Here is a 69,649-nt window from a genome sequence, read left to right as displayed (position 1 = left end):
AGGGCAGGCCCATTTCTGAGAGGCTGGAGTCTGCCTGGTGGCCTGTAATTCTCCACCCACCCTGGAGAAGCTGTCAGTCCCAGGCTCTGGGTAACAAGGAAAGCAGCCCAGCCCTGACCCGCTTTCTCTCCCGCTGTGTGCCAGCAGCTTCTGGGCCTCTAGCACGTCCAGTCAGCCACTGGCTCCAGGCTGCAGAAAAAGAAATCGGTCCGGTCTTGATTCCCAGAGGACCAGACTGGAGGCAAGGATGTTCTGGGATGAGCTTGTTAGCAGAGAAATTTAATTACATCCCTCTCACCAGACGAAAGGTTCTGTGTTTCCACAATGCCTCCCTCTTGAGCTCTCCAGTGTTGGTTACGAGCAGGTCTCGAAGTGTCAAGGTGCAAGTGTGGAGAACAGGAAGATGGTGCAGGCCCAGGGGATTTCAGAGTTCCCCCAGGAGGAGAATCGTCTATGTGCTTCCTTCTGCCCTGCTTCATTCACTGTTGCTGGAAATTCCTCAGACTTCGGACTGAGCCAAATCTGGGTTTGCATGGCAGCAAATGCATTCGTTCACTAAACACTTATTGAGACCTACTGGGAACCAGGACTCAGGTAAAGAAGTATAGAGATAAAAATCACAGCCTGTGATTTTAAAGACCCCTTTCTAGGGAGACAGACACATATGCAATTACAATATCGCTTGGTAAGGGCTGTGATAGGCATATCCACGAACCCAAAAGACACTTACTCCTTGGAAGAAAAGTTATGACCAACCTAGATAGTATATTCAAAAGCAGAGACATTACTTTGCCAACTAAGGTCCGTCTAGTCAAGGCTATGGTTTTTCCTGTGGTCATGTATGGATGTAAGAGTTGGACTGTGAAGAAGGCTGAGCACCAAAGAATTGATGCTTTTGAACTGTGGTGTTGGAGAAGACTCTTGAGAGTCCCTTGGACTGCAAGGAGATCCAACCAGTCCATTCTGAAGAAGATCAGCCCTGGGATTTCTTTGGAAGGAATGATGCTAAAGCTGAAGCTCCAGTACTTTGGCCACCTCATGTGAAGAGTTGACTCATTGGAAAAGACTCTGATGCTGGGAGGGACTGGGGGCAGGAGGAGAAGGGGACGACCGAGGATGAGATGGCTGGATGGCATCATGGACTCGATGGACGTGAATCTGAGTGAACTCCAGGAGATGGTGATGGACAGGGAGGCCTGGCGTGCCGTGATTCATGGGGTCGCAAAGAGTCGGACACGACTGAGCGACTGAACTGAACTGAACTGATGTAAGAGGGACACCTAAAGTCTACTAAATGAGACCAAGTGGGACCAGCTTTATGGGAGTTTGAGAAGGTAATGAATGAATGAGATGATCTGTATAAATGAGATCTCTGTATATGAGATGATCTGCTTCCCCGTCATGGATCACAGTGGTGTCATGGAAAAGGGGCTTTTGTAACTCAATGAAGCTGTGAGGATGCTGTGCAGGGCTACCCAAGACAGATGGGTCACAGTGACAAAATGTGGTCCACCTGAGGAGGGAATAGCGAAACACTCTCGTATTCTTGTGTGAGAACCCCGTGCAAAGTATGAAAAGGCCAAAATATATGACACCGAAAGGTGAGCCCCCCAGGTTGGAAGGTGTCCAATATGCTACTGGGGAAAAGTGGAGAGCAATTGTTAACACTAATAGCTCCAGAAAGAATGAAGTGGCTGGGCCAAAGCAGAAATGACACCCAGCTGTGGATGTGTCTGGTGGGAAAGTGAAGTTCAATGCTGTAAAGAGCAATATTCCATAAAAGCCTGGAATGTTAGGTCCGTGAATCAAGGTAAATTGGATGCAGTCAAGCAGGAGATGGTGAGTGAACACTGACATCTTAGGAATCAGTGAACTAAAGTGGATGGGAATGGGTGAATTTAATTCAGATGACCATTACATCTACTACTGTGGGCAAGAATCCCTTGGAAGAAATGCAGTAGCCCTCATAGTCAACGAAAGAGTAAAAAATGCAGTATTTGGGAGCAATCTCAAAAACAACAGAATGACCTCAGTTTGTTTACAAGATCGCTCATTCATTACAGTAATCCAAGTTTAGGCCTAAACCACTAATGCTGAATAAATTGACTTTGACCAGTTCTTTGAAGACCTACAAGATCTTCTAGAACTAACATCAAAAATAGATGTCTTTTTCATCACAGGAGATTGGAATGCAAAAGTAGGAAGTCAAGAGATACCTGGAGTAACAGGCAAGTTTGACCTTGGAGTACACAATGAAGCAGGGCAAAGACTAACAGTTTTGTCAAGAGAATACACTGGTCAAAGCAAACACCGTTTTCCAACAACACAAGAGGTGACTTTACACATGGGCATCACCAAACGGTCAATACCAAAGTCAGATTGGTTATGTTCTTTGCAGCCAAAGAAGGAGAAGCTCTATACAGTCAGCAAAAACAGGACGAGGAGCTGACTGTGACTCAGAACACAAACTCCTTATTGCAAATTTCAGGCTTAAATAGAATAAAATAAGAAAACCACTAGCCCATTCAGTTATGACCTAAATTGGATCCCTTAGGATTATATAGTGGAGGTGATGAATAGATTCAAGGGATTAGATCTGTAGACAGAGAGCCTGAAGAACTATGAACAGAGGTTTGTAACACTGTACAGAAGACAGTGACCAAAACCATCCAGAAGGAAAACAAATACAAAAAGGCAAAGTGGTTGTCTGCGGAGGCCTTCCAAATAGCTGAGAAAAGAAGAGACGTGAAAAGCAAGGGAGAGAAGGAAAGATATACCCACCTGAATGCAGAGTTCCAGAGAATAGTAAGGAGAGAAAAGAAGGCCTTCTTCAATGAGCAATGCCAAGAAATAGAGGAGGACAACAGAATGGAAAAGACTAGAGATCTCTTCAAGAAAATTGGAGATATCAAGAGAACAGTTCATGCAAAGACGGGCATAAAAAAGGACAGAAACGGTGAGGACCTAATAGAAGCAGAAGAGATTAAGAAACAGTGGCAAGAATAAACAGAACTATACAAAAAAGTCTTTATGACCCAGATAACCACCATGGTGTGGTTACCCACTTAGAGCCAGACATCCTGGAGTGTGAAGTCAAGTGGGCCTTAGGAAGTATCACTATGAACAAAGTTAGTGGAGGTGATTGAATTTCAGCTGAGCTATTTCAGATCCGAAAAACTGATGCTGTTAAAGTGCTACACGCAATATGTCAGCAAATTTGGAAAACTCAGCAGTGTCCATAGGGCTGGAAAAGGTCAGTTTTCATTCCCATCCCAAAGAAGGACAATGCCAAAGAATGATCAAGCTACCATACAATTGTGCTCATTTCACATGCTAGCAAGGTCATGCTTAAAATCCTTCAAGCTAGGCTTTAGCAGTGTGTGAACCAAGAACTTCCAGATGTACAAGCTGGGTTTAGAAAAGGCAGAGAAACCAGAGATCAAATTGCCAACATTCGTTGCATCATAGAGAAATCAAGGAAATTTCAGAAAAGCATCTGAAATTGACTGCCTCATTGACTATGTTAAAGCCTTTGACTGTGTGGATCACAGCAAACTGTGGAAAATTCTTAAAGAGATGGGAATATCAGACCATCTTCACTTGTCTCCCGAGAAATCTGTATGCAGATCAAGAAATAACTGGACATAGAACAACAGACTTGATCAAAATTGGGAAAGAAGTATGACCAGGCTATACACTGTGACCCTGCTTATTTAACTTAAATGCAGAGTTGCGTTCGGTTCAGTTGCTCAGCCATGTCCGACTCTTTGATACCCCATGAACCGCAGCACACCAGGCCTACCTGTCCATCACCAACTCCCAGAGCTTGCCCAAACTTATGTCCATCGAGTTGGTGATATCATCCAAGCATCTCATCCAATGTCTTCCCCTTCTCCACCGGCATTCAATCTTTCCCAGCATCAGGGTCTTTTCCAATGAGTCAGTTCTTTGCATCAGGTGGCCAAAGTATTGGAGCTTCAGCTTCAGCATCAGTCCTTCCAAAGAATATTCAGGGTTGATTTCATTTCGGATTGACTGGTTTGATCTCCTGGCAGTCCAAGGGGCTCTCAAGAGTCTTCTCCAGCACCACAGTTTGAAAGCATCAATTTTTTGGTGCTCAGCGTTCTTTATGGTCCAACTCTCACATGCATACGTGACTACTGAAAAAACCATAGCTTCGACTCTACAGACCTTTGTCAGCAAAGTAATGTCTCTGCTTTTTAATGTACTCTCTAGGTTTGTCATCTAGGTTTGTCAGATTGAAGGCTAGAGGAGAAGGGGATGACAGAGGATGAGATGGTTGGATGGTATCACCGACTCGATGGATGTGAATCTGAGTAAGCTCCAAGAGTTGGTGATGGACAGGGAGGCCTGGGGTGCTGCAGTCCAGGGGCTCACAGAGTCAGACATGGCTGAGCAACTGAACTGAACTGAACTGAGGTTGGTCATAGCTTTTCTTCCAAGGACCAAACGTCTTTTAATTTCATGCCTGCAGTCACCATCCACAGTGATTTTGGAGCCCGAGAAAATAAAGTCTTTCACCGTTTTCAGTGTTTCCCCATCTATTTGCCATGAAGTGATAGGACTGGCTGTCATGATCTGATCTTAGTTTTTTGAATGTACATCATGCAAAATGCTGGACTGGATGAATCACAGCTGTAATCAAGATTGCCAGGAGAAATAACAACCTAGATATGCAGATGATACCACTCTAAGAGCCTTTTGATGAGTGTAAAAGAGGAGAGTGAAAAAACTGGCTTGAAACTCAACATTAAAACCAAGATCAGGGCATCCAGTCCCATCACTTCATGGCAAATAGATGGGCGGAAAAGTGGAAACAGTGACAGATTTTATTTTCTTGGGCTCCAAAATCACCGTGGATGGTGACCGCAGCCATGAAATTAAAAGACACTTGCTCCTTGGAGGAAAAACTACGACAAACCTAGACAGCGTATTAAAAAGCAAGAGACATTACTTTGCCGACAAAGATCTGTCTAGTCAAAGCTATGGTTTCTCCAGTAGTCACATATGCATGTGAGAGTTGGACCATAAAGAAGGCCGAGCACCAAAGAAGTGATGCTTTCAAACTGTGGTGCTGGAATAGACTCTTGAGAGCCCCTTGGACTGCAAGGAGATCAAACCAGTCAATCCGAAAGGAAATCAACCCTGAATATTCATTGGAAGGACTGATGGTGAAGCTCCAATAGTTTGGCCATGTGTTGCAAAGAGCCAACTCATTGGAAAAGACCCTGATGTTGGGAAAGATTGAAGGCAAAAAGAGAAGGGGGTGGCAGAGGGTGAAATGGTTAGATAGCTTCACCAACTCAATGGACATGTATTTGAGCAACTTCCGGGAGACAGTGAAAGATGTGCTGTGGTCCATGGGGTTGCACAGAGTCAGACACAACTCAGAACTGAACAACAACAACAACATAAAGTGCGTAACACAGTGTCTGGGATGTAATTACCATCTATATATTTTAGTTGCTATTATTCCTGAGTTGTATGACCTTGCAAAAGCTCTTTAACTCTCCTCTTTGGTTTTCACATATGTAAGAGGGAATTCAAAAATCTATTCAACTGTGAGCAGATAGAGGGCTTGTCCTCTTGACTTGGACCTCCCAGCTGCTAAGCAGTGCCTGGTATACAGATGCTGGTTTCTCATTTCTCTTCCTTCCCTTGCTTTTTCTTCTGCTAGCCCCACTTAGAAGTGGAAGCTACTTTTTTTCTTTCAGTTCAGAGTCCATTTTGCTTTAAACTTCACCTTCCAAAATAGGTCTGATTTTAAGTTCAGCCTTCTTTCCACTAAACTCTAGTTGCCATGACATATTTTTAATCTAACAATGACACAGAGATTTTTGCCTAACAAATTAGCAATGCATTAAAAAACAACCCAGCGGAGGCAGGAATACAGCAAAATGGACATATTTATTCACTGCTGGAATAATGTTTAAAATAATATATAAATTCTAAAATCTTTTAGGATAACTGACAATATATATCAAAAACATAAATATGTTTAAGCTGTTCTTTTCCCCAGTAATTCTCGATTTTGACCATCAAACCCAAAGTAATAATCATAAATACAGACACACAAAAGCTAGTTGCACAAACACACTTGTTGCTGCATTACTGTTGGGGAAAGACGGTATGATTAATCCTAAGAGGATAGTTAAATTATGATAGAGCCATCTACCCAAACTTGTGCAATTATGAGGGTCGAAGAGCAGTCAGATTCACAGAGGCTGAGAGTAGAATGGCAGTTACTAGGAGCTGTGTGGGGGAGGGAGGAAGTAGTTGTTAAATGGGTGTAGAGTTTTAATTTGGGAAGATGGAAAAAAAAATCTGGAGATGAATGGTGTTGATGACTCAACAATGTGAGTATACTCATTGCTACTGAACTTTAAAATGGTTAAACAGTCAGTCTTAAATTACGTATCCCTGACACAGGGCTTCCCTGGTGGCTCAGATGGTAAAGAACCTACCTGGAATGCTGGAGACCTGGGTTCAGTCTCTGGGCTGGGAAGATTCCCTGGAGAAGGGAATGGCAGCCCACTCCAGTATTCTTGCCTGGAGAATTCCAAGGAGAGAGGAGCCTGGCAGGCTACAGTCCACAGGGTCACAAAATGCTGGACTCCACTGAGTGACTAACAGTTTCACTTTCACATACCTTACACAATTAAAAAAAAAAAGTGCATCAAAGAAAACTAAAAAGATTAAAAATTCTCTTTCCTAAAATCCAATTAAACAGAATTTGTTTGGAGTTTGGAGCATGAGATGGTGAATGAGAACAAGGAGGATACTCGTTCATTCCCTCGTTCATTCGCATCATGAAACACACGCCTTTGCACGAGGAACTGTGCTCCAGCGGGATGCAGAGTGGACAAACACGACAGACCTGGATGCCGACCTCTTTTCCTCCTCAGTAATGATCGGAACTAGGGGAACTGCAGCTCCAGGGGAACCAGTTAACCTGTTGGAGATCACATCAACTGTGATGTCTTGTGTGCCCTGATTTTGCTTGTTCGGGCTGGAGAGGTGGCTAGTCCCAGGTGGACGACGTGGACATGGCCATTTCTAATGAACTCCTCTGTATTGTCCCATCTCCAAGAAAACTCTGCCTCTGGAAGACAGCAGCTTCCAGCTCACTTAGCTTCAGGCTTCTGAGAGAATGAAGAGCCAAGCAGGTACTGGGTTGGCCAAAAATTTCATTTGGATTTTTCTGAAACATCCTATGGAACAACTTGAATAAAGTTTCTGGCCAACCTGTAACTCCAGAGGGCTTCTGGGTGAGTGTATGGCCCCACAGCAATGAGGAGGGCACAGCCTGTTTTCATGACTTAGCCAGAGTCGGGGAGCAGGGACGTGGGCGTCCTCTCCCATAGGCCTGGTTCATGCTTACCAATGCTGCTGCAAAATGTATTGAAACACATCCAAGCTCTGGAACAGGGTTAGAAACAATAAAAGTACAGGTGAGTAGTGCTAAATATCATAATTGGGAGGGACAGTGAGTTTGATAAGTGTCTGCTATGTGTCAGACGGGCTTCCCTGGTGGCCCAAATGGTAAAGAATCTGCCTGCAATTCAGGAGACCTAGATTCAATCCCTGGTAGGGAAGATCCTCTGGAGAAGGGCATGGCAACCCACTCCAGTATTCTGAACTGGAGAATCCCATGGACGGAGGAGCCTGGCGGGCTACAGTCCCTGTGGTTGCACAGTCAGACGTGACTGAGCGACTAAGCACAGCACAGCACATGTGTCAGACACAAGGGTTACAGGCTATACAGAAAAGGAGTTCAGGGCACAGAGAGTAAAGCTGCGCCACCCGGTTCAAGGGGCTTTCCTGATGACTCAGCTGGTAAAGAATCCGCCTGCAGTGCAGGAGACCTGGGTTTGATGCCTGGGTCGGGAAGATCCCCTGGAGAAGGGAAAGGCTACCCACTCCAGTATTTTGGCCTGGAGACTTCTGTGGACTGTATAGCCCATGGGGTCGCAAAGAGTCAGACACAGCTGAGTGACTTTCCCTTTCACTTTCACCTAGTTCACGTCCTGGATGTGCCTCTTCAGGCTGTCACCTTAGGCAAATCATCTAACCAGCTCTGTGATTCACTTTCCTCATCTGCAAAGTGAGAACAGTAAGAACATTTACTTCGTGTGTTGATATGACAACTGGGCTACCAGGTGGCTCTGTGGTAAAGAATCTGCCTGCCAGGCAGGAATCGCAGGTTCGATCCCTGGGTTGGGAAGATCCCCTGGAGGAAGAAATGGCAACCCACCCTTGCCTGGGAAATCTCACGGATGGAGAGGAGCCTGGCGGGCTGTGGTCCCCGGGGTCACAAACAGTTGGACACAACTTAGCGATTGAACCACCACTCCTGATGATTAAATGAGTTTATATTGCAAAATGCTTAAAGTAGTGTGTGGTACATGGTACGGACTATTCAAGCTTCTATTAAATGAGATTCAGTAAGTTATCAGCCCATGGAGCTCACAAAGTGAGAACGTCCTGAAGCCTGAACAGATTCACACCTGCGAGAGTACGGCCTCTGAGTACGGAGCTCCTCCTCCTCCCATTCGGGCAAGGAACTTCCCTGCAGACCCGTGAGTGAGGCTGTGTTGGGGCTGCAGATCCCACGGAGGCTGGGAGCAGGGTCAGGCCGGGCTGCCTGCTTTGACAGCCAGCCTGCTTCTCCCGACGGGCTCCAGGCACAGGCGTGCCAGCAGCAGGCAGACGCAGATTGAGATGGAGTCAGATTAATATCATCGCTGTATGACCAGCCCTACTCATTCCAAGCTTTCCCTAAATGGTGATAATTATACTTAATAGAGGCTCAGCTGCCAGTGGTTATTGACTTTCCGTGCTGCAACATTTTAATCAGGGATCTGTGTCTATTGTTGTAACACAAGCCTCTGAGGACCCCAGGACAGAGGCCGAGCTGGGCATCGGGACCTTGTCAGGCACCCAGACAGGGTCCCTGGGGCTCCGGAGACATACAGAGCGCTTGACCCAGAAACACCCTGCCTCGGCCTGGAGTCTGGAAAGTGGGCTCCAGTCACAGATGCTGGACTCACGTTCCAGTTTGGGGCCCTGATCAGGGTGCTTTCTCTCCCCTGCCTCCCTCCTTGGCCATCCCGTTTCCCCAGCCACACCTCTCCCAAAGGGTGGTGGGGGTGGACTCAACAGTGTTTGTGTGTCTGCAGAGCCGGGCAGAGGCTGTGGGTGGGGTGGGTGTGGCCACGACAGCTTGGCCGCCTCCCAGAGTCAGGGGTGCGCGTCTTTTGTGTCGCCACTGCGTGTCAGGCGTAGTGCTGGGAGTTTTGCCCATGTGATTCCCTCTAACCTCGCATCGGCCTCTTCAATGGCACGTTACACCCACATTATTTATAGAGGAAACTAAAGCTCAGAGAATTAGGGTGGCTTGGGAAAGGTCACTCAGCTAGAAGAGGCAGGCCTGGGATTGGACTCAGGTCTTGGATCTGTGGGTGAGAAAGACTCCATTTCAGAGATGGGTGGTGGCAGAATCTTCTAGATCTCTGCTGATGTCGGTCCTGCACAGCCCAGCCCTGTTTTGTGCAGGCACTGAGGATGCTCAGTGAGCTTTAGGGACATCGTGTACTTGAGCCCAGGAGAGTGAAACCTATACCATGGGAGGCCACCAGCCTGGGCAACAGCGCTGAGCTGCGGGAAGAGCCCCTGTGGCCACAGCCCTGGGCTTCAGCTCTGACTTCTGCTGTGCCTTCCAGGTCCCTGCCTCCACTGGTGTGCTGACGGGAAGGCCACGCTGGCGGGCCGAAGCCCGTGCCCATCACTGCCTTGGGAGCCCTGTGGTCCCAGGGTCCCTTGCAGGCTGGCACCTGGCACCGTTCCATCAGCCAGGATGCCATTGTCTCTCCTGCTGAATTTGGGCAAACTGGCGCTGCTCTGTGAAGCTCTTGCAGCAAGTGCAGGGGAGTAGAGCGGCCCATAAAAGTCAAGTGAAAATCCAACAAATTAAAAAATATTAAACATAGGTTTCCTACTTCCACAAACAAATGGACGTGTAATGTGAACATTCTTCAGTTCTGCTGAAAATGTTAAGTGGCTCAGGCGTTGGCAGTTACAGAGGATTGCAGGTCTTTGGTTGACGCTGGTGAGGTCCTTCTGGGGGACCATCCACTGGCGTCCTTGTGGTAGAGGTGCCAAGAAGACAGTGTCACAGACTCTCTGCTGCTGACTGCCTGTACTGGAAGCATCACGGTGACAGGGCTATGCTCTAGTGAACCTTCTGACCCGCAGGCCCCCTGCTTTCAGAGAGGCAGGATGGGCAGGCAGCGTGAGCTCCTCCAGGGGCGCCCCTCCCACCGACGCGGTGTGTGGGAGCGCCCCAGTTCTCCTCGCCATCTCCTGGACTTCCCTCTCCCTGTCTCCTCTGAGTGGCCTCAGGGCCTCGTGCGGAGGCTGGCAGCGCTGTCACCTCTCAGGTCGCACTGGCAGAGCTGCAGGCAGGGCTCCTGTGCGTCCAGCGGGACCGCGCCTGTCCCTGGGACTGTGGCTCCCACTCCAGCGGGGCGGCCCCAGCCCCAGCCAGCATTCCCAGCTCCAGACCCTTGCCACTGGAGCCAGTGCCTCTCTGTTGGTGGTGTGTGCCTCTTTCTCTGCCATTCTCCGTACCCCCATATTTCCGAGATGCACGCGGACACCCTGTGCCCAGCTTGCTACCCGAGGGATCTCCGGTGCTGACTGTCCCCAGCCCCCAGGCCCCAGTCTGTGTGCTGCTCAGTCACCTGCCCTTCAGGCCCAGCGATCACCACCCCCCCGGCTCACCAGGATTCACCCTGCTCTTGCCCGGTGACCTTCACCAGCCCCTGAGCTCCTAGTTGCAGCTGCCCAATATGCTCCCGGTGAAAGGGTGTCCCTCCCTAGGAGGCTGCAGCTTAGGGGAGAGGAGGAGTAGGGCTGTAACCCTGTTAGCTGCATGTCATGTAGCAAACACATCACCCTTATGAGCCTTAGATTTTTCTTACCTGTAAAATGGAGATACAGCTGACTGAAGGTATGAATCAGACAGTGGGCATACATTGCCTCCATCAACATCTGGCACAGAGAGGGAGTTCATCAGTCTTAGCTTCCAATTTCCCTTTCCTCCTTTTAGCTAATTTGTGTCCTTCCCGCATCGGGTCAGGGCAGGAATGTGATAGGCCTGGTGGTCAGTCAGCACCTGGGAGGCTCGGGCAGCTGCAGCTGCGCTCACCTTGGCCTCATCTCTGTTACCCGAGCCTTCAGGCCCCAGTTCCCGCTTCCCACCCCCAAGATGCAGTGTCTTTGGATCCATACAGCCTCTGCGGTCCCTGATGTACCCCGAGACTTGGAGAATGAGTCATGGCAGTTGATAGCATGGAAATGAGAGAAGCCAGCATTATGATCTCAGTATGATAATGAGCATCATGGAGCTTGGAGATGAGTCAGAGGCCGGCTGCCCCATCCTTGCCCTCACCAGTAGGGACTCTGACACAGGGGCCCTCACCGGGGGGGCCTCTGACACAAATGGTCTCTGTTAACCGGCCCCTACCCCGACCTGCTGCTCCTGGGCTGTTCCTGTGGCGCCAGGGAGAGACATGGAGGTTTCTTGGGAAGGGAGGCTTTCAGGAAAAGGGGAGTCTGGGATCCAGGCTCCTGGAATTGTCCTGCAGTCTCTCAGAGGCCCCAAAGTAGCCCCATGTCTTGGTCACTATGACTGCTTGTTGGGCCCTAAAGGGAGCTGAAAGAGGGAGGATTTAGAGCCCATCATATTTCTTTTAAAAAACAGTAACAATCACTTCTGTTTGTCAAGCTCTATGTGACAAATAATGGTAAGCATTATGTGTGTATGCTATTTAAGTTAACCCTCATAACAACCCCAGGAAGGAGTGGTAGTCCCACTTTACAGATGAAAAACGTGAAGTGCAAGAGAAACAGCCTGTGGTAGAACTAAGATTCAAACTCAGATTCGTCTCTAAGTTAACCAGACTGGGCCTTGTTCTGGGGCTGTGGTCAACCCATCTTTTATCCCTATTTCCTGCTGGTGGGGAGAGCAGGGGCTAAATATGCACTTGTGGGGCTGCAGCAGGAAAGACGTGGCGTGTGCACCGAAGCGGGGTTGCATGAGACCAGGGAGAGTGGGTGAGACACCCTGAAGGGACCGCCGTCTGGAGACCTGGAGAGAGCAGCGGCTGCGTGCGGGCGGCTGCGGGCGGCTGCGGGCGGCTGCGGGCGGCTGCGGGCGGCTGCGGGCGGCTGCGGGCGGCTGCGGGCGGCTGCGGGCGGCTGCGGGCGGCTGCGGGCGGCTGCGGGCGGCTGCGGGCGGCTGCGGGCGGCTGCGGGCGGCTGCGGGCTGCACAGTCGTCCGCCGCCAGTCCCGAGCTGGTCCCCCTGGAGCCTGACATCCCGGCGCCTAGCAGGCGCAGACTTAGAAATCAGCCTGCCAGGCACAGAGCTCAGAGTGGGCAGAGCAGTGGGGAGGGCAGGACGTGGGGCGGAAGGGCAAATGGAGGCTAGTCACGGCAGGCTGCTTCTGGAACTTTCTGGGAGACGGGCACTGCCTGACGCTCTCGGAGCCTGGCAGAGTCGGGCTGGGGAAGTCCACTATCTGGCCTGCGTCTAGGGCAGTGGCTTCTACCTGTGGTACGAGAGCCACAGGGGAAGGCGCTGGGGCCCAGGGGATGCTCCAGGTTTGAACAGGGGCCTCCCTGGAGGGAGCCAAGCAGCGATGGGGAGGAGCCCTGGAGAAGATGCACCTCGGAAGAGGGGAGCGGAAGAGAGGAGCGGAAGCGAGGCACTGGCGAAGGCCAGCTTTCCCTTCATGCTTCTTACCTTTAGAGGCACACGCTCGGCGCCAGTGGCCTTTTATTTTTTCTATAGCTGTGCTGTGCAGTGTGAAAGGCCTGTCCCTGCCACGCAGAGGTGGTACTAAACACCTGTCTCTGTGGGAATGAGGAGGGGCGTGGCAGTTCATACACCGCCTCCTCCATGCAGGCCTCCAGTTGAGCTCCGCCCGTGGCACACTCCCTGAGCTTCCTTTCACATCTTATGCTGTTAGCACTACTGCCTCGGCTATGGCCTCCAGGGTAAACGCCCCAGGACAGGCTCATGTTTGATCTGCCAACATAACCCTACTCCTAGAAGTCAGGGAAGTACCAGGCATGGGCAAACATTAGAGATGCTCTAATGTTAGAGGTTAGAGAGGCTCTGTAACTCCTGCTGCCCTGTGCTCACCTCTAGAAAAGAGAGACCGATAACGCAGTCATCTTTTGTCTGTTGGGCCGGTGAGACCACTGATGCCAGCTGCCCAGCCCCAGGCCCTGCCCCTGTACCCAGGATCCTCTCACATTAGCTGCCCGCAAGGGTGGCCCCCACTGCCTTCTGTTTGTGTGATTCCCACCCCCCACCCCCTTATCCAGCAGCTGTTGGGGAGTGAGAGGGCAGGCGTAACCTGCCAGCATTCTTACTGATCTGGGTGCACATGGGAGGGATGGAGTACAGCCCAGAGGCCTGGACAAGTGGAAGGCAAGGGCTGGAGGAGAGTAGGCTGAGGCCCTGCTCATCACATCTATGGCCTGTGGAGCCTGCCGGGCAGCTTAAAAGGCTGGTTCGGCTCCCAGAGAGATTGGCTGCAATCCTGCTGTACCTTGGGCCCTGGGATGGAGTCCTGATTGGACTGAGTCCTAGGAGAGGCGCGTTTCCCTCTACTAGCTGCTGGCCCCAGCATCTCCTTGTGCCTAGAGGAGTGAGGCTGAACGGGAGTTGAATCTCTGCCAGGAGAGACTGGGCCAGGGCCCGTTTCTTGGGCACTGGGGCACTGGGGCACCGGGGCAGGGACCAGCCTTGACTGCTGGGCGAGCCACTCCACAGCCAAGAGCCTTCCAAGCCCGTGACCTCGAAGGGAACAGATGAGCCTTGGTACTCTTGATTTTTCTCCTTGCCCTGTCAGCTGACCCCAGGCTATCTGCATCATTTGTGTCATAGGACTTAGGACTTGATGGGCGAGGCAGGCGGGTGACTGGGTGCATCTGAGGGAAGGGCCTAGCTCCCCACCACTGCCATCCAGCCCGAGTGTCTCTCTCGTTTCGCAGTTGCTCGGCCATATTTCTCTCCGTGCCCCACTGGTCTCAGCGGCCCCGAGCAGCTTTTGCCTCCTCATCCATCATCCTGACTGCAGGGCACCAGAGTACATCTCCCAGGGAAACCTGCCTGCCCTAGGCCTCTGAGGAGAGAGCCTCCACTGTCAGAGAAGAGAGTGATTTCCAAAGGGGTCAGAGCCCTGGGCCTTGCAGGGCTGACAGGCCATGAATTCTGGACGTCTTGCCCCAGGGGCGGCAGAGCCCGAGGGGTGTCCCTGCCTGCCTTCCAGAGTCAGCCTCTTTTCCCAGCGTCCCTCCAGCACGTGTTCACTGACTTTAGGTGCAGTCCTGATTGATACCACTTTGCTGGCTGCTTTTTTACTGGATGGAGACTTTGTGCACACACAAGCTCCCCCAGTAGACCAGGGGCTTTCTGAGCAAGAGCGCTGTGCCTGTCCCCTTCAATAACAGCCTGTAGAAGGCCGGCCTGCTAACTGATGCTCAGCAGCCACTGTGATGGGTGGTGGGGTTGCCTCTAGGAAGGCCTCAGAGGCGAGGCTCCCACAGGTGTGCCCGGGACCAGCGTCCTCCCACTGCAGGACTGAGCGGTGCTCCCCTGGAGGGGAGCCGGGCCTGCCTCCTCCCCCCTCCCCCTCCTCCTTCCGTCTGGGTCACTGGTTTCCCCGCTGCTCTCTCAGGCTCCTCCTTGGCCTGCACCTTCCTGGCCTGGGGCTCCTCCTGCTGGGGCGCTTTCCGGGCCCTGGCTGCTGTTCTCAGGCTCTGTGCTTAGTGATCATCCCAACCCTCCCCTGGATTCTCACCCGAACTACTGCAGGCTCGCTCTTGAAGGCTGCTGGGACTTCACTCAGAACCCACTTCTGGTTCGTGCCATTGGCCTCCTAACCAGGCTCCCTCCCCGACTCCTGCTTGCCCTCCTCAAAGCTGCCTTTCTGAAACCCCAGGCTGTCATTACTCTGAACTTCTGAAACCCCAGCCTGCCCCTTCCGGTCCCCCAGGACAGCCCAGCAAGGGTGCCCTCATGAGGCTCTCCAGCCCCGCTCCCACCCCCACCGCAGCCCCAGCCCAGGGCCCGCTCGCCGCCAAGGTCACCGCTCTGCACATCAGCGGGTTCCTCTCGTGCCCCGCCCCGACCCCGCTCTCCCACGTGTCTCCCACCCCGGCGCCTGGAGTCCCTGACAGCAAGGACTGTACACTGCTGGGGAGTGAGGTGGCCCGAATGAAGGAGCGGGTAGGAGCGGATGGGTCCTGTGGGCCGGGCTCAGCGGGGAGGGTCAAGAGAACGGGGTGCCCGAGGCAGGTCAGAGGAGCAGGCTTTGAGGAAAACAGTGCCGGACTCAGCCACGGGCGTGGGCTGAGGGAAGGTGGGGGGCAGACGGACGCTCTGAATACACAGGACACCCTTTACCTAGCTGCTCCTGTCAGCGTCTTCTCAAAGTGAGAAAAAGAAAGCTGTTTTCCTTATGACAAAGCCTCATTTGACGATAAACCCTCTCAGTTTCTCAGGGGGTGGCAGCGGCTCTGAGGCTGCGGAGGAGCCGCAGAAGGTGGGAGGAGGGGGTAGGGGGGAGGGGGAAGGAGAGAGGGGGAAGGGGGAAGGGGAGGGGGAAGGGGAGGGGAGGGGAGGGGGAGGGGGGAGGAGGGGAGGGAGGGGAGGGGATGAGGGGAGGGGGAGGGATGAGGGAGAGGGGGAGGGGGAGGGGGGAGGGGAGGGGGAGGGGGAGGAGGGGGAGGGGGAGGGGGAGGAGGGGAGGGGGAGGGGGGGAGAGGGGAGGGGGAGGGGGGGAGAGGGGAGGGGGAGGGGGGAGAGGGGAGGGGGAGGGGGGAGAGGGGAGGGGGAGGGGGAGGAGGGGGAGGGGGAGGGGGAGGAGGGGAGGGGGAGGGGGAGGAGGGGAGGGGGAGGGGGGAGGAGGGGAGGGGGAGGGGGGAGGAGGGGAGGGGGAGGGGGGAGGAGGGGAGGGGGAGGGGGAGGAAGGGGAGGGGGGAGGGGAGGGGGAGGAGGGGAGGAGGGGAGGGGGAGGGGGAGGAGGGGAGGGGGAGGAGGGGAGGGGGAGGGGGAGGAGGGGAGGGGGAGGGGGGAGGAGGGGAGGGGGAGGGGGGAGGAGGGGAGGGGGGAGGAGGGGAGGGGGGAGGGGGGGAGGAGGGGAGGGGGGAGGGGGGAGGAGGGGAGGGGCTGTGGTTCCTGTGCTGATAACTATTGCAGTGGAGATCCCTGGAGCCTCACGGCTTCACAGGAAGGCTTTCTGTGCTGAAGGAAGCAGGCCGTCGGCTAGAGCAGCTCCTGGGGATGAGCTAGAGGAAGCAGCTAGGAAGGAGAGGGCTGACCAGGGTGTGGAGACTCTGCTTGGCCCTGACGCAGCAGGGTGAGTGGGAGAAGAGGCCTAAACTCTGGACCCCAGGTCCCAGGCTACCCCAGGCTGTCTGCAGAAGTGGGCAGGGCTCTTCTGCTCCCCAGCGGGTATCTCACCCACTGAGGTCAGAGCTACCTTCCTTGGGGAGCTGTGTCCATGGTCTGCCTTGCTGGGGGCAGCATCCAACCCAGTCAAGAGTCCCCGTCCCTGAGGGAGGTCAGCTCCTTGGAGAAGACTGGACCTGAGCAGTGTGTGTGGGTGTTAGGGAGTGGATGGGCCCCTAAAACTGTCCCCCCTTGGTGCCAAGGGCAGCAGAGTGGCCTGCTTCAGGGGTGAGGCCGCCTTCTGGAGGTCAGTTCAGTTCAGTCGCTCAGTCGTGTCTGACTCTTTGCAACCCCATGGACTGCAGCACCAGGCCTCCCTGGCCATCACCAACTCCTGGAACTTGCTCACACTCATGTCTGTTGCGTCAGTGATGCCATCCAAGCATCTCATTCTCCGTTGTCCCCTTCTCCTCCCACCTTCAATCTTTCCCAGCATCAGGGTCTTTTCCGATGAGTCAGTTCTTCGCATCAGGTGGCCAACGTATTGGAGCTTCAGCTTCAGCATCAGTCCTTCCAATGAATGAATATTCAGGACTGATCTCCTTTAGGATGGACTGGCTGGATCTCCCTGCTGATCTTCTCAAGTCTCTGTTAAGAAAATGGATGAACCTGTGGCATCTTGGAGTCTCAGGCTGTTTGCACCTTGGAGATGAGGTAACTCAGTCGTCTCAGGTCCAGAGGAAGGGAGCAGAGGAGTGCCTGGCACGAGGCCACACACTCACAGCGCGTGAGGGTCCCAGCAGGGGCCTTTTCACCTGCGTCCCAATCTCAAAGTATACTCAGTACCAGGCCTCTCCTGAGGCCCACTTCAAGCTAGAGACTTACCCAAAAGGAACAGACATTAGACTCTAAAAGCTTTGAGACCTGAAAACTCAGCAGTGGCCACAGGACTGGAAAAGGTCAGTTTGCATTCCAATCCCAAAGAAAGACAATGCCAAAGAATACTCAAACTACCGCACAATTGCACTCATCTCACATGCTAGTAAAGTAATGCTCAAAATTCTCCAAGCCAGGCTTCAGCAATATGTGAACCGTGAACTTCCAGATGTTCAAGCTGGTTTTAGAAAAGGCAGAAGAACCAGAGATCAAATTGTGAACATCTGCTGGATCATGGAAAAAGCAAGAGAGTTCCAGAAAAACATCTATTTCTGCTTTATTGACTATGCCAAAGCCTTTGACTGTGTGGATCGCAATAAACTGTGGAAAATTCTGAAAGAGATGGGAATACCAGACCACCTAACCTGCCTCTTGAGAAATCTGTAAGCAGGTCAGGAAGCAACAATTAGAACTGGACATGGAACAACAGACTGGTTGCAAATAGGAAAAGGAGTACATCAAGGCTGTATATTGTCACTCTGCTTATTTAACTTATGTGCAGAGTACATCATGAGAAACGCTGGGCTGGAAGAAACACAAGCTGGGATCAACATTGCCGGGAGAAATATCAATCACCTCAGATATGCAGATGACACCACCCTTATGGCAGAAAGTGAAGAGGAACTCAAAAGCCTCTTGATGAAAGTGAAAGAGGAGAGTGAAAAAGTTGGCTTAAAGCTCAACATTCAGAAAACGAAGATCATGGCATCCAGTCCCATCACTTCATGGGAAATAGATGGGGAAACAGTGGAAACAGTGTCAGACTTTATTTTTTGGGACTCCAAAATCACTGCAGATGGTGACTGCAGCCATGAAATTAAAAGACGCTCACTGCTTGGAAGAAAAGTTATGACCAACCTAGATAGCATGTTCAAAAGCAGCGACATTACTTTGCCAACAAAGGTCCGTCTAGTCAAGGCTATGGTTTTTCCTGTGGTCATGTATGGACGTGAGAGTTGGACTGTGAAGAAAGCTGAGCACTGAAGAATTGATGCTTTTGAACTGAGGTGTTGGAGAAGACTCTTGAGAGTCCCTTGGACTGCAAGGAGATCCAACCAGTCCATTGTGAAGGAGATCAGCTCTGGGATTTCTTTGGAGGGAATGATGCTGAAGCTGGAACTCCAGTACTTTGGCCACCTCATGTGAAGATTTGATTCACTGGAAAAGACTCTGATGCTGGGAGGAATTTGGGGCAGGAGGAGAAGGGGATGATAGAGGATGAGATGGCTGGATGGCATCACTGACTCAATGGATGTGAGTCTGAGTGAACTCCGGGAGTTGGTGATGGACAGGGAGGGCCGGCGTGCTGCGATTCATGGGGTAGCAAAGAGTCGGACACGACTGAGCGACTGAACTGAACTGAACAACTAACACAAGGCCTTCTTAAGAGGATGACCGAGGGAAATTAAGCTGCATGAAAACCCAACTTTCTTAAATCCTCTGTCCCCCTCTTCCAAGCGCCCTGGCTCCTGGGGGCTGCTCATGGCCCTTCGCTCTTTAAGCTCCTGAGTAAGATCTGCTCTCAACCCTCGCTCAGCTCCTGGTGTCTCTCTTCTTACTCCGCTTCTGTTCCCATTTCCCGCCATGATACTCCCCAGGCCTGGGAGCCAAGCAGCAGACCCTTCCTCCCTGGAAGGATGCTCTGGCTCTGGTCACTGTCATCCCTAGTGAATCAAGCTTCCTTCCCCTCCTTCCTTGGGTTTTTAGTTTTTTAGCATCACTCACAGAGAGACAAGGGGGAGTTCCTTGGAAAAGGACTCACCACATTTACAGTGAAATCCTACAGGATCTTCATGTTCAGGGTCTGCTGCTTCCCACCTGCCTCACAGCAGCTCTGACTGCCTGCATAGGTCTCCTCTCTCCTTTTAAGGTTGCTCGTTTCTGCTTGGGGCCTTGTTTCTTCTCTCCCCTCTGCTTGGAGAGCACTCCCCTCCAGTTTGGAATGGCTGTTGCCTTCCTGTCATGAAAGTCCAAGCTCAGCATCACCACGTCCAACAGGCTTTCCTTAATTCCCCTTTCTAGCGTCGTGGGCACTATCGCCAGCCTCTGTTCCGTCATCGTCATTTTGTTGCATGTCTGGATTCTATTGTTGGTCTGTTGCTGTTCATTTATTCCATTACCGCCTGCCTCCCTCACTGAGACTAGGGACCTTGTCTGTCTATTTATTATAATGTCCCTGATGCTTGGTACTTAATGAAGCGTTGTTCAAAGAATCAGTGAAGGACACTGGAGATGGTTTAGGTTGAGGGAGGGCCTGGTTCTATGTGAATCTCTTGGTAAATGGGCCCGTGCAGATTCAGGGGCTCTTTCTCCATCCTGCTCAGAAAACCGAGACTCAGGATCTGTGTGGGTAAAGAATGAAGGTATCCCTGTTAGGCGGTTAGAATAGGAAACAGGAGTCCAAAATGGTGTGGCTAAAAGACAACGAAGGGGAAAGCCCGCAAGAATAGAACAAAGAAAGGTCAAAAGAAGGTCCGAGGACCGGAGTGAGGACCTCAGGAAGAGCAAAGCACTCCTGGCGAGCCCGATTTACAGAGGGCAGCCCCAGGGCGCGGAAAACCAGGAAAAGAGGAGCTGAAGGGCCAGGGCTCTCTCCTCTCTTCACGTCTTTGGGTCGGCATGCCCTCACGCCTCGAGGATGTATTTTCCTGACATTTTCTAAACAAAATTGAGCTGTAACACAGAGCTGTAACACTGATCTGTTTAAGAGCTAAAACATGGTCTGTTCGAGACCTGAGAGCTTTAACACAGTCTGTCCGACAGCTATGACACGCCGAGGGCTCTAACGCCCGTCGCTTCAAATTTTTGTTGAGACGAGACAGAACCGAGGAAAATACACTCGCCTGACATCCCCAACAGAATGGAGGAGCTGTGGCTGCCTGCTGTGTTCAGGTGTGTGTGTCTCCCTTTTTGGGTGTTGGTGTCTCCGCCTTGTTCATTGCTCCTTCTCTGCCAGCTGTCATGGAGGTTACTTGGAAAACAAAATTCTTCCACCCATCAGATTTCAGCCTGGATATAGGGTGGTGGGAACTTTCTTGGTGATGGCAGCAAACAGACACTGTCCCATTCCTCTTCTGATATTTCAGGCAGGAGCTGAGAGAGCAGTTCCTGGGCTCTGAGTTGAAAGAAACAGGCAGTACATTTGGTACTGTATTTCTTGCCCTCTGAGTTGCAGTGTGCAGGAATGGCAGGGGCAGAGAGGCAGGCATGGCCAGGCTGGGCCACCTCGCTAGGAGGTCATCTCCGTTAGGAAGACCTAATGGCAGGAAGGCTCCCTGAGGAGCTGAAACCTGGTCAGGAACACACCGCCCTCGGAGTGCTGTCATTCTGTTTACCAATGCCTGGGAAGGAGCCTATTGTGTTCAGGGCGAAAGAAGCGGAAAGAATTTGGTGAATAGAAGATCAGGAGCCAAGAAACTGAGCTCAGAGACAATGGGTAGGAAGGGAAGTGGTGTGGGAAGGGAGGTCTAGTCTGGAAAGCTTGGAGGCGAGATGGGGTAGAGAGCGAGCAGAAAGAAGCTGTTTATGATCAGATTTCTGCAGAAGTCTGCCCACCCCCTTGCCACGGAGCTGGCCGCTTAGTGTTTATTGGGTGTGTTCCCTAAGCAAGGCTCCTATAGGAGGTGTGAAGTTACCAGGAATGTCAGACACCAAGCATCAATCCAAGAGGGCTAGAGGGCTTTGCAGCCAGGCCAAGTTTGAATTTCCATTCAAAGTTGCCTCTTACTTGCTGAGTGACCTTGGACAAGGAGCTTAACATCTCAGAATTCTACAAAATTGACACAGTGCCCACTTCATCAAGCTACTTTGGAGATTAAGTGTAACCACGTGAGCAATGCCAAGGGCTGGCCAAGGCCAGGCAACAGTGTCCTGCAAATGGTGGCTGGGTAGCTCTGGGCAGCCTGGAGCTCTGGCTCTTACTTAAAACCAGGGGAAGCCACCTTGTGCACTAGATAAAGCCCTGCCTAGACATGGGGGCTTGGACTAAAGAGCTCTGAGGAATTTCGAAGCCTTTGGAAGATTGGATTTCTCCCCATCTTTCTCTGCTGCTGCTGCTGCTAGGTCGCTTCAGTCGTGTCTGGCTCTGTGCAACTGCATAGACGGCAGCCTACCAGGCTCCTCCATCCCTGGGATTCTCTAGGCAGGAGCACTGGAGTGGGTTGCCATTTCCTTCTCCAATGCATGAAAGTGAAAGTGAAGTCGCTCAGTTGTGTCCGACTCTTAGCAATCCCATGGACTGAAGCCTGCCAGCCTCCTCCGTCCATGGGATTTTCCAGGCAAAAGAGTACTGGAGTGGGGTGCCATTGCCATCTTTCTCTACCTCCCATAATCTCTGCAGAGATCATGCCCTGATCTGCTGACTTTAAAATGGACCCTATTTTTCAGACTGACTTTTTCGAAGGGTCACCAGAATCCATATGGGCAAGGTGACTTTAAGGCAACTATACAGATGATCTGGAAGACTTGAATCCTTAAAGCCAACACGTTTCCCTCTTCTGAAGGGTGCTTGAGCTTGAACCATCTGTGCAACTGCTCACTACCTTCCCGCTTTGCAGAGCGTCTCTGGCATGGGGGCTGTGGGCATCCGTCTGTCCTGGCATCTTTATGCATGACCAGGGCCCTACCTCTTCTCTGCTCATGCCAACCCCCACTTCCCCCAGCACTTTCCTCAAGGCCACAAGCTCACCTGCCATTGCTTGTTTCCAGGGTTCAAACCTGCCAACCTGCTTGTCTCCCAGGACATGGCTCTGTGGGGGTTTCTGAGGTCCCCAAGAGAGGTGCTGCACCTCTGGCAGGCCCTGCACACCAGGAGCCCATCCTGGGATGCAGTTTCCTCTCTGGGGGAGCGAAGCACTTCCTGTGAGACTCCAAGCCAGTTATTCTTTGGTGGGTGGATACTGATCACGCGCAACATGCAACTCAAGAGTTGTTGCCTCTCATGTCAAGAGGGGTCAGGACGGCCGTCCATGTCCCAGGTTCCCGTGAGAGTCTGGTCTTTGTTCCTAGACAAGAAAAATAATGAGGATGAGGAGAGACACCTCGCCCACCAGGCTTGTTTATGCCTTGAGCCATGGAACTAGGCTGAGTGGCCCCAAGCAGGAGGCAGACAGGGTATGGTGCTGGCATGACTTGCCACACATCACACAGCACATCAGGGCTTGGGGTGGTCAGACTCAGGGCTCTGGAGTCTCATTCCAGTGCTCTTCCCGGCGTTTCCTCCTGTGTGTGAATTATGTGTTAGACACACACCAGACATGAGGGTTCTGGGCAACGGGGCTGGGACCCGTGGTGCCAGAAGGCTAAGCACGGTTTGCTGCAGGGCCTGGGGCGCAGCAGGGGCTACAGGAAAGGGGCCAGATGCAGAGGGGAAGAGAGAGCAGGTGTAGCATGCCCTGTGTGTGTGTGCTGCAGGGTGTGCACACGCGTGTCCCAGCCATAGGTGTGGCCATGCCCGAGAGGGATGAACAGGCCGGTCTGAAGACAAGAAGCAAGTCTGAGCTGGGGAGGCTGAGCAGTGAGACAGGCAGGACGTGGTCGCTCAGCTGTGTCATCATCCTTGAAAAAGCAGGGAGACAGAAGCTGTGGGGAAAGAAGCGGCCTCCCTCCACATGCAGACCCTCTTCAAGCTGCCAGCAGCCGCAGGAGGGAGTCTGTGAGACGGTGGCTCCGGGGATGGGAAGCTGGTCCGGCTGAGAGAGACGACCTTGAAAGAGGGGAGAGGCCTAACCAGCTGGTGTCTAGTGTGCAGAGCGGGGAGGGGCAGGCCCGGGGGAGGAGAGAGGGAGAGAGCCAGACAGCAGGAGGCGGGGGAGCGGGCGGGCCCATCCTGGGGTGGGAGAGGGGAGGGTCAGGGGAGCTGGAGGGGGCGGGGGGGGGGGGGCTGGGGGGCCCACCCCTGCCGATGCCTCCCTCCTTCGGGCTGGAAGCAGGGACACAGGAGCATGTGGGTGCTGGGCTGTCCGCACACCTGCTTGGTGGGGGCAGAGACGGGGTGCAGCGTGTCCTTCAGTCCTCCTCATCACCTCCGGTGCACCATCCGTGTGCAGCCCGGCAGCTCTGTGGGTGGTGGGTGCTTGGCCAGTCTGGAAAATGCTCTCTTTGCTTTTAAAGGGCTCTTGGGGAGTGGGGAGGGGGCGCTGACCCATGGCTCCAGCAGGCGGGGCTGGGATTCCCATCTCTCCTGCAGGAGTTCCCAAGTGAAGGTTGTCGCCCCCACTCCCCCTTGTGTTCCTGCACGTTGAGTCAACTGGCTCTTGAGCAAATCACTTAGCCTTCCATTTTCTACTGTAAAGCAGAGATAATAATACCGTTTGCACAGTTATAGGGACTATAAATTCAACCCCATATGTCAAAGAGATCAGCAAAGTGCCAATTTGCAACATAAGCACAGAGATTATTATTCAGGGAGGAAATTTAAGGGAAGACAAGCAGCAAGGCAAGGTCAGAGTGAGGAAACCCTCTCTGGCTCCTACTGTTCCCCACCCACCCCTTGCCGCCCAGGCTGGCTGTGGAGTTGAGGACGGGTGGGCCGACAGGGCGGTCACTGCAAACGCTCCCTCTTTGCTCCGCCTCTTCCCACGACAGTCACAGAACTGGTCAGGGCGCCTGCCTGGAGCTAGAACCCTCCTGAAGGCCACGGGGGTGTTGCGGGGGGGGAGGTGCTCCCCTTTTCTCAGGGTTGGCAGGAGGGCCACCAGGAGCCACCCACGAGCAAGGGTCCTCGCTAAGTGTGCTACGGTGGAGCACGGTGCTGCCTGCCACAGAGGACCTGCATGAGGCAGGCTAGGAAAGACTGGCTCTTGGAAGAGGTGGACCTAAAACCAACACAGCCCTGTCCATCAGTGTCAGCGGTGAGGCCCTTCCCTGCCCGACTGGACCCCCGCAGCCCGCTCCTCTCTGCTCTCCCTTTCCCGCAGGAGTGGCTCATTCCCGTCTTTCCATTCCTCATGTCAGGAGACCCTCAGTCCAGATAAAGAGGCACCCTCTTTCCCCTGGCAGGCTCCAACCCCAGCTTCTCTAGGTCCCGGAGGAGAGCGCTCAGTGAAGATGCGACAGCTGCTGGGATTTCTGCCCCCATCCTGCTCCCTGGGTCATGGGAGGGCCCAAAGATGCACTGTTTAGAATTTCTGCAGGGGGGCGGCCAACAAGGGCATGCTTTCTGTTCCTTGGGTTTCCCTAGCCAAAAATAGGGGATTAGTTCGGAGGCAGCTGCAGAGGCAGCAGGCCCCTGGGGAAATTCTACCCCGCACAGCAGGCTCAGCCTCAGGGAGGAAACTGCCTGCTGGGCTGGCCTTGACAGCGGTGCCTGCGCTGTGTGTGCTGAGAACTAGACTCAGCTCCCGGCCCTGCCACTTATTAGCTGTGTGGATGTGGGTATGTCCCTTCCATAAGCTTGTTTCGCCACCCACAGTATGGAGATCAACATCTCTATCAACTAGAGTGGTGCTTGGGACTAAGTGGGTTGATGTGCATAAAAAGTCCTAATACACACCTGGCAGGTTCCAGGAGTCCAGAAATCCTTAGTCCACTTCTGCTACACGAGGACAGGGTCAGGTGCCTTTCTTAGCACGTATTAACCTCGGGGTGCGAGGGTACAATGCAGTTTCTGGTACCAGAGAGCCCCCTTCTGGAAAATTTCTTCACTTCCTTTTACCGGATTAGTTCAAATCAGGGTTCCTTGCACTCAGGGATCTTGTGGTTTCCAGCTGCTGCATGCAAAGGCCGGGTCATAATCAAATAGAGCGGGATATGGAGGGGATGCGACTGGGGATGAGAGAGAGAGAGAGAGAGGTCCTTGGGTCCTGGAATCCTCGGATCCCTAGGGAGAGAGGGCAGACACAGCAGCCACTAAAGCGGGCCTCCCTCACCACCCACTCACACTTTGCGACTTGTGTGTGGAGTCTTCTCTAGTTCTCAAATTCTTCATCTGAAGAGTGTGAATAATAATCCCCGACCGGTCGGCTGACAGGACTGACCTGCACACCCACAGTGCTTGCAGAAGTGCTAGACGGAGGCAGAGGAGGCAGACACAGGGGTCCCCTCCCGTGTGGACTGCAAGACACCCCTGTTCATCCAGGCGTGAGGATCACCTGGGACCCTGGGTGGTTGCTGGGCTGGCTCCTAGCCCTTCAGCTTTCAGCTTAGACATTGATTCTTCAAGGCCTCTTGGACCCTTAACCCATGTCCCCCTTCTGTAAGGTCTCATAGCATTTTGTATATTCCTTTTACAGTATTTATCATGAGTTGAATAGTGTGGTTACTTGTGTGATTATCTGTTCAACACATGTCTTCCACACTCTAAGTTCCATGAAGAAAAGGAATATATCTGCTGCATATCATCTGCACATAGCAGGCAGGTGCTGAATAAAACCCTTGCTTGAATGAATACATGAGCTGCCTGCCTCACCAGGTGGCTCAGTGGTTAAGAACCCACCTGCCAATGCCGGAGGTGCAAGACATGTGGGTTTGATCCCTGGGTTGGGAAGATCCCCTGGAGAAGGAAATGGCAACCTGCTCCAGTATTCTTGTCTGGAAAATCCCATGGACAGAGGAGCCTGGGGGGCTACAGCCCATGGGGTCACAAAGAGTCAGACATGACTGCCGACTAAGCACACACCCCCCTCTTCTGTGCTCCAATCAACACCTGATGCCAAGCTCTCATCTGTTACAACCCCCTTGCCCACAAAGTCCTCATAAGAAGAAAGATGACATCTCTCCTACCATTATAATTCCAGGAATAAGTGGGTCAGATCATAGTTGTCCTCCCCATTCTCCCAGCACAGTGGGCCCTGCCCTGAATCCGGGAAAGCTGCAGATGAGTAATTGCTGTATTTATTCATTTATCTTTGCACAAGGCTGCCCTCTGGTGGTTAAACACAGAAGGGAACGTGGCCAGGAAGAGCCAGGAGTAGGTAAGTGCTGCAAGAAGGGCCGGAGAAGGCGATGGCACCCCACTCCAGGACTCTTGCCTGGAAGATCCCATGGATGGAGGAGCCTGGTGGGCTGCGGTCCATGGGGTCGCTAAGAGTTGGACACGACTGAGCGACTTCACTTTCACTTTTCACTTTCATGCATTGGAGAAGGAAATGGCAACCCACTCCAGTATTCTTGCCTGGAGAATCCCAGGGATGGGGGGCAGCGGGAGGGGGGGGGGGTGGGGGGGTGGGGGGGTGGCTGGCGGGCTGCCGTCTATGGGGTCGCACAAAGTCGGACACGACTGAAGCGACTTAGCAGCAGCAGCAGCAGCAAGAAGGGCCTCCAGAGGAAGACACATGTCTGTTCTCCATCCTTAGGAAAGGCTCTCTCCAAGTCTAACAGCAAGCCTCGGCATAGGAAAAGCAAGGAGCTTTCAAAAGCCCCAGAAACCCCACCCTACCCCCAGTAGGGTGGCCTAGAGATAGGGAGAGGCTAGTTTAAACAGCTGTTTTCATCCTCAGCGGTGCTGGCAAAGGCTTAAGAACAGGCTCTTTCTCTAACAAAATCCTAATACGTAGCGTTTACTAATTCTGTGGTATAAATACTCCCACCGTGGCCAATTTCAAACTACCAATGTGATGTCACTAAAAGCATGTCATTATATAGTAATTCCACTACACAGATACCACAGACACAAATAAGTTCAAGAACATGGTTAATAGTAAAAGATGGTAAACTAATTGGGAAGTGATGAGTTTGCGTATTTATTACATTTGTTTTCAACATAAAATATTTAATTGTGAGCTTACATGATTTAGTTTTTAATAATGACTGCATTTAACAACTGGCTTGAAAACTTCTGGAGCATTTAATGATCGGTTCTTGCAAGCCTAGTAGTAAGAGCTGGCTCCAGCACACGATGGCTTATTCCCCTTCCTCTGCTCTTTCTGTCCCTCCTCTGCTTCTTACACGACTCTCCTGGCCTTCTGTGCGGGTAGGAAGAGTCAGGAATATGGGAAAGAGCTTTGCTGCAGACATCTCTATTCTTGGATCCAGGAGCCATAAGGTGTTAAGGAAAGAGGCTGCAGAAATGTAAATCTGGCTCCTGGAGGACATTTCAGTGTGTGCGTGCGTGTGCGTGTGTGTGCGTATGTGCACATACACGTGTGTGCGTGCGTGTGCGCATGTGTGCACATGTCTGCATGTGTGTGCGTGTGCGCGTGCGCGTGTGTGCATGTGCACATACACGTGTGTGGATGCGTGTGCGCATGTGTGCACATGTCTGCATGTGTGTGCGTGCGCGTGTGTGCATGTGTGTGTGTGTGTTGAGGCAGGGGGAACAGTGGGTTTCTGCCGCTGGATCTTGAGGCTGACTAACGCCTGGATGAAAGGTTGCTGTTTAGGGGGCGGGCAGACTTAGACAAAGCGGCCGGTGGGGAGCCGCGGCAGGCAGAAGTACGCGCTGGGGAAGAGGCTCAGGTTGATGGGGTTGCCGTCCAGGCGGATGTCTTCCAGCTGCCTCCTGGTGTGTCTGTGCTCCTCGGCGTCGCAGAAGGTGTCGCTCTGCATGGTCTCTATCATGTTATTCTGGAGAGAACACACCGACCCCTGTGTCGCTCCTCTGCCTGGAGAGTCTGCCCTCAGGCCTCGCCCCACCGGCTCACCTCCCCTCTGCAGCTGGAGACACCGAGGCCCAGAAGGCTGGGGCCACAAACAAGGAAGGAGGCCAGAAAGCGGGGGCACGGGGAGGAGGAGGGGACAGGGGGGGCGAGGGGAGGGGAGCAGGAGTGAGCACTGGGTGAGATGGGTAAGAACGTGGAGGGGAAGTGTTTTAAAGGGCAGGAAGGGGAAGGAATGAGACGGAGGCGGTAGACAGTGGTCTGAGTGAAACGTGCCAACTGTGCTCGCCGAGCTCTCAGTGACGGAGCCCCAGCACTGCTGAAGGGGGCTCCCTGCAGTCTGACCTCCACCTTCTGTGCCATCCAAGACCCCTGTTCTCGGGAAGCCGCTCACCTGCAGGTGCAGTGAGCGCAGGCTCAGGGGCAGGGCCCGGGGGATGGCGTCCAGCAGGTTATCAGCCAGGTAGAGGAACTGCAGCTTCTCCAGTGCCTGGGGAGGGGGCAGAGGACGCGGGAGGCCGATGGGCTCTGTGGGGCCCAAGGAGTGAGGGGCGCTGATGTGACCCCATTCCTTCACTCCTGGGCCCGTCTCCTGGGCCTCAGCCAGCTGCTGGGTCCTGAGCTGGGTGCTCCAGGGATGGTTCATCTCCTCCCGCTCGATGCAGAGGAACAGCTGCTGCAGCTGAGGGCCATGAAGGGGCTCAGCAGTGTCGGGGGGATGCCGGGAGGAGCAAGCAAGGGGCAAGGATGGCTGGGAAACAGGCTGGCAGGACATTCGGGCCCAGCTTCAACATCCCTGCTATCAGAAGGGACTTTCCCAAGTGAAAAGTCTCCAGAAAAGACAAAAAGTCCCCAGATGCTAAATGTGGACCAAATATGGAGAGCACGGCTGGGAGATACGCAGGCCAGCATAAGGAGGGCCACAGGCATGACGGAGAAAGTCTGCGTGTGAGTGTGACAGCTGGGAGTCAGGCTCACTCACAGCTCTCTCCGCTCCCCCACTGGGACTGCCCCAGGGCTCCCTGGACCGCTGAGTGGGCAGCCCGGGGGCCGTATCCGTGCATACGTTTAGCCCTTCCCATTGAAACTGGCCAGCCAGGGACCAACCAGATTGTCTCTCTCTTGAGAAATTGCTCCTAGAAGGACAAAGGTTGGTCAGTTAGTGGTGGGTTCTGAAAACAAATAGCTATGCAGAGTGAGAGCTGGAATCAGTACAACGCCAAGTCAAGTCACATGTTAGCCCGAGTTTCTGGGGAGCAGAGGGTGAGTGTGTGGAGAACACTGATGCCCAGGGAGGTGTGAGCAGGTGCAGAGAAGGCACCCAAGAGGCCAGGGGCCCCCAGAGGGAGAGGGGGAGTTGCTGGTGGCTTAGATGAAGAAAATGGGGCTTGGCTTTTCTGGCGAGTGGCCTGAGGGGAGCTCTAAAAACGGTTCTCTATCCATTTGACCCAGAAAACCCCACAAAATCATGCAAATCAAGAGGCTGACAACTTCTAGTTCACTTTAAGAACTTTTGTGAAACTGCCCAGGTCACTAAGGGTATGCATACCTGAAAGCTCACCAAGTACCTGAAAGATGGCACTTTACAGAAGCAGTACACGCCGCCTTTCCATTGTTACCATGGTAGGTGTGCCCAGGCCGAAGGGTGGGGCTGGGTGCAGGCTCGGTGGCCCCAAAAGTGCTGAATTGTTACTGCACGTGCTCAGAATGCAGAGAGTAACGCTGGACTGAAAGACTTAGATCTCTGGCCACTCAGCATCTCACGTGAACAAAGCCCCGAAGATGCAGCTCGGGACTTGGATTAACCCAGACATGAGCTCCCCCTGCCACGTTGAGATAACCCTTACTGAAAAAGAACAGATTGTTCCTAAACCAGAAGAGGATGTCTGCACGGAACAAAAAGATATCCTTTCAGAATAAGCAGAAGAAACAATAACTGATGGCCTGGGAATAAATGCCACAAAAAATAAATGCAACTAAAAGCAAATGATAAAAAAAAGAAAATGACATTTGACTTTCATGCCCCAGAGCAGCGTTGGGACAGAGATATTCCACGAGGGCCAGGTGCGTGTGTGTGTGGTTGTGGGCACAGGTGGCATGCAGTAGACAGGGATGCAAGGCCTTGGCTCACCCTGAAGGCTTCAGGCTGTATCCCTGAGCTCTGGAGCCGATTCATGCGGACATCCAGGACCTCGATGCTGGTGGGCAGCGCAGGCAGCGCCACGAGCTTGTTCTCAGGGAGGATCAGATCCCGCAGAGCAGGCAACAGGCGGAGGGCCTTGTCATCGATGGAGGAGATGGAATTGCCAGAGAGGTCAATCCTCTTCAGTTTTGCTAAGAGGTGCAGAGCAGAACACAGGGCACACCATCTCCCCTTGCTCCTGCTGGAGCTGCCGCGCCCTTCTCCTGTCTCAGCACAGGGGAGGCGAGCCAGCGCTCCACTTGTACCAGGGTCAAACCAGAAGGAAGAACTTGATAAATCTGGGAAAGTCCTCAGATTCTGTGATACCTTTCCCTGGAATGTTCTGTCCTGTGTGGATTGGCTTGGAAGAAGGCTTCTGAGGGCAAGACCCAACAGGTGCAGGAATTCCTGGATCTGTCCTTCTTCTAGCTGTTAGTTTATACAAACCAACAAAAGAACCCAAACACTCTGAGGCCTGGGAAGCCTGTCAGCAATGAGCGGTAGAATCTGGGTTATAGACCAGCGTTAGCACGGTTTTGTTCAGAGGCCCGGAGGGCAGAGAACTACAGCTGCTGGGACAGCCTGAAAACATAGGCTTGCTCATAGCTTCTCCCCCCCAGCTTCCCATAGCTTTGTGGAGCAAAAACAAGAACAGGTCACTTCTGCCATAGAAAAACCTTCAAGGCCAGGAATTAGAGTAATTTCCAAGCTGGAGAGACTGAAAGCCACAGGGAAGGGCCGACACAGGAGGGGCACTCTAATGACTGCTCGGTGTGGCTGAGCAGCAAGGGGAAGAACCGAGGGGTTCCCTCTGCCCACCCACTCTTTCCTTTGCCAGGACGTTACATACTCAGCCCTTTGAAGTCTCCAGCCCGAATGTGGCTGATGCGGTTGAACCGAGCATATAAGTAGGCAGTCGTCTGGGGAAGAGGAGGGATGTTCTCCAGGTCCGCGTCATCACAGTACACAGAGGAACCGAGGCACACGCAGATCAGACAGGTTGGCAGGCCTGGTCCAGGTGGAGAATCGAACACAGGGAGATCCCCCGACACACCCCTGTGAGACTCCCTCAGCCTCTGGGACCAAAGGCCCTGGCCAGGGCGTGTCTGAGCCGAGGTCACCTGTGTCCCTTGGGTTGCCACCCAGAACGACTGTCACAGTGCCCCCGGAAGTGCTGCTGGCCGCTCCGGTCTGGCGCTCAGCCACTGACTGCGAGAAGCAGAGCCTCCCTCGGTTATTACCGTCACGATCTAAGCCCTTAGTGCGTTCATCAGACCCTGGTCCTATGTAGATTTACCCAGGCCTATGTGGGTATTTCTAGGACATTTAGGTGCCACCACAGAGGTGGACGTGTTGGTCTCCTTTCCATGGGGCTTCTCTCTGGCCCCCAAAAGTGCCCTGCAGATGATACAAGGCCAGCGCGGTGGCCAGTGGCTGCTGACTCCACTACCTGCCTTGCGGGTGAGGAATTAGGTCCTAGGTGGCTCCCAAAAGCATGATAGAGTCAAGGTGGAATGGACACTGACTGTCTAGGATTCATTTCCCCTTCTTATGATATCAGCATCTCAGTTTGCTGTTGGGAAACATCCCTCCCCTCTTCTCAGTTGATCACCAGTGGTCATGAGACTTAGGCCAGGCCACTGAGCTCAGACTGGCTTTAACGAGTTGGGACGGTTTTATTGAATACTGTAGACAGTCTCTATCTCTTGCTCTTAAAAGGACATGGGTTACTAAAGACCACTGCTAGTCCAGCTCAAGGAGGAACTCTGATGGTAGTGACACAGACTCGAGATTAAGAGACAGCTTTTCCTCACCAGCCATGAGTTGACAGTGTACTTATCCCCAGGCCTTGGATGGCAGGTCCAGCTGAGGCCCTTTAAGCCTGGGAGGTCATAGATTCCTGTCTGAAGTGTTTTCTCTAATGATGCCTCATTACCCTGTACCCACTCAAGGCAAACATCTCAAGAGAAGACTAGGAGCTGAGAACAAGCAATTCCGGAATTAACTGCATCCGCCTGTGCCTCAGTTCTGACCCCCAGCAGAGTGCAACCCCCTACTGATGGATATGCCAGCATCTGAGTCTCCAGGAGGGCCTCAGGGAGCAGGGGAGAAGATGCTAGGGAGGGAATTCAAGCTGAAAAGCAAAATAAATTCTTCATTTGCCCCCATGCCAAATGACAGCCACAAAGTTATTTATTCTGTACAGGTTTTAAATCGTCTCTAATCTAATTACCACTCGACCTGCTCCCCCAGCGATGCCATTAATTAAGGTAGGTGGCTTTGCTAGGCACAGGGGAGTTCTTGCTTTCTTTGCCTTCCATCCAGATTGTGCGCTCAGGCAGAAGCATCAGGAACAGTCAGCCTCTCCCTCTGTTTCCCACGCGCCGCCCCCCCACCCCCGACCCCCGCGGCTGTTTCCCCTTCCCTCCCTGGCCCTCTGCTCTCCACCCCTGACGACACTCCTCTTTGGCACCCCTGGGGCTCGGGCATGGCTACCCAGTCTGTGGCCCGTGGCTGCTGAGGCTGTACCTGTGCGCTTACCGTGGTTGGCCGGGGCAGCCAGCAGGCCTAGTGTCGGAGGCCTGGCCGTCGTGGGGTTTGAAGGGAGTGTCCTTGCAGCCTCTGTGCTCTGAGTAAAGCGTGTCCTGGTGAGAGAAGCCAGGCTGGTCCCTTTAACCTGGAGACACAGCACACAGTAAGTCAGTTTTTGCCTGAGAGGAACTCGCTTTGTAGTCTGGGAACTTCAGCAACCAATTCCAAGCTTACAGAGAGTCCCTGTGGAGAATGGGGGAAGGTGGGCAGAAAGTGGGACAAGCAAGGACTTTCTGAGCGTCTGGTCTCTCATCACGCTATAGAGGTGGAAACGGAGGTCCAGACGGGGAGGGCCTGAGCTCAGGGCCTGAGCTGGTGGGAGAGCTAGGATCAATCTCCAGACCCCCTGACCGGGGACCTTCCCTTGCCTGGGGATCAGGCTCCCACAGCAAACGAGTGCAGTCTTCACGTCAGCCCCTGGGAAGGCAGGCAGGGCTGAGGAATGGACTTTTGAACTGAAGGCAGTCTAGGACAGGCTGTGGCATTCCTTTTTGCTAGGAGAATGTGAGGACACTGCTGATGCCCCAGTGAGATACACTTTATGGTCTGACGTGAAGGCCGAGGGAGGGAGGGATGTGTGACTTCTAAGGGAAGGCTCACAATTTCTGCTGCAAATTTGAAGTTTCGTGTCTTCTTTCTTAGCATTATGTAAGTGACAGTTTCCTGTGGAGGAGTAAGAATTTCACTTCCCAGAGAAAGACGGAGGCTTGAGACAGCTGATTACAAGGTAGAGGGGGACCAGGCCTCGGGTTCCCAGTTTCTTTCAGGGAACGCGGTGAGTCTGCTGCTCACCTGGGGGAGCTGGTCCCCGTAGGCTGTGAGTTCGGCGTAGTTGCTTGGATCGATGACCTCTTCGTAGCTGTCCAGGCTCAGGCCATAGTTCCCCAGATGCAGAATGGCATAAGAATCGCCTTCCCCATACGGCTGCTCTTCTCCCCTCTCCTCCTTTGACAGAGATGCTGTCCCTGCTTCCTGCAGCATCAGGATCAGAAGGCTCAGTAAGGCCAGGAGCTTCATGGGGGTCCTGGCGGGTGGGGAATGGAATGAGAATGGAGCCGAATCACTAAGGCGTCCAGTCCCGGGGGAACAGCTCACAAACTCATCCCACTTCCCACCCCTACGCTTGCAGACCCTTAAGCTGTTCGTCACACTTAGTGTCTTCATTGCAAGTGCAGGCTCCCTCCACGCTGGGGCTGCATCCCAGGGGATGTCTCCTGTCGGCCCCCGCTTCAGTCTCGTCCACACACTGCAACTCATTCACGCGTGCAGGAATGTGCAGGCACCTGGCAAAATCTCATTTACTCATCTCAACACACACACTCGTGCGTGTTCCCTTTTCTACATAACTCCCTACTAACTAGGCAGACACAGATGTGCTCTCTTATACAGTCACCCATTCAGAGTACAACTATTACCCACTCCAGTAGATTTAGAGAAACTTCACCATTAAGGAAACCTGTGGTTTTTGAGAAGATCATTCATTCATTCATTCGTGCCTTTGCCTGACAAACATTTATGAGCTATCTGAATAGTCCCAGGCCCTGGATTTGTCTCTGGGGGCACAGAAATAAATAGGGCAAGCCTAGTTCCAGGAATGCCTAATCCATTTAGGGAACATAGGCTTAAAAATTGATTCCAGTTAGAATTGATGACAGAAAAGAATGTTAGTTTTTAAATATATTTATGAATGCAGCTTTTTAGAAACAAAAGATTACAGAAACAAAAGAACTCTTTGTGTATGGTTGTACACACTCAGAAAGTTCCATAGGTATCTCTGGACAGATGAGTTCAAATGTTCATGCATTTCTATCATGTATACTATCATGTAAGAATTGAATCGCCAGTCTATGTCTGACGCAGGATACAGCATGCTTGGGGCTGGTGCATGGGGATGACCCACAGAGATGTTATGGGGAGGGAGGTGGGAGGGGGGTTCATGTTTGGGAACACATGTAAGAATTAAAGATTTTAAAATTAAAAAAAAATAAATAAAAACCAACATCCACATTAAAAAAAAAATGTTCATGCATGTTCATCCACATATGCACAGATGGGTCAGGGAATGTGTGTTGTGTGGGTGTGAAGTACCTGGTGTATTTCTGTTAACGCATCTTTCCCCAAAGTCAGCTGCACGAGTCTCTAGGAGACTCTCTTATTTTCCCTTCAATTTTTAAAATTGAAGTATAGCTCATTTACAGTGTTGGGCCAATCTTTGCTGTATAGCAAAGTGACTCAGTTATAAAAAAATATGAAATGCTTCATGAATCTGCATGTTATCCTTGTGCAGGGACCATGCTAATCTTCTGTATCACTCCAATTTTATTTTATTTTTTATTTTTTAATCGGATGATAATCGCTTTACCATGTTGTATTGGTTTCTGCCATACAACTCGAATCAGTCATAATTACATTAAGTGTGTGTGTGTGTAGCGCATATATATATATGCTGCTAAAGTGAGCACTTTCCCTCTTTCTTAATTTTTGCTGGGCATGGGGGTAAGCTCCCATCCATAGCAAGAGCTGTCTCTTCAACTTACCTCCCATACATTACTCCAAACCAAATTATATAATCAAAAAAAATCTTAAAGAAGAAAGCCCTAAGCTGAGTTACTGCCACCCTCCAACCTCAACGCCAACACCCCACCCCGCTGCACCCGGTGCCCCCCTCCAGCCGCACTCGCCCTCACTTGCGCAGCAAAACATCAAAGCCCACAAAATATCAAAGTCTTACTCTGTAGACTCTGGGTTCCAAATGGAGCCTCACAGCTTCCAGAGAGGCAGGAATTCTGCCGGGGAAGTTATGACCCTCTGAGGGGCCTGGGTAGAAGGTTGCCTGGGGAGGGCGGGGAGCGAGTCAAGCCAATGACTTCTCTGTTTCCTGACGTCCAGCCGTTTCTTCTCCCCTTTCCTCAGCGGGTCCCTCACGCCACCCCTCTGCTTGGTTGGAAAGACTGCCTCCCTGCCCCCAGCCCTCCCTTCCCAGGCCCACACGGACCCCTCCCACCTCCCACCTCCCTTTCCTCTCTCTGTCTGCCGTCTGTCTCTTTTTCTGGCCCACTCTCTTTGAGGGGGCAGGTGGCTACCACCCTGCAGGGGACACCCACCCCTCAGATCCTGCGCCCTCCAAGAAGAGAAGGCAGCCGTGGGGCTTTGTGGAGGGATGGAGCTCGCCTTTCCCACTTTCTTCAGCCTGAGAGTGGCACGGCTTTGTTTTCAGAGATGGAATCTAAAGATTTAAAGAGGCTCACCTGAGGTACGCTGACCAGCACCACTACCTGCCACCTGGACCTCTAATAGGGAACTATAAGTGCACAAAAATCACCACAGGGAGAGAGATTCAAAGAGGAGATGAACAGGGGGTGCAGTAGAATTTGAAAGAGAGCTTCAAGCTCTCTGACAATGATGGAGAGGAAGATACAGGAAACTCTCCGGACCTATAAGAATGGGCCTCAGAAAAGCATTTCCTGATCATAAACACCAGAAAGCATCGTGTGGGGCCCTCAGGTGTCTGAGGAGAATCTCCCCACTCTGGGGTCCTTACCAAAGACACACTTCTTGGGAGAGACTCTTCTTTCCCTGGTGCCTTTGGCAAGTCCCTGCTGAAGGTGGTGGGAAGGAGCTCAGACACCCTCCTCCCGATTCTGCCGGCCTGTATACATGGTTTGCCCAGGTTCTTAGATGATGCTCCTCCTCTCTGCTTCCTCCCACTAACCACGTACTAAACCCCAGCTGCATGGGTCTCAGGATCATTAATTAATCATTCAGTTCAGTTCAGTTCAGTTGCTCAGTCGTGTCCAACTCTTTGCGACCCCATGAATCGCAGCATGCCAGGCCTCCCTGTCCATCACCAACTCCCAGAGTACACTCAAACTCATGTCCATCGAGTCGGTGATGCCATCCAGCCATCTCATCCTCGGTCGTCCCCTTCTCCTCCTGCCCGCAATCCCTCCCAGCATCAGGGTCTTTTCCAATGAGTCAACTCTTCGCATGAGGTGGCCAAAATATTGGAGTTTCAGCTTCAGCATTAGTCCCTCCAATGAACACCCAGGACTGATCTCATTTAGGATGGACTGGTTGGATCTCCTTGCAGTCCGAGGGACTCTCAGGAGTCTTCTCCAACACCACAGTTCAAAAGCATCAATTCTTCGGCCCTCAGCTTTCTTCACAGTCCAACTCTCACATCCATACATGACCACAGGAAAAACCATAGCCTTGACTAGACAGACCTTTGTTGGCAAAGTAATAATTTTAGGATCATTTAATCCAAATCTTTTATAGTACAGGTGAAGAATCAGAGGCCCAGCAAAGAGAGGTGACTTGCCCAAGATCACACAGAGCCAGCCTCAGGTCCTAAATCCTTAATTCATATGGCCCCTGCCTTCTTTTGGAAAAGGAAATGGCAACCCATTCTAGTATTCTTGCCTGGAGAATCCCAGGGACAGAGGAGCCTGGTGGGCTGTGGTCTATGGGGTCGCAGAGTCAGACACGACTGAAGCGACTTAGCAGCAGCAGCAGCTGCCTTCTTTGCCTCACCCTAGAAGTCCCGAGGCCATACATCTCTGTGCCCTCAGAACAGATGGCCCTGGCAGAACTCATCTCTGCCCTGGCACAAGACCTGAGGGGCAGAGCTAATAGCCTGGCCCAAGGGCCAGAGCCTGGCTTGCAGTGTTCCTGGGCACCAGCTGGAATGGAGAGGCTTTCCCAGCCCAGGAACCTTGTCTCCAGAGCAAAACCTGTTCCCGATCCCCCGGCAGCCCCCCGCACGAGGAGAGACACAGAGGGCTCTGCTGGTGGAGAGATGGCCCTGGAGCCAGGGAGAAGCCCAGGAAGCGGGCGGCGCATGCGGTGGGCGGTCCTCAGCCTTCTCCACAGCCGAGGCTCCGCGTTCAGATGCCCGGGCCCACTCCAGTCAGCCGGGCGTCGCCGCTCCACCGCCGCACCGCTTGTTCCCTGAGAAGAAAGCGGTGTGGCTGCTCCTTCCTCTCCCCTGCAATCTGCCCCCGCTCCCCTGGGCCGCACCCCAGCACGTCTGCTCCCGGGTCTGCGGCTGCGGCCCCGGAGAGCCCTGCGCCCGCTCTCGCCGCCTGTGGTCCCGCCGCGCATGCGCCGGTTCCCTGCTCCCCCGGCCCGGCTGAGCCGCTTCTGATTCAGGCTTCAAGTTCTAGACCCTCAACCCCTTCTGCTCTCGGCTTCACAAACACACCCGACACGCTGTCTGGTTACCATGGATTTCAGGGAGGGTCCGTGGTGTGTGTGTGTGTGTGAGGGTCCACGGTGTGTGTGTGTGTGTGTGTGAGAGGGTCCACGGTGTGTGTGTGTGTGTGTGTGTGTGTGTGAGGGTCCACGGTGTATGTGTGTGTGTCTGTGTATGAGGGTCCATGGTGTGTGTGTGTGTGAGAGGGTCCACGGTGTGTGTGTGTGTGTGTGTGTGTGTGTGTGTGTGTGTGAGGGTCCACGGTGTGTGTGAGGGCCCATGGTGTGCGTGTGTGTGTGTGTGAGGGCCCGTGGCATGTGTGTGCGTGCATGTGTGTGAGGGCCCACGGTGTGCGTGTGTGTGTGTGTATGTGTGAGGGCCCGTGGTATGCGTGTGTGTGCATGTGTGTGAGGGCCCATGGTATGCGTGTGTGTGTGTATGTGTGAGGGCCCGTGGTGTGCGTGTGTGTGCATGTGTGTGAGGGCCCGTGGTGTGCGTGTGTGTGTATGTGTGAGGGCCCGTGGTGTGTGTGTGTGTGTGCATGTGTGTGAGGGCCCGTGGTATGCGTGTGTGTGCATGTGTGTGAGGGCCCGTGGTGTGTGTGTGTGTGTGTGTGTGTGTGTGTGTGCATGTGTGTGAGGGCCCGTGGTGTGCGTGTGTGTGATCCGCGTGGGAACCGTCTAGCCGTCCTCCTGTTGTCCCAGGCAGCTCAGCCCTGGAGAGCCGCTCTAATCCGAGCCTCGTTAGGAGGAGCAGGAGGCGTGATGATGGAGAGGAGGTGGCAGGCCCTGGGGACAGAGGTCTGGGGCAGGGTGACCCCATTGCTTCCCTGTTCATGGGCACAGAGGGGGGGAGAGAGAGGCAGAGGTGGAAGTTTCAGGAACTCCCCTGCTCTTTGGACAGCAGGGGTCTATTTCCTGCCGAGGGCTTGTAGCCACCTAAATCCATGACTGCAAATCATTCCTCTTCTTCTCTCAGACACACACACACACACACACACACACACACACACACACACACACACACACACACACACGGTAGACTCTATGTCTTCGATCTTTTTCTCAAGCTGGTTCCCTTCTTTCCTGCTTATGTGCTTTTTCCTTCTTCTCCCGTCTGGCAAAATCTGATTCAGATCTTAAGATCCAGAGCAAATGATAGGAACCATTCTGTTTTCTCCCAGGCAGGAGGGACCTTCTCCACAATGCTTTTTGTACCCAGCATCATTGCAGACACTTAAGACACGCAATTACTAATTCACGGACTTTCCCTTTATGAATTCCTCAAGGGCAAGAGGGTATATATTACCTGTCCTTGAATTCTTAGCTGGAAACCTTGCACATGGTTGATATACACTGAACACTTTCTGAATTGAACTGAGGCAGAAATTTAGGAGGCAAGGAAGGAGTGGGACAGTATCCGGCAGCTTTTTATCCAAAAGAAGGTGGTGTAGTCCGGGGGGATTACCAGGTTGGTTCTGAAAGAAACCTTCCACCTGAAGAGAGATTCCAGGGCATCCTGATCTTGCCCCTCTGTGCATATCTGCACGGCCTATAGACCATTCCAGATGAAGTGGCTGGCCCTTTGCTCACTGCGCTCGGTATGCCTCTGCCATGTTGTCCTATGCATCTTACACTGCCGGTCCTCAACTAGTCTGTACGTTTTGTCTGGTTAGGAATGGAGTCTGGTTTGTGTCTTTCTGTATCTGTCTCAGTACTGAGCATTTGGGAGACCCTCAACCATCTAGTAGTGTCTGTGGGTTGAAAAGAACTGGGAGTTTGGGGCTTCACATGTAGCTGCCAGATTTTTTTATCTGACTTTAGGAATGGGGGAAGTTCACCAAGAAAAGGTTTTAGAATCATTTCCCTAGAGATTCTTAGGAATAGGATCCTATCTCTACCAGTCTTCTCAGAGGTAGTAAGGTTGGAGGCAGGGGGAGAGGGTGGCAAGATGAATTTAAGGTACTATCCTCACCTGTTTACACTGTCAATTTCAAGCAGGATATTTTTCATATCACTTTATTTTCTCTGCTGTGAAGCATGATGGAATATGAAAGTTGTTTCACAAAGTTGTCATGATCTTCAAGAAAGAATAGATGTAGGTACAGGGCACGCGTACACACCTACTTACACACCTGTATGTGCCTATGCCAACAGCACTGAGAGAACGAAGTTGTACATGGAGGAGGCGGACTCCTTAAATCCAGGGGAAACTGGCGCATTATGTGTATGTGGTGGGGGGAACTATACAGCCAACTCAGTTTCCTCTGGGTTACAGCTGCAGGGAGCTATAGAGGAAGCCGGCATATTCTAGACAGGGCACTGGGATGATGGTGATTTTTTTGCTGCTGAAAGAAGACAGTTCAGGTTTGCAGGAGCAGGGGAGTGACCCCTCCTCCCTGAGGAGTCCTAGGCGCTGTGCTCATTACCAGAGGGGCTGACGGTGCAAGGTGGGAGCAAGATACACAAGGGGGGCTTATCCAAGCCGTAGCACTTGGCTACAGTCTATCTTGACTTTAAGCAAGAGCTTTGGAAAAACCAGCTGCAGCTGCAAAGAATGAAGCAGTTGAATGGGAACACATGGGGAAGAACTTGAAACGGGCCTGTTTTCTGTAAATTAGCAAAAGAGGAAAATTAGAATAAAATGGAGATTTCTTGAAGTTGGGGAGCTAGCTTAATCCAATTTCTTAAACATCTCTGGAACTTTTCTCAACCTAACTTGAGAGTGGGCACTGCGTCCTACTCATTTCTAGGACACACTCTGCCCAGTCCCACCAACATTCACTTGGGGGCTGTAGGGGCGGGGGGGCATCTCCACCCACTAGAGGGAGGAAAGGGGAGATGACGGTCAGTCGGCTCTGGGGGACTCGGGCTTCCTTTAGAGACCTTTCACACACTGCTCCCCTGTGCCAGATTGGGGGGCAGTGTGTGTGAGAACTTTGGGGGAAGGACAGTCCATACAGGGAATAAATTATTGCGAAGGAAGGAGATAATATTTAGGCCTCGTGCTGGTCTAGAGGGTGGAGCTGCATAGGGAACGTGAGCTCCAGAGGGTCCCTGGAGGGCACTGTAGCTCCTCCTTAGCCTACCGCCTGAAAGCAGAGAGCAGAAGGGACCCGCAAGGTGAGAGGGCAGAGGGGAACAAGCCACATTCTCTTCTGGGTTCCTGAAGTTTCCCTCTTGGGTTCACTCATATGGGAATCACGTCCCCCTGTCTTGGTGCCTCTATACCTGCGTGCCCGATAGACTCCAGAGGACAGAGACCATGCATGTCACCCACAGCTTTTCAAGTGGGAACTTGAGGCCAACTCCTAACCTTGGCAAATCACCCCAGAAAGATGAGGAGGACACAGGGGCCAGCTGTGGGCAGTATCAGCCACCAGATGTCACTGCTGTGCCTGGCTGAGAGGGGAGGCCGCTGCACAAGCAGAAGAGGGCTCTGGGAGATCTCTGGCTCTCTGCCCCTTCTCGAGCAGTTTCTCAGGAGCCGCTCCCCAGCAAGGGAAGGGCAGAGAGCGCATGGCAGGGCGGGGTTTCTGGCTCTGTACCCTCCCCGTGTTGCTGCTCCTCAGGCGTTGGGCCTCTGGTCCAGCGGCCAAGCAGCCATCCACACCCACCCGGGCCATCCTGGGCTCTGACCCCCAGCCTCTCCCACTGGCTGGCTCCTGGGTGTTTGGGCCACTCTCCTCCTGAAATGCTCCTCCCTGCTCTTACTGTTGGCACAGAGGCTTAGCCAGGAGGCTGCGTGCCGAGAAGGGGCCCATCTCACCCTATGAAGGACCAGCGGGTCCCTGTGCCCCTCTCTGAGCCTGCGCCCTTCTTCAGCCGTTCCCTTGCACCTCCTTTCCAGAATCCAGGCTGGCAGAGGGCAGGTGCCCATCTGGTGCCCGTGAATGGGCCGCAGCAGCAGCAGTTTTGGAAGATGGGATCCTTGACCCAGGAGACCTGAGTTCCTGTCTGTTTGGGTCAGAGCTGCCCACAATAGAGGAGTTTCCAGAAGGACTTTCCAAACTTCATGTCTAGGCTGCCCCTGACCATGCTCTGCTTGCTTTGGCCAGGACGAGAACCAGATTTCAGTCCATGGCCCAGGCTAACCCAGGGGTGATGAGGGAAGAGGGTGGGATGTCTTTAGACACACACCTGTGCTTCTGGGACCAGAAGTTGGGGTGCACAGTGGGTGTCTTTGAACTGGGTGGACCAAATCGAGCCTTTGGAAATCTTGTTCTAGAAGCTGCAGGGGCAGCAGAGTATGTGGCTTGTCCCTGACTCGGGAAGGCGGGATAAGGAGGGCAGAGCTGGGAGCAAGAAAAGGAGACAGAGCAAACCGTGGGCACGGGCGCCTGGGCCTCCGCATTCAGTGTGGCCGGAGGAGCTCCAGGGGCGCAGGAGGCCTAGATGACCACGGACTGCAGCAGGCGGAAGCACATCATGAGGTCCAGCGGGATGGGCGGCTTCAGGTAGTTCCCATCCAGCCGCAGGTAGCGGAGGTGCGGCACGTGCTCCAGATCCGAGGAGAAGTCATGGAAGGCGACTAGATTGTTGGGGCAAATTTGGGTCCCATTGATTTCTGCGGAGAAAGAAAGGGAGAAGTCAGCAGGAGAGGTGGGCAGGGGGTGGGCTCAGCAGTTCTCGGGAACGTGCGACCTTGAGTGACTGGCCCTAACCTCCAGGCTGGTTTACCCGTTTGTGAAATGAACTAAATTGGAACTGGTCAACAATTGTTATTGAAAACTCACTCTAGAGAGTCACGGAGAAAGTGAACTTTGAGCTGACCCTTCAAAGACAGGATTAACGTGTAGAGACCTGGGGATGGTGTTCTGATGCCATGACCTATTTGAATGATGTGGGGGGCAGAAAGCTCATGGCAGAGTTTGGAACCAGTAAATAGTACAACGTGGTATACTAAGCAGAGTAAACTGGAGAGGCTCCCGTTGTGGCCACCAGTTATAGGAGACTTTCAGATGTTTCACTAAGGATGGGGTCTCTGGTTTCTAGTCTGAGGAATGTCACTGAGCAGGACTGCTGTTATAAGAGGGACAGTGGGATATATGAAGTGGTGTCTGGGGGCCTAAATCTGGAAGGGCCCTACAATCAGGTTTATGCTATAAAAAGATGAATCTGGCTGCATGTGGAGAAACAGTGGAGGGAAGCAAGATCTGAAGCCCGCAGTGGATGGATTACCCTGGAGGTTCTCCTGTAAACGGGATGTGAGGCTTGAGGGTGGGCAGAGGATGGCTAGGTTAACTGAACTAGGGATGACAGGAAGAGAAAGGGGGCCAGGGAGGGGCACGGGGCCCCAGGACGTGATGGAGCCGTTGATTCTGGAGTGATGACTGACTCTGGGGAAAGGGAGCAAGAAAGGGAAGGGATGGGCAAATGGAGGTAGGTTTTCAAGTGGAAGCTGAGTTTCCATTTTCCCCTTCACCTTTTTGGTATGCCCTCTTCTAAATGAAGCTTTCTATCCTCCCAAGCCTTGCTTCTTTTAGCTTCTGTGGGTGGTGGTTGGTTGCTTTTCATCTCCTTCCTCCTCTTCCCTCTCTCCGCTTTCTTTTCTCTTCAGCGTTGGAGCAGCAGAAAGAGCCCTGACATAGATGAATTTTCTTCCTATGACCTTTGTGATTTTGAACTTTACCCCCCGATGCGCTGTTCTGAAATCTGTGAAATGGTGAGAGTGGGTGGAATCTTTCTGTCTTTAACCTCAGAAGGCTGGATCACCGCCCCCTCCCGCCACAGCCTGTTTTTGTCCACAATCTGGTAGAAACTTGTCAACCATTTATTAATCAAGGTATCCTTTCTGTCTAGATTTTTGGCCTATACAGCCTCGTGGGAGTAATGTGTTCCATCAGTTTGCTACCTGCAGGGTAAAATTAGACAGTTTTGCCTTTTCCTGAATTTCTTTCTTTGCAAGATTTAAGAAGACTTCCCCTACCTTTGTGTAATTAGCTCAGATGAGTGAATAAGCCTGTTCTATCATCCACTTGTTTCGAGATTATAGAAATTCAAAAATCTCCCTCTCATCCTTTGGCTTGAAAGCTAAGGATTCCTAATATCATGTTAGGAGTGCTTCTTTCTCCTTGGTCTGCATTCCCACAGCTGCTGCATTTGTCCTGTGGATGTAGCCTGATCTTGTCCAGGGGCCACAGAATATTCTCGCTTTTGTTTTTAAGTTGTTCTGCGGAGGAGGCGATGGCACCCCACTCCAGTACTCTTGCCTGGAAAATCCCATGGACGGAGGAGCCTGGTGGGCTGCAGTTCATGGGGTCGCTAAGAGTCGGACACGACTGAGCGACTTCACTTTCACTTTTCACTTTCATGCATTGGAGAAGGAAATGGCAACCCACCCCAGTGTTCTTGCCTGGAGAGTCCCAGGGACGGGGGAGCCTGGAGGGCTGCCGTCTATGGGGTCGCACAGAGTCGGACACGACTGAAGTGACTTAGCAGCAGCAGCAGCAGCTGATGCTTTACTCAGATCGGATGTTTTTGATCGGGCAAAACTGTCACTTCCAGTCTCTTTTCTGACCTACAATTTTTATCCGAAGCCCAGGACCCTGTAAATGTAGCTTAGGCAAATTCTGCGTTGAGTGTCCTGACTTTTATGACCAAATCTTTCAGCCTTCCAGATAGATTCAGAAAGCACCATATTCTCCTGACTGCCACATCGTTTCCAGCTGTATGCTCTTAGTGTGGGGCTCCCCTGGTGTCTCAATTGGTAAAAGAATTTGCCTGCGATGCAGGAGACCCAGGTTCGATCCCTGGTGGAGAAGATCCCCCGGAGAAGGAAGTGGCAACCCACTCCACCATTCTTGCTGGAAAATCCCACGGACAGAGGAGCCTGGTAGGCTACAGTCCACGGGGCCACAAAGAGTCGGACACGACTGAGTGACTAAACCACCAGCCACTCATAATATACAGGATCAGCAGCGTGCCCGCCATCAGCAACCGGCTGGAGCACCTCTGCCTCTCTGTATGTTTTCACAGACTCCTTAAAACCTAGGCTCAGGCCTGGGAAGAAGCCTGTTTTCTCACAGCTACAGTGGCCAGATCCAGGACATTCCAGCTGCTGCTGCTGCTGAGTCGCTTCAGTCATGTCCGACTCTGTACGACCCCATGGATGGCAGCCCACCAGGCTCCCCCATCCCTGGGATTCTCCAGGCAGGAACACTGGAGTGGGTTGCCATTTCCTTCTCCAATGCATGAAAGTGAAAGTGAAGTCGCTCAGTCATGTCCGACTCTTTGCGATCCCATGGTCTGAAGCCTACCAGGCTCTTCTGTCCATGGGATTTTCCAGGCAGGAGTACTGGAGTGGGGTCATTGCCTTCTCCAGGACATTCCAGAGTCAGCATTTAATGTCACTATTCTTTAGGAGAATGTCCAGAACTGTATTTTATGTCTCCCTTACCTACAGGTCTGGAGGGCAAAGGAGCAGGGGCTGGTGAGAAGGGCTGGAGGTAGAAAAACTGTTACCCCCCAAGCATGGTATTCTGGGCACTTTATCCATACTAAACTAGTAAATCTTCATAAACATTTTGTGCCATTTTACAAACGAGGAGACTTCCCAGAGAGGTCAGATATTCTTTGAAGGTCATGTGGGCTGCAAGTGGAAAGACCAAGGTTTGAAGCCTGTGCCAGACTGGGTGCTTCTGCGTGCTCAGGCACGAGGCGCACGTGAAAGTGCTGAGGAGGGAGAGCCGGCCACCCCCTGCGCCGCCCCAGTCCCCGCACTCACTCTCGATGCTGTTGTTGTTGAGGTACAGGTGCTCCAGCCGGTTGCTGATGGCGGGCACGCTGCTGATCCTGTTGTGTGACAGGTGCAACACCAGCAGGTTGGAGATGTTGAACGAGTTCTTGGGGAGGCCCCGGTCCGAGAGCTGGTTGTAGTTGAGGCGGATGAAGGCCAGGTTGGGGAAGCCCTTGAAGTACCCGCTGGGGATGGCCTCGATCCTGTTGCTGTCCAGGTAGAGCTGGTGGATGGCGGCGGGCACCTTGGGGGGCATCTTCCTCAAGGTGTTGTGGGCCAGGTTGAGCTGCATGAGGTTCTTGAGGCCCTGGAAGGTGTCGGGCTTGAAGACGCCGTCACTCAGCTTGTTGTGCTGCAGGTCCAGCAGCAGCAGGTTCTCCAGCTTGCTGAAGACCCCGGGCGGGATCCTGGAGATCTGGTTCTGGCTCAGCCTCAGCTGCTCCAGGTTCCGGGGCAGGGCTGCGGGCACCTCTTCCAGCTGGTTCTTCTCCATGTAGAGGAACGCCAGGCTCGGGAGCTTCTCCAGCACCCTCTGGTCCACCTTTCGAATCCGGTTGTTGTCCAGGTTGACCCACCTCAGGCCCGTGGCGTTCTTGAAGGACTCCACCGGGAGCTCCGTGATGAAGTTGTTCTGGAGATAGAGGTAATGGATGCGGGACGGGATGACAGGGACCTTTCGGAGGTTGCGGCTGTCGCAGTAGAGGGCGGACGGGAAGTCGGGGGGGCAGTAGCACTCCCGGGGACAGTCAGGGAAGACCGACGGGGGCCCTGGGGGCAGCGGGGGAGGCAGGTCTGTAGGCTCCGCTGGCTCATCGGGCTGCGGAAAGCTGGGTGTGGGCCTGAGTCTGGGTCTGGGCCGGGGCCTCGGTCTGGGTCTCGGTCGTCTTGTTGGCTGGCCTTGGGCCGCTGAGGCCGAGATGAGGAGAAGTGTGAGGAGCCAGCAGAGGGATGACCTCATGATCCAGGCGACGCACCTGTGGGGAGGAAGGCGGCGGGTCATCAGCCTGCTGGGCCTCAGTAAAAAGAGCACGTGTCTTTGCAGCTGGAGTTGGCCGGGATGGGCTTGGGGGGAGCCGTGGCAAGGGCCTGTGGAAGCATCTCCTTGCTTGCCTGTATCCAGCAGGTGAGAAGGCAGCAAGGGTTTGAGCGTCTGGCTCCCTTTCCCAGAGGCCCAGGTGCTGATGTGCTAGAGTGTCAGCTGTCTTGGCAGAATGCACTCTGGGCTGTGAATCAGGAGTCCCAGGGTTTCCTGGAGAATACCCTTAAGCACTCTAGTCCTCAGTGTCCTGGTTTGCAGCATGAGAAAATCCTCTCTCCCTTTATAGGAAGAATGTTAGGATATGTGAGCCATAGAGTCCTGGGGTATTACATCTGGAAGGGTCCTTACTGGTTCCATAACTCAGCGGTTTTCAAACCATGCCCCATTTCAGTGGAGTCCTCCTGAGGGAGAGAGGCCAAGGGGATGGCCCTGGGGGACCCCTGTCCAACATGAGGAACTCTGTGGTTTTAAAATCTGCTACATATATTAAAGGTTAGCTGAAGCACTCATTTGAAAAAAAAAAAAAGTAGCATTGCTAAAAGTGTTTTGAAATTCACAAAGTCCAGACTCAACTATTTATAAAAATTGAGTACTGGAGGGGAGTAGTAGCTTGTCAAGGCCAGGAAGCTATATAACAGCAGACCCAGGACAAAGCCCCACGTCTCCGTGGGCTCAGCGAGCTCTTGGGAAGGAAGTGCTGCGGTCCCCTTGCGTCTGCCCCCGCTCGCCCCTCCTCCCCAGGGCTCAGCTCAGAGAACGCTGGTCTTTGCCAGCAGGACACACACCAAGAATTTCTCCCCAGATGTGGAGGCTCCTGGGGAAATAAACAAGGAAGCAACTGAAAGCTGTGGGGACTACAACAAACTAGTGAATATTAAAAAAAACCCAAAAGAAGCAGATTCATAGGTATAGAGAGCCAGTAGTTACTAGTGGAGAGGGGCAACATAGGGATAGGGGATTAAGAGGTATAGACTATTGTGTATAAAATAAGCTATTGTGCAACATGGGAAATATAGCCAATATTTTATAATAACTATAAATGGAGTGTAACCTTCAAATATTGTAAACCACTGTATTGTACACCTGTAACTTAGATAATATTGTACATCAACTATGTTTCAGTTTTTTAAAAAGCTGCAGGGAAACCACTTTCATTTCTTCTGATCTGGTATTGCTGCTTCCCATATGCATTGGAGTTGATGATATCGGGTGGGATATAAAGAACTTCCGCCCACCTCAAAGACATAGTGGAACAGGTTGCTGAAGGATGCTCTGGGGTTGCCCTTCCCATTGGTTCTGATGCTGCTTCAGATAGGGCCATGTGGTCTGAGTCAAATTAAGCTGAGGAAACTGGTAGACCCAAGGCTGCAGACAATAACTGGCATTTCTCTCAGACCCCCTGCTCTAGCTTGTCGGGTTACCTGTCCTTTCCCCTCCCAAGGTCCCTGTGACAGCCCCTCTGGTCTCCTCCGGGATCTCTGTTTCCACGTTGCTTCCAATGGCCCTCTTGGCTGCTTCTTCACAATTTGCGGTGGTCTGCCCCTCCCCTTCTTAGGGCCTGGGACACTTTGGAGATGCAGGTTTCTTGGAGTTCTTGAGAGAGGGGGGGCTGGAGTGTATCCTCAGCTGCATCTAGACCCTGTGATCGCTGCCTCTGCGCCAGGCTTCCCCCGCTTTCTTTGGAGCCCACATCAGCTAGGTTCTTCCCTGTGTGACCCAGTACTGGCTTCCTGCTAGCTTTGTTCAAAGCTAGCTCAGTAGAAGCCCCTCACCAGATGTTTAGCCTGAGTCTGTTACTTGGAAGGAGCTGAGTGGGACAAGAAACATGGATGAGGGCAGGGCTCACCCTGGAGGGGCGACGGAGTCTACCTACACCTGTTGCACACCTGCCCTGGACACCCAGCCCACACACGCTCCCACAGACACTCGTCTCCCTGTGCCACACACACGAGCAAACACACATGCCCCTCCTTGGTGTGCGTGCGTGGGTCCTCATGGGGTAGAGAGTGTGGAAGGGGAGGAGCGAAGGGAGACAGAGCGGAAGGAAGGGAGAGGAGGCTGCCCTGCAGCTTCTGCTCCGTCTCCTCCTTCTTCTAAGGTAGCCTCTTCCCAGGCAGACCTCTCCAAGGGGGCCCAGGGGGCCATTTCCCCTGGCCTCCTATCACAGAGGACGCTGCAGTTAGACTCTTGGCTTTATCTCCAGCTGCGCACGTAACAATCTTGGGGATACACCAAAAAGGCTGAGCTGAAAAGACACTCATTGGAAAACTAAACCTGAGTCTTGTTGCCAGGCCCCACACCACTTGTAATTGGTGAACTATCAGTGAAAATGTTACAAGTTCTGTAATTTTCTTGAAAATAGCACAACAGTATTGCACAGAGATTTTAAACGGGGAAGAAAAGTTATGACCAACCTAGAAAGCATATTCAAAAGCAGAGACATTACTTTCCCAACAAAGGTCCGTCTAGTCAAGGCTATGGTTTTTCCTGTGGTCATGTATGGATGTGAGAGTTGGACTGTGAAGAAAGCTGAGCGCCGAAGAATTGATGCCTTTGAACTGTGGTGTTGAAGAAGACTCCTGAGAGTCCCTTGGACTGCAAGGAGATCCAGCCAGCCCATTCTGAAGGAGATCAGCCCTGGGATTTATTTGGAAGGAATGATGCTAAAACTGAAACTCCAGTACTTTGGGCACCTCATGTGAAGAGTTGACTCATTGGAAAAGACTCTGATGCTGGGAGGGATTGGGGGCAGGAGGAAAAGGAGACGACAGAGGATGAGATGGCTGGATGGCATCACCGACTCGATGGCCGTGAGTCTGAGTGAACTCCGCGAGTTGGTGATGGACAGGGAGGCCTGGCGTGCTGTGATTCATGGGGTCACAAAGAGTCGGACACGACTGAGCGACTGAACTGAAAGTGTTACATTTGTGTGCTAAAACCTAACATTTTTAAAAGCCCCAGTTTTTGTGACCTTGAATTTTTTTGCTTTGGCACTTTTTACTTCCTGACCAGCTGGGAGACTGACAATAAGCAAGAGGTCTCTTGTGCAGTGAGAAGCCCCGGGCAGGCTTCCCAGCCTGGCGGAGCCCCGTCCCTTTCACTGCCTTGGTCAGCAGGAGCATTTACCCTGGGCCCTGAGTGGGCAAGTCACGCCCATGCGGAGCGGCAGCCGGCCCTGGCACGAGGTGCTTCCCGGTGATGCGGGGCCCGGGCAGCACTCGGTTCAGGTGCGTCAGAGCCGCGGGTTAGTCACAGCCTCACCCGACGGGCATGCCTCCCACCCCTGCCATCCCCGTGAACACAGGCCGCCCTTGCTGCCACCTCCTGTGCCAGACCCTTCAGGAACTTCCCTTATCTCCCCACTGGCCCTCTGACCTGTCTATGCTCCAGACCGCTGGGGGCTGGCCACGCTCCTTTCAGAGCTGAGAAGGTTCCCGAGGAGAAGCTCCTGGGCCTGTTCCTTGGAGAAACTAGGTCTGTTGAATTCCCCTGCTCTTAGCGCTGGGGCTGAACCGTTCTGTGTGTGCGCGCATGCTCCTTCCTTGAGGAAGCAGTGCTCATTTCTAAGGCTTTTCTCATGGGACAGTGCTCCTTCCTGATGGAGTCTGTGCTGTCCCCACACTCTAAGTCTCCAAACCAGAATTTGCGACAGACGAGAAGTCCTTGGACTCCAAAGGGAGCCATGGTGTCTCCCACAAAGCCCAAAGTCACGCCTGCATATGTTCCTGTCTTCCAGAACCTTCTGTCCAGTCATAAGTTCCCTCAGGCGGGATTCTAAGTGTATGTGATTTTTACATTTCTTATGCCTTTGCAAGCACACCTCCCCACCTTCTGCTGGGCCGAGCTGACTGCTTGATCAGTGAATGCATCTGGGCCGCCTATAACCACTGACCTCCTGTAACCCCATTCACCGACACCTGTTCTCAAAAAGCTGCTCATTTGTGAGCGGAAAGCAATCGCTTTGACCAACCCAAAATTCACTCTCCCATTTGAGAAGATTTTCTAAGAGAGTTTTAAATTCAAATTTCAATCTCAAGTATTAGAGACTTAGGCTTGAATCCTGGCTCTGACCCACCTGCTCAGGCCCAGGGTTCTCAACTGTGTGAGGATCAAATGGGATCATCCACATGAAGGCATGTCATAGAGCATAAACCCTCTGCAAATGGCAGGGGTTTCATTTGTTCATTTATTTGTTTGCGAAAGAACGTATCCTCTCAAGAGACTCTGATTTTTAAAGTGAGAAAGCCCTGTCCCTGTTTAGCTCATAAATTCATTCATTTAAGGTTCATACTCCCAGGACTCTTGCAACGATTCCTCAGGGCAGGGTGGGGTTGAGGCCCACACGGGTTTACCAAATCATAGGGTAATTGGCTTTGTATGGAGAGAGCCTGGGGTTGGGGTTGAGTTGAGAGTGAGGCTGGGTGTGTCTCCTTGGGTTAAAGAAAGATGACTCCACACTACTTCCTGGTGTTCTTGTCAGATTTCACGTCCAGCTTATTACCCGTGAGCCTCCTTGGCTTCACCCAGCTGGTGACCCTACCGTTGGAATGGGGCTGCCCCTGCCAGAGCCGTGCCCATGGACACTGGGATGACCCTCTTTTTCGGTTTCCTTCTTTCTGTCTGAAACTCAGACTTCTGAAAGCCATTCTATTCTCTGTGTCTTCCTGAAGCCCACACGGGAGTTGAAAGCCAGGAGAATCGGGCCGTCTCTGCCCAGCTGTTAACAGAGGAGTGAGGCAGGCCCACTGCAGCTGCCTTAGACTCTTCCAAGGCCTCCAAGTAGGCGTTGTGGGGCCCTGAGGTAACAGGACTAAGCGCTAACATGGAGGCATGGTGAATTCAGCAAGTCACCGACTCACTGTCCCTTTCTTGGGGAGTGGAAGCAGGATGGGAGTAAGGCTGACTGGGGCAAAGGTGAAGACAGCATCACGGTGCAAACTAGACAGAGGGTGTGGGGTCCCCGCCCAGCCACCACTGCCTACAGTGACGTGACCCTGTCCTCAGCCTCACTTCCCTTACCTGCAAAACACAGATAAAGACATCTTCCCTGTCCCTCTGTTCCTTATCGGGTTATTTTCAGAAGAAAACGTGATAAGCGACTTTAAAATGCGCTACAGATCAAAAACAGCTAAAAATAAATCTAACGCTCTAATGGAGAAGCCATCTGTCTCCCCAGCGTCTACCCCAAGGCGACATGTAAACACAGTGTCTTTTGGCCTCAGGCCACGAAGTCCAGAAGAGCAAGTTTTCCATTCTAAAGGCAAGGGGAACAATTTAGGGTGGGATGGCTCTTGTCCTCTCATTATGGCTCCTCACTATGTCCTCTCTGCCTCAATCCCGTAGCTTTTCCACCCCGTGAAGAAAGCCTACAAGAATCTGTCTGATGTGTTGAGTGCTTATAGATGTGGGTCTCTACCCTGCAACTCTTCAGCTGTTTGGCTGGGTACTCTTGGGAAATCTCTTACCTCTACTAAGCTTCAGTTTCCTCATCTGTAAAATGGGCATACTAACACACTTTTATCCGATTATTTTGAAGGTTAAGTGAGTAAATGTGCAAAAAGCAAGTGCTTGGTGAATGTTAAGCTATTATTGACATTATTTCAAAGTAATGGGGTCTCTTTCTCTTCAGCTTGGCCAGAGGACAGCCGTTCCCTCCACAGAATGCCGATCCTTGCAGATGTTTACTTGGATTCCCACCAACTCTCCTACACAGAGCAAGCTCCTCCCCTTTCAGGCCTGTGAGACCACACTTAGGTCTCAGAATGAAATAACTAGAGAAGCTATAGATGCCTCCAGCCATTTGAGGAATGTTCGCTCTGTCCCTCCCCCTCACTAACACCCGTTCCCGTTCCTGAGCCTTTCTGCAGCAGCTGCGGGGATGCTGACCAGGGACACCGCAGGCTGCTGTCCTCAGCTGGCTGTGGAGTCCACTGTGACTCGGGACTTCCCCTCCCAGCCTTGGGTACCTGTCCCTTCCAGCTTCCCCCAGAGGCCCAAGAGGTGGGGCTGCCCCCGGGGAGGTGAAGGGGCAGTGCAGACCCTGCGGTTCGGCCGTCCTCTGTGCAGGCCCGCCAGAGCAGGCAGCTACTGGGCAGGAGCAGGGTACCTAAAAGGGGTGGGGAGGAGCCCTGCACAGGGCCCCCGGGGGCCCAGGCAGGCAGATTAGCAGGTAGGAGGAAGCCTAAGAGCCTCCAAAGAGCTACCTTGGGGGAAATTGCTTTCTGCAATGTTCCCTCATTACACAGCTGCCAGTTTTTACAAGGAGAAGAGAAGGGGAGAGCTCACTGAAGGTCTTCCCTGTTCCTTCAGGTGCTTGCTTCTACTCTGCAAAAGAGGGTGGCCCACTGGAGACACTCTGAAGCTGCTCCATCAGACAGTCCTTGTCCGGGAAGCCACACAGCCTGTCTGCCCAGCTAACGCTGCCAGAATCCTGGGCTCTTCAGTCCTACACATGTGTCCCTCAGGTCTCTGGTTCAGACTCCCAAATCCTTGCTGCCTCTCACATCCTGAAACAATAGCAGATTCTTGGGTCTTGATCCCGTGGGTCTAAAGCAAAGGGTCCAGTTGTCTGTATTTCTAGTGAGCACCTCTCACCCTCCCCTGCACCCAGGCGATTTCGAAGACCAATCGTACTTGGAGACCCTCTCCTAGGCTATGCCCTTCTTGCCTTGGGATAGCACTCTGCATAATCAAAGAGGAATGAGCTGGGCAAACGGAGAAGGTCCACCCTATTTAAAAAATTCAGTTTCCCACTTCAGCTTTCCCCTCCCTTGACTGATTAAGGAACTACGTCTTTTTTCATCTCTCATAGGAAGCCCTTGCCAGTGTGGGATTATGTTGAAGTGGCTTTAAAGAGAATTCTTTTCTGGCTGCCTGCTGAAAACAGACATGAATACCCCCAGAGCTGGGAATTAGTGCCTCTAAGGCTTTGGAGTAGGGTTGCTTTCTTCTCTCTCTTTCCAAAAGAAAAGTGGTTTAGAGTAGCGAGGCAGAGAAAGTCAGAGCTACTGGGAATACACCGTGCAGGTTAGAAAGCTGCTTTTTTCTCTCCTCCACCCAATTAAGTTCTAAAGAATGAAGAACTCTTTCCAGCCCCTGCTGCTGCTCATCCTGTTCCGGCTCTGCCTGCGCTTGGGACACATGGTTTCTTTGGCTCTGCCAGCTCGGTGGGAGGACGCACTTGCTCCTCTCTCTTAGGTGCTGTGTGCGCGCGTGCCTGCGTGTTTTCCTGCCAGGCTCTTGTCACTGTGTGCTCTAGCTCTGCATGTCAAATGCCGTCAGAACGGAGGTGAATGGACAGGACGCCTTCACACTGTGTGTGCATGCGAAGTGGAAGTGCAGCGTCTGTGAGGCACATGTGTGTGCCCGGGACAGTGTGTGACGAAGCATCAGAGGTGCAGCAGACTGGGTTCTAGAGTGGAGTTTCCGTGGGAACCCGATCTGTAGAAACACTGGGTGCAGCATAGCTCTGGGCTACAGTACACAACCGTACCAAGAAAGTTTACCTTTTGCAACAAGCCAATACATGGGTGCAGAATGATGAAGAGAGCGAAGAGGGTGGAGACGAAATGAGGAAGACTGATTTGAGCTCCTCTGAAAGGAGAAAAATCTGGTAGAGGACAGGAAGGAGGGGTGGAAGGAAGGCAGGCGAGGACAGAGCCTAGAGCAGTCGCCTGGCGTGGATGCGGCGGGAAGGGGCTGGCTGGAGGCCGGAGCCTTCCTCCTCCAGACGGCTTACCTGAACCACCTGCCTCTCCTCTCAGCTTGGGTTTGTCTCCGGCGAGGCGAGACTGCCTCTGCTCCCCCCACCCTCAGTGGCGCTGTGGCAGCAGAGAGCCAGCCAGAAGCTCTGGTCTCCCAGTGGTGTGTGCGTGCTTGTGTTTGCCTGACTCTTCCTCCACCAGATCCTATTGGGGTAGGGAGGTTAGGTTAGGGGAGGGCCAGGCTGATTGTAAGTAGGGAGGGGAAGAGGAAGGGAGGGAGGAAGGGAGGAGGGAGGAAGGGAGGAGGGAAGGGAGGGAGGGAGCTTGGGAGAGCAGGAATGACAACAATAAAGTCTTTATTTGGCAGCCAAAATCCCAAAGACTCCATCCACACACCATGCCCACTAACGGACCCGTTTTTAATAACATTTCCTTCTGCTGCTGCTGCTTCTGGGAGGGAGGTTGTTTGACCCATGTTTGGAAAACAGGCCAAATTAACAGAAGAAATGGAATGAAAGCAACCTCTGTGCCGGCGAGAACTGGATGGCTGGGTCCAGCACCAGCATCTTGCATTTCTCCTCCTGACAATCGCCTTGCTTCTGATGCCCCTCACTCCTCTGCTCTTGAATTCCCAAATGTGGGGGTGGGGATGTGTTTTCTGAGCAGTGATGGTCCTTCCCTAGGTCACCTTCCCTGGGAGGTTGCTAAGGGGATGGAGTCCTGCTCTGTGTGAGCTGGCATGGGAGATAGTTCGCTCTGAGAACCGGAGAGGGAAAAGTCAGGCCTGGGACTGCACTGCAGAGTAAGGCAGAATAAAGATTTTATGTGAGACCTAAAGTCACTGTCCGTGTGGACAATGTCAGTGTCTTCTCTCAGCTTGCCCATGTACATCACACTCAGGAGAGATTTGGGTGCGGTATAGTCATCAAACACAGTAAGTGGGGAAACCCGAATGTTCCCCGTCCATGTCTTCCCAGGAGACGCATTCAGGTAAGAACTTCCTCTAATAATTTTTCTCAGTTAAAAAACTGCAGCACACTTGCAGTTAAGTGTTAAGTAGCAACCCATCAAAAGTTCCTGCCACCTCAGTTGACAACTGAGAAAACTTGCTTATGTTTACATTTTCTATCATCAAGTCCATGGAGAACAGCTTCTTTGGAAGCATTGACAGGGATAGCATTTTGCGATTCACTGACTTCATACAGCTGGACCCTTAGTCTTTTCCAGAAAGAGATAGCTCCTCTAGAAAGGGGCTTCCCTGGTGGCTCAGATGGTAGAGAATCCACCTGCAATATGGGAAACTCAAGTTTGATCCCTGGGTCAGGAAGATCCCCTGGAGAAGGGAATGGCTGGCTACCCACTTCAGTATTCTTGCCTGGAGAATTCCCTGGACACTTGTACTTTTCCTCCAGAAAGAGCTTCCCTTTCTTGAATCTCGGGGACACCAATAGGTGTAGCTTGACCCAAGGGGAGGTATTTATCTCTTCTTGGTGTATCAAGGACAATATGAAGCGACTGCTGGGGAGAATGGCGGGAAGTCAAGTCACCGGGGTTGCTGCTGCTGTTGCACACTCCTAGGAAGTGTGGTCAGGGGCACAGAATGCGAGGGCGGGAAAGTGCAGGAAGGGCGAGGTGGGAGGGAGGGGGCTCCCCGATGTGGAAGATCACAGACACATTTCCAGAGTCAGGACCTGCTCACACTTCCCACCCAGGCTGAAATCTCATCTCCAGGGCTCACTGCTTATTTGATCTGCTTAGCAACTGCTGCTTGATTATAAGCAGTGAGTGCTGGAAGCAAGAGAAAAAAGGGCATGGTTGTATACGAAACTCTCCAAGGGAGGTGGCTCAGGCTCCCACCTCTCCACGGCCCTGCCTGAAGACTCTGCTGGGAAGTTGTCATGTGGCCCGGGGCAGTTTTGGCTCAGACTGGCTCGTGGTCGTCAGGCCCACTAGGGCTGGGTCTGGGGCAGACCCTCAACCCTCACCAACTGAGGCTCCCAGCCGAGGGTGGCTGGGGGTCTGGGCAAATGCACGACAGGGAGGAGCTGTGGGAGATCTGTGGTTGCTTATCCCACCGCCCAGCCTGGGGGGTCTGGGTCACCTGGGGTGAGTGGCTCCTGGTGGGTAGAGGCAGCATGTTACTCATCATGGTATAAGCCGCAGCACCCACCTGGGGCTTGGCACACCCTCGGTGGTCAGTAGAAGTCTGTTTCATCACATTTAAGAGGGTTGAACAAGGAAATTCTCTGTCACTCTCTTTTAAAAAATGTTTGAAAAGCTAATACTGTCTCTTGATTCAAATTCCAAATGGTACAAAAGATTGTACCAGGGAAAAGTCTTCCACCCTCTCTGTCTCTCCATCATCCAGTTTCCTTCAGGACACAATTGGCATACCAGTTTCTTGTGTCTTGCCAGGTTTATTTAATGCACATGTAAGCAGTAAGTACAAGCAACTACGCACTTTCATTTTTGCTCTGTAAGATAGCTCGATGACCACTCATATTGGTACTTAAGGCTCTCCCTCACTCTCGGCCCCATAGTTATCTGAGCGGCCCCTCCTGATGGACATTTGGGCTTGTTGCCCTCTCCCGACCCATTTTTAAGGTAATGGACTCGGAGTCTCGTACACTTGGGCCCAGCTATGGTTCTCTGCCTCCTTTCCATGCTGGCTGAGTGGCCTGAGGCTACTCATCTGCCCTTTCCGAGCCTCAGTTTTCTCATCTGCATATGGCAGGTATCATTTGCCGTCTATTGACTGGATGGTTCAATTATTCTATAGTTTAAACTTTCTTCTAAAAGTTAACCTCATTTCTGAATCTGAGTACTCCTATCACTGGTACAGTGGAAAACTCCATCTCAGCTCTTGGTTGTCCCTCCCCCCGGGCTGTCCAGTCAGTAGGCAGTTAGCGTTTCCCCTCCAAGGCTGCAGGACACTCCCTTTGTCCTGGAAGGCCCCTCTAGCCCAGCAGACCTCTGACACTTTCTAAGGCTGTGTGCCCAGAACAGAAACCTTCCACAGGGCGGTCATTTCCTTTCTGGAGACACGCTGGCTCCTGGCTCATTGCCAGGGGCTCAGGCCCCGCACACCCCACATTCTCCCCTGGCTTGGGGCCAACCAGGGCTCGTTTCTGCTCAGAGAAGAAGCTTCCTAGGCCTCCTTATTTCTGGCCATGACACTGTATGTATGTTCAGAAACTCCCCAGGGCTCCGCCTTATAGAAAATGAAACCAAGGAACTCATAGGCTCTTTCCCCGCCCTGCCTCCCCTAGAACAGACCTGACCTTCACCTGTCAACCAAAGGGAAGGGGAAAGACAGGGAGGGGAGGAGAGAGCCACGTCTGCAGACTCCCAGGGAGCACAGTTGTGCTAGACAACCCTGAAAGTCCTTTCCGCTCGCTGTCCGTGATCCTGTCTAGAGATCTGTGGGCCAGCTGAGCAGTGTTGCTGCAGCATCAGCTGTGTGAACAGACAATACTGGCCAGCGGCTGCTCAGTCAGTGTCACCTCCAGAGTTCCTCAGGGCCTCAGGAAGCCAGGTTCAGGGGAGTGGTAATGGTATTCTGCCTTTCAAGAAGAGGTTCTCGAAGGTTCTGGGATGCCTACCTTCCAACTACATCATCCTGGAATTCCAGTCTCAGTTCAGTTCAGTTTAGTTGCTCAGTCGTGTCTGACTCTTTGTGACCCCACGGACTGCAGCACGCCAGGCCTCCCTGTCCATCACCAACTCCCGGAGTTCACTCAGACTCATGTCCATTGAGTCGGTGATGCCATCCAGCCATCTCATCCTCTGTTGTCCCCTTCTCCTCCCACCTTCAGTCTTTCCCAGCATCAGGGTCTTTTCTAAGGAGTCAGTTCTTTACATCAGGTAGTATTGGAGTTTCAGCTTCAGCATCAGTCCTTCCAGTGGATATTCAGGACTTATTTCCTTTGGATGGACTGGTTGGATCTTCCCCAACACCACAGTTCAAAAGCATCAATTCTTTGGCGCTCAGTTTTCTTTATAGTCCAACTCTCACATCCATACATGACCACTGGAAAAACCATAGCCTTAACTGTATGGACCTTTGTTGACAAAGTGTCTCTGCTTTTTAATATGCTATCTAGGTTGGTCATAACTTTTCTTCCAAGGAGCAAGCGTCTTTCAATTTCATGGTTGCAATCACCATCCGCAGTGATTTTGGAGCCCCCCCAAATAAAATCTGCCACTGTTTCCACTGTTTCTCCATCTATTTGCCATGAAGTGATGGGACCAGATGCCATGATCTTAGTTTTCTGAATGTTGAGCTTTAAGCCAACTTTTTCACTCTCCTCTTTCACTTTCGTCAAGAAACTTTTTACATTTTCTTCACTTTCTGCCATAAGGGTGGTGTCTTCTGCATATCTGAGGTTATTGATATTTCTCCTGGCAATCTTGATTCCAGCTTGTGCTTCATCCAGCCCAGTGTGTTTCTTATGATGTACTCTGCATATAAGTTAAATAAGTAGGGTGACAATATACAGCCTTGATGTACTCCTTTCCCAATTTGGAACCACTCTGTTGTTCCATGTCCAGTTCTAACTGTTGCTTCCTGACCTGCATACAGATTTCTCAGGAGGCAGGTCAGGTGGTCTGGTATTCCCATCTCTTTCAGAATTTTCCAGTTTTCTGTGATCCACACAGTCAAAGGCTTTGGCATAGTCAATAAAGCAGAAATAGATGTTTTTCTGGAATTCTCTTGCTTTTTCTATGATCCAGCAGATGTTGGCAATTTGATCTCTGGTTCCTCTGCCTTTTCTAAAACCAGCTTGAATATCTGGAAATTCATGGTTCACGTACTGTTGAATCCTGGCTTGGAGAATCTTGAGCATTTCTTTACTAGCGTGTGAGATGAGTGCAATAGTGTGGTAGTTTAACCATTTTTTGGCATTGCCTTTCTTAGAGATTGGAATGAAAACTGACTTTTCCAGTCCTGTGGCCACTGCTGAGTTTTCCAAATTTGCTGGCATACTGAGTGCAGCACTTTCACAGCATCATCTTTCAGGATTTGAAATAGCTCTACTGGAATTCCATCACCTCCACTAGCTTTTTTTTGTAGTGATGCTTCCTAAGGCCCACTTGACTTCACATTCCAGGATGTCTGGCTCTAGGTGAGTGATCACACCATCATGATTATCTGGGTCGCGAAGATCTTGTTTGTATAGTTCTTCTGTGTATTCTTGCCAGCTCTTCTTAATATCTTCTGCTTCTGTTAGGTCCATACCATTTCTGTCCTTTATTGAGCCAATGTTTGCATGAAATATTCCATTGGTATCTCTAATTTTCTTGAAGAGATCTCTAGTCTTTCCCATTCTATTGTTTTCCTCTATTTCTTTGCACTGATTACTGAGGAAGGCTTTCTTATCTCTCCTTGCTGTTCTTTAGAACTCTGCATTTGAATGGGTATATCTTTCCTTTACTCCTTTGCTTCTCTTCTTTTCACAGCTATTTGTAAGGCCTCCTCAGGCAGCCATTTTGCTTTTTTGCATTTCTTCTTCTTGGGGATGGTCTTGCTCCCTGTCTCCTGTACAATGTCACAACCTCCGTCCATAGTTCGTCAGGCACTCTGTCTATCAGATCTAGGCCCTTAAATCTATTTGTCGCAGTTATACAGTAACTGTAGTTACACTATTACAGTGTAACTAGTGTAACTAGTATAGTATAATAGCAGTTATACCATTGCAGTGTTAACAGTAATAGTAATAGCTAAAGCTCCCTGAGGCGATTATACGCCAGCCTTCTTCCCAGCCCTCTACTTGAACAGCTCTTCAGTCCTCGCCCCACTCCATGGTGCGGGACTGCTGAAATCCCGTCTAACAGGTGAGTAACGGAGGCATAGATAGTCCATGTCCCCAAGGTCACACGGCTGTAATGGCAGAGGTAAGATCGGGATCTCGTTTGTTCTGCTTCCAGCATCCTTGTTCATGTTTATCTACACTGTTGTGATGGATAAAATGGAGATTCTTTAAAATGCTCTCTAAATCCATGTAGCTGGTGTTCTTAGGTAATTTCAATAAATGCAAGTTTAACTATCATCACTGTTTTTTTTTTTTTTTGATGCTGAAAAGAAGTGCTCAAACTTGAAACTGTTGATAACCACGGGTTTAGGCCCCAGTTTCTCATTCCTAAAATACAGAGTAACGCTCAGCTCCTCTCTTTCTCACCCTTCATTGTGAGAGTGTATGGACTCAAGTTCTGTCAGTTCCATTTCCTTAGTGGCTTTTGTAGCTTGCCCCTCACCTGCCGTGGCCCTGCACCACCATCGGAACCTCTGATTGGGTCTTCCTGCCTCGCCCCTCCACCTGGATCTTCCTAAGGCACAGATCTGACCAGGCCACCTTTTCGTGGCTAACCCCAAGACTCTGGTTCTTAGCCCATGGTGCAGGTCAGATTCTCCAGAGAGTTCTTAAAAATGCCTGAGGCCCCCCTCCATTAGACAGGCTGATTTAAGTAGATCTGTGTTGTTAAAGGCTGCTGCCACCAGAGATTTGGACCCAGGCCCTCGGCGGAGCTCTGACTTCTTCTCACCTCTCCAGCCCCGTTTCTCAGGCTCTCGACCCCAGTCACTCGCCTGTCTCACGGCACCCAGCGCCCTGCAGGCGTCTCCAGGCCTTCGCTCTCTGCCCCCTTGAGCCACAGCTGCTGCTCCTCTAGGACGCTCTCCTGACAGCGCTTTCCTCCCCACCCCGTGGGAAGCCACGAGCACTCTGTCCTCGTGTTCCGGTGACCCCCTGGTGTGTGTCCAGCCTGGAACCGGTGCCACTTCCTTGCCCTCTGCCTGCTCTGCCAGCCCCTCAGAGGCTTGTGTCAGATCTGATTCTGACTTGAAGCACTGAGACCTGGCACCCTTTTGGCTCACAGTAGGTGTCAGTTCCCTGAACCGTGGCCTCAGTGTAATCTGGCAGCCGGCCAGAAGCACTAGAATACTTTCTCCTCTTCTGTGTTTGCCTAAGCCATGCGAAACCCCCCTGGGTGTGTTTTTCAGCAGCCCTCTCACTTTCTAATCTATTTTCCATGACCCATAAATGTGTTATTTTCCCAAACACAAACTTAATCATGTAATCCCTTTGCTTAAAATTCTGTAGAGTCTCAGTTGTTTACAGAACCAAGTTCAAATGCCGTAGCATGACACTTGAGGCCCTGCAGTTTGACCTGGCTTCGTGGCCATTGTGATTTCCTTCCATAATTCCTACAGAACTTGAGAGCCAGATTCATGAGGTCACATATTCCCGGGTTTTCATGTCTCTAGCTTTTGCCCAGTCTGTGTTCAAATGTCCGTCTTTCCTTATTCTCCATTTGGGGCGCTCCTATTCACCCTGCAAGGCCCAAAGCAAACGTCACCTCCTGTATGATGCTCTCCCTGATTGCCACAGGCAGAGTGAACTTGCTCGTGCCTGTGCTTCCCTGGGCCACAGCTCTATCACTGCACTTATCGCACAGTACCGTTACTGCTCCTTTCCCAGTCTGCCTCTTTTGGGTGATTGGAGGGTCTCCAAGGCAGGAATTCAGCTCCTGACAAAGGACCTTGAAACAGGAGTAATAATGGCCAGAACAGCTAACCCTCTCAGGAGCTCACTGTGTGCCTTGCATGTACTTTATAGTGCATTAACTCATTTCATCCTCAAAACCACAGGGGTAGGTACTACTGTTATTATCCTAATTTTACAGAGCAGCTCAGACAGTAAAGAATCTGCCTGCAGTGTGGGAGAGCCAGGTTCGATGCCTGGGTAAGGAAGAGTCCCCAGAGAAGGAAATGGCAATCCATTTCCATATTCTTGCCTGAGAAATCCCATGGACAGAGGAGCCTGGTGCGCTACAGTCCATAGGGTCACCAAGAGCGGGGTATGACTGAGTGACTAACACTCTCACTCTTCATACAGTTTCTAAGAGTCAGAGTTGGGATTTGAGCCCAGGCAGCCTGGCTCCCGTGTCCACGCCATCTAGACTATACTGATGACGCTTGTTGACTAAATGAATGGTAATCTGCAGTGAGTTTTGAGTGTGCGTGTGTGTGTGTGTGTGTGTGTGTGTGTGTGTGTGTGTGTGGCAGGGCGGCATCAGTTAATAAAACAGGATGTGACTCGACTCCTACCCACTCTACCCCTGGTGTCAGGCTGGGTTGGAAGCCTGGTCTCCTGAGACCTGGTCTGTGCCTTTCACTGAGTAGAGCTGTTACCTCTCTTCCAGCAGGTGATACAGTGATCACCTACCGCGCTCATTACACGCACTAGCTTCAGCCTCCTTTCTTTTCACTTTTCTTATATTCTGCTCTGCTTGCCCAGTCTGGAAAAATGGCTGGTTGGCCTTCAGCTCAGGGAAAGGTGCCCCTTCTCCCTCTCACTTCCTGGGCCCCCTCTCCCAGCCTCTGGAGCACAGCCCTGGCCTCGCTCTCCACAGCCCTGGCCTCGCCAGGTCACAGGCCTCAGGGGCTGAGCTGTGTGGCTGCCCACTGAGCTCTCTCCTGATTCTGGTGCCGCCAGAGGGGAAAGACCCAGCCCGAGGCAAAGACAAGCTGTTGTTCTCAGTTCCAGAGCTCTCCTTTCTCAGCCCGCAGCGTTCAGAAGTGCTACCAAGTGTGCCGTGGGATGTCGCAGCGCTGGGTAGTGAGGCTCCTGCCGCCTCAGGGGCTGGTGACACGGCCGGCAGACTGAGCAGAGGGATCGAGCACCTTTGCAGCTGCCTGGGGCCTCAGCTTGCTTCTCCAGAGTGGAGCCACCAAGCTGCGCAGAGCCTGTGCCAGAGCTCCCCACCTGCGGGGACAGCAGCCTGCCCGCGGTTTGTTCTTGGGTCTCCTTCCTCTGTCCTTCATATGGCGTGGTTCTGATGGTCTAACTGGAAGGTTGGGTTGTCCCCCAGACAGGGGGTGTCTGCCCATCAGATCGGCATTTCCCAGTAGCAGTGAGAAGGGATTCTCCCGGTCGATGATGTAGGGAAGAGGAGCCTTGACTGGGTTCATCCTCGTTCCCCCAGTCAGCGCCCAGGGAGGGTAGCTGGAGACTGTCGGACCTATTTGAAGTGTTCCGTGGACTCTCAGTCTAAAACCAGCGACACACGCAGACAGGACGACCAGGGTACCAACGCGCATAGCGACTGTCTGAGCCCAGAGACTCACAGTAAAGGATAAATACTTTCTGTGGCTGTAGCTCTTGAAACAGCATTGTGGAGGAATTCGGAACTTTGTTATGAAGTGTCCTTGCCAAGAGACACTGTGTTTCCTTCGTAGTGTTTACACTGGTCTGGGCGGCCATCAACAGGATTTAGCCAAGGTGGCTCTGGGCTGAGGGTTGCAAATCGGGAAGAGATTTACTGGGCACAAATGATACCCCTTTGATCCAGTTGGCTCCTGGCAGTAAGCTGATGGGGCCACTCTGGCCGGGTCTTAGAAGACCACCGTGGATGCTCTTTCACGGAGGCACGCTGGGCGTGGTACTAAGGGCTCCACGGCAAGACCCCAGAGACTCCACACCATGGCTTCTTGATGGTGCTTCCCCTGTGTGGCCCTGGAAGCCACCCCTCCCGGCTCCTGGGACCTCAGGGCCTGCTGTCCTACCCCATAAGGCTGTCCTGAGGACAGAGCAGGGCTTTCAGGCTGGAAACAGTGATGTTAGCGGTGGAGCATTCCATCTTGGCCCACCCCAGGTGTGGGGAATTTTTAGGCCTGGTTGAGCCAAGCCACAAAATGAAGGCAAAAAGGCAAAACATGTTTTGGAAGGTGGCTGGCAGCTCCTGCTGTCTGCTCCATGAGCCAGGGCTCGGTGAGAGGCTGTGGAGTTAGCGACGTGGTATGGGCAGCTGTGGGGAGACAGTCTGGGGTCGTGGTGGCTCTGCCGTCACTGGGTACCCCCAGACATGAGGACTCTCCCCCACCTTATCTTCATCCCCTCAGTCTCCATTAGCCTGGCACTTTAAGCTTCAGTGGCCTGGTGAGGAGGCTCTTTCAGTCTACCTTGCCTTTCTCGGGCTTGAATTCAGCCTCCCTTTTTGTATTCAGACAGACAAGTTTCCACCCACCTGAGCTGGAACTTAGATCTGAAGAGAGCCCTGGGTTCTGGAGATAGGTGCTGGGTAAACAGTGGTGTCATTAGTACTATTATGTCATGAACATGGCTTGTCTGTCTGCTGCTTCTGAATATAGTAGCTCTCTGGGCAGGCCGCCACCTCCCTGCTGTTTGTTCTGGGGAGAAGAGGAAAGAGGGGAGAAGGCGGCGTAGGGAAGAGGGGGCGGAGGGGGAAGGCATGGCTCCCGGGGTGGGGGGGGGGCAGCTAGCCCCACCCTTAGCCTGCAGTTGGATGTTCCCCCGAAAGAGGCTGTGTCACCCATCAGACCGGCCTTTATGAACCTGACTTATGATGGTCGCCTCCCGTGGAGACACAGGAGTGATACGGGTCATCTGGTCCGTGGAGCCGGCGCAGAGGTTTTGCTGTCGGGAGGCCCTTTCCCTCCCTCCCTTCTCCTCTAGGGTGCCTCCCTTTCCCCCACCCAGCCGTCCCCTCGCCCTCTCTCCTTCAGATGGCTCACTCTTCTCCATCCTGCTTCTCCCTCTCTCCTCCAGCCTTGGGCCCCTCCTGTGGCTGAGTTCAGGGAGGGGATATGAAATTCATTAGCCTCCACATAGCTGCGGGATGAAGTCACCCTGGCCTCTCCCCTCCAGCAGCATTCTCCTCTCCACCAAGGCCTCCCAGAGCCTTGGCGCCCTGCAGCTCTGCCAGGATTCTCCTGACCCTTCAGTGCGGGCCAGGCAGCCTTGACTCCACAGGTCCCTGTGACCCGGAGCTGGTCCCTCCCCGACCCAGGCCCGCGCTAGGGGTGGAGGTGGCTACGGCTGCTCTCTCTACAGCCTCTCTCTGGCAAGCTTCACCCTGTCCTCTGGCCCCCCTTCCGCCCTCTCTGCCCAGCACTGGGCCCTTTCTCCTGCTCCCCACCCCAGTCCATCTCTGGGGCCCTTGCTGCCTTCCTGGCAGGGTTCCTGTGCCTGTCCTGTCATCTTTCTCCACTTCCTGGACTCTTTCTCCTCCCTTTCACCCCCTTGTCTGATGCCTGCTTCTCCTGCGCATGCATGCTAAGTCTGACTCTTTGCAACCCTGTGGTCTGCAGCTTGCCTTACAAAGGTCTCAGAAATGCCCTCAGAGGGATTAAGTTGCTCCAGCTTCCCCTTGAGATGAAAAGCTGTATGAAGGCTTACAGTGTATGCCAGCACCATGCCCAGGCCTGGCATTCATCCTGCGCATGCTTATTGAACACCTACTATGTGGCTGGCACTGTGCTGGGCTCAGAGGACACAGCTGTGAAGAAAACAGACTTTGTCCCTGCCCTCTTGGAGGGCTCAGTCTAGTGAGAGACACAGAAAATAAACAACCTTAAAAAAAAAATCAGATTGTGTAACCCAAATATATATAATTTTTATTTGTCAATCATACCTCAATAAAGCTGGGAAAAAATGAACACACACATAGATAAATCTAAGTATATAAAAATTGGGGGTAGTGCTATGAAGCGGTCGGGGGGGGGGGGCGGTGATACACAATAGGCCCTTGATACATATTTATGTTGTTGCTCCACTGTTTAGTCATGTCTGACTCTTTGTGACCCCATGGACTGCAGCATGCCAGGTTTTCCTTCCTTCACTATTTCCCAGAGTTTGCTCAAACTCATGTCCATTGAACCAATGATGCCATCCAGCCATCTCATCCTCTGTCATCCACTTCTCCTCCTGCCCCCCAATCTTTCTAAGCATCAGGGTCTTTTTCAATGAATCAGATCTTCTCATCATTTTGCCAAAGTATTGGAGCTTCAGCTTCAGCATCGCTCTTCCTTATTAATATTCAGGGTTGATATCCTTGAAGATTGACTGGTTTGATCTCTCAAGAGTCTTCTCCAACACCTCAATCAATTCTTCAGCACTCAATCTTCTTTATGGTGCTTTCACATCTGTAGTACATGACTACTGGAAAAAACATAGCTTTGACTAGACGGATCTTTGTAAGCAAAGTGATTTCTCTACTTTGTAATACGCTGTCTAGGTTAGTCATAGCTTTTCTTCCAAGGAGAAAGTGTCTTTTAATTTCTTGGATGCAGTCATCCACAGTGATTTTGGAGACCAAGAAAATAAAGTCTGTCACTGTTTCCATTTTCCCCCCATCTATTTGTCATAAAGTGATGGGGCTGGATGCCATGATCTTAGTTTTTTGAGTGTTAAGTTTTAAGCCAGCTTTTTCACTCTCCTCTTTCACCTTCATCAAGAGGCTCTTTAGTTTCTCTTCACTTTCTGCCATAAGGGTGGTGTCATCTGCACATCTGAGGTTATTGATATTTCTCCCAGCAATCTTGAATCTAACTTGTGCTTCATCCAGCCTGGCATTTCACATGATGTACTCTGTTAAATAAGAAGGGTGATGGTATACAGCCTTGATGTACTCCTTTCCTAATTTGGAACAAGTTCATTGCTTCATACCAGGTTCTAACTGTTGCTTCTTGACCTGCATACAGATTTCTCAGGAGGCAGGTAAGGTGGTCTGTTATTCCCACCTCTTGAAGAATTTTCCAGTTTGTTGTGATCCACACAGTCAAAGGTTTCAGTATAGTCAATGAAGCAGAAGTAGATGTTTTTATGGAATTCGCTTGCTTTTTCTATGATCCAACGAATGTTGGCAAATTTGATCTCTGGTTTCTTTGCCTTTTCTAAATCCAGTTTGTATATCTGGAAGTTTGTATATCTGGAAGTTTGTATATCTGGAAGTTTGTATATCTTGGTTCACATACTGTTGAAACTTAGCTTGAAGGATTTTGAGCACTACCTTACGAAATGAGTGCAACTGTGCCGTGGTAGTTGGAGCATTCTTTGGCATTGCCCTTCTTTAGGATTGGAATGAAAACTGACCTTTTCCAGTCCTGTGGCCACTGCTGAGTTTTCCAAATTTGCTGGCATATTGAGTGTAGCATCATCTTCTAGGATTTGAAATAGCTCAGCAGGAATTCTGTCACCTCCACTAGCTTTGTTCGTAGTGATGCTTCTTAAGGCCCACTTGACTTTGTACTCCCGGATGTCTGGCTCTGTGTGAGTGATCACACCATCGTGGTTATCCAGTCATTAAGACATCTTTTTGTACAGTTCTTCTATGTATACTTGCCACTTCTTCTTAATCTCTTCTGCTTCTGTTAGGCCCTCACCGTTTCTGTCCTTTATTGTGCCCATCTTTGCATGAAATGTTCCCTTGATATCTCTAACTTTCTTGAAGAGATCTCTAGTTTTTCTCATTCTATTGTTTTCCTTTATTTCTTTGCACTGCTCACTTAAGAAAGCTTTCTTATCTCTCCTTGCTATCTTTGGAACTCTGCATTAGGATGGGTATATCATACCTTTTCTCCTTTGCCTTTAGCTGACTCTTGGAGGGTACAAATGAAGGCTTGTGCACACCAGGACCCAGGAGAAAGGAGCAGTGACCCCACGAAAGGTTGAGCCAGACTTGCCTATGAGTGTTTGGGGGTCTCCGGCGGCAGCATGGGTGGACAGTGGCCCGCTGCCGGGTCAGGGTCATCGGCAGCAGCAGTCCTCGGAGGCACAGTGTGCTGGAATAAGCACTTATGGAGAATATCTCCATTACCCCTACCACAAAGTGCAGGGGGGAAACACATCCCCACTCGTCAGCAGAAAATTGGATTAAAGATTTACTGGGCATGGCCCTGCCCATCAGCAAGACCTAGTGTGCAAGGAAGCTTGCACAAGCCTCTTATCCTCATCCATCAGAGAGCAGACAGAATGAAAACCACAATCACAGAATACTAACCAAAATAATCACATAGATCACAACTTTGTGTAACTTAATGAAACTACGAGCCATGCCATATAGGGCCACCCACGACAGATGGGTCATGGTGGAGAGTTGTGATAAAATGTGGTCCACTGGAGAAGGGAATAGCAAACCACTTCAGCATTCTTGCCTTGAGTACCCCCATGAACAGTGTGAATAGGCAAAAAAATATGACACTGAAAGATGGACCCCACAGGTCAGTAGGTGTCCAATATGCTAATGGAGAAGAGTGGAGAAAGCTCCAGAAGGAATAGAGAAGTTGAGTCAAAGAGGAAACAACGCCTAGTTTTGGACATGTCTGGTGGTGAAAGTAAAGTCCGATGCTGTAAAGAGCTATATTGCATAGGAACCTGGAATGTTAGGTCCATGAATCAAGGCAAATTGAACATGGTCCAACAGGAGACGGCAAGAGTGAACATAGACATCTTAGGAATCAGTGAACTAAAATGCACTGAATGGGTGAATTTAATTCATGATGATTATATCTACACTGTGGGTAAGAATCCCTTAGAAAGAATGGAGTAGCCCTCATAGTCAACAAAAGAGTCAGAAATGCAGTACTTGGGTGCGATCTCAAAAATGACAGAATGATCTCAATTCATTTTCAAGGCAAACACTTCAACAACCTAGTGATCCAAGTCTATACCACTGATGCTGAAGAAGCTGAAATTGAATGGTTCTATGAAGACCTACAAGACCTTCTAGAACTAACACCAAAAAAAAAAAAAAAAAAAAGATGTCCTTTTCATCACTGGGGACTGGAATGCTAAGGTAGGATGAAGCAGAGCAAAGGCTAACAGAGATTTGCCAAGAGAACACATTGGTCACAGCAAGCACCATTTCCTAACCACACAAGAGACTATGGGCATCACCTGATGGTCAATACCAAAATCAGATTGATTATATTATTTGTAGCTGAAGATGGAGAAGCTCTATACAGTCAGAAAAAACAAGACCACGAGTTGACTGTGGCTCAGATCATGAACCCCTTATTGCAAGATTCAGCCTTAAATTGAAGAAAGTAGGGAAAACCACTAGACCATTCAGGTATGACCTAAACCAAAACCCTTATGATTATACGGTGGAAGTGACAAATAGATTCAAGGGATTAGATCTAATAGAGTGCCTGAAGAGCTATGGATGGAGGTTTGTAACATTGTACAGGGAGTGGCAACCAAAACCATCCCTAAGAAAAAGAAATGCAGCAATGCAAAATTGTTGTTTGTGGAGGGCTTACAAATGGATATTTATGTAATGTATTAATGATGCTTTAAACCCAATTATTTTTTCCTTTTGTTCCTAATTGTTCCCAAGATTGAAGGCTGGTCTGATGTGTGTGTGTGTGTGTGTGTGTATTCAATTGTGTCCAACTCCTTGTGACCCCATGGTCTGTAGTCCACCAGGCTCCTTTGTCTATGG

The 69,649-nt window shown here is 51.9% G+C and overlaps 2 protein-coding genes and 1 pseudogene across 3 annotated transcripts; all 3 read right to left on the bottom strand.

Moving 5' to 3' along the window:
- Window positions 1-27,420: 27,420 nt before the first annotated feature.
- Window positions 27,421-42,291, bottom strand: OPTC (opticin). 2 transcript variants are annotated; one of them, XM_068985985.1, is made up of 8 exons: window positions 35,838-35,895; window positions 35,465-35,566; window positions 33,526-33,757; window positions 32,683-32,818; window positions 30,992-31,150; window positions 30,091-30,293; window positions 28,354-28,449; window positions 27,421-27,927 (listed from the first exon to the last, which is right to left on the bottom strand). In XM_068985985.1, exons 3-8 carry the CDS (start codon window positions 33,748-33,750, stop codon window positions 27,757-27,759), a joined length of 990 nt encoding a protein of 329 aa, XP_068842086.1. In that variant the 5' UTR covers window positions 33,751-33,757; window positions 35,465-35,566; window positions 35,838-35,895; the 3' UTR covers window positions 27,421-27,756. The 2 variants fall into 2 exon arrangements, with proteins under 2 accessions (XP_068842086.1, XP_068842085.1); XM_068985984.1 differs by lacking the exons at window positions 35,465-35,566; window positions 35,838-35,895 and adding an exon at window positions 42,252-42,291.
- Window positions 34,976-35,075, bottom strand: LOC138090938 (U6 spliceosomal RNA; annotated as a pseudogene).
- On the bottom strand, window positions 39,954-54,560 carry PRELP (proline and arginine rich end leucine rich repeat protein). Its single transcript, XM_068985982.1, has 3 exons — window positions 54,442-54,560; window positions 45,653-46,638; window positions 39,954-42,493 (listed from the first exon to the last, which is right to left on the bottom strand). The coding sequence occupies exons 2-3, from the start codon at window positions 46,620-46,622 to the stop codon at window positions 42,318-42,320; spliced, it is 1,146 nt and encodes a 381-aa protein (XP_068842083.1). The 5' UTR covers window positions 46,623-46,638; window positions 54,442-54,560; the 3' UTR covers window positions 39,954-42,317.
- Between the last annotated feature and the right edge of the window lie 15,089 nt (window positions 54,561-69,649).

Source organism: Capricornis sumatraensis, chromosome 14 (genome assembly GCF_032405125.1).
Source record: "Capricornis sumatraensis isolate serow.1 chromosome 14, serow.2, whole genome shotgun sequence".
In the NCBI taxonomy this organism is placed as follows: Eukaryota; Metazoa; Chordata; class Mammalia; order Artiodactyla; family Bovidae; genus Capricornis; species Capricornis sumatraensis.
The sequence above is the reverse complement of the archived record's forward strand: the minus strand, read 5'-3'. Positions and strand labels throughout refer to the sequence as shown.

Coding starts and splice junctions, on each gene's coding strand:
- PRELP (XM_068985982.1), bottom strand. CDS start 46,622: ATGAGGTCATCCCTCTGCTGGCTCCTCACACTTCTCCTCATCTCGGCC. Junction 42,494..45,652: donor CAACAACAACAGCATCGAGA/GTGAGTGCGGGG, acceptor CTTTCTCCGCAG/AAATCAATGGGACCCAAATT.
- OPTC (XM_068985984.1), bottom strand. CDS start 42,280: ATGCGGAGGCCCAGGCGCCCGTGCCCACG. Junction 28,450..30,090: donor TACAGCCTGAAGCCTTCAGG/GTGAGCCAAGGC, acceptor CCCCCTCCCCAG/GCACTGGAGAAGCTGCAGTT. Junction 27,928..28,353: donor TGCGCTCACTGCACCTGCAG/GTGAGCGGCTTC, acceptor TGTTCTCTCCAG/AATAACATGATAGAGACCAT.